Below are 72089 nucleotides of genomic sequence, written 5' to 3'. Positions count from 1 at the left end.
CCAATATACCACAGCTAAGGACTGCTAATCACGACGCAACACAGTGCCTGGATACAGCCCTTAGCCATGGTATATTAGCAATATACCACAAACCCCTGAGGTGCCTTATTGCTATTATAAACTGGTTACCAATGTAATTAGAACAGTAAAAATAAATGTTTTGTCATACCCGTGGTATAGGGTCTGATATAGCACGGTTGTCAGCCAATCAGCATTCAGGACTCGAACCACCCAGTTTATAATTCATAGTTTATAACGGGGTGTAGGGAATGTCTCATCCAGGCAGGTTTATGGACTACACCCCTTTTTTGTTTCTTATATTTATTTATTTTTGAATGCAGGCTACTCTTTAAATGATAGGTCGCTGAAGTGAAATTGTCTAGTGATAAATAATTGGTCCGATATACTATAATATAGGCAGAAATATCACTTAGTTTCCACAATTGCCCCACTACTGGGTATTTTGAGGAACCCCCCTTGTTTAAATAACACCACCAAGATCTGCCACCAAGGAATGTGGCAGTCATGTGTTCTACTTTTAATTTATTTCACTGTTCCGGATCCCTTCGTTCTAGTGGAGACACTTATTTTTGTGTTAATGATGTTTCTGTGTGGGTTTTGTATTGAAATGAAAAACAAAGAAGCATTTCTGTCTGCAGTTATGGGTACGAGGAAAAGGTCAATTGAAATCAAGGTCTGTAGTGTTTTATATTGACACTTTATACTCATAATGAAATCACTTAACATTATGATTTATAAAGTGAAGGGCTTAAACGGAGAAAAAAAATATTGACAGCGAAAACAAATGGATTGTAATATTGCCCTCCTCCAAGATACCTACTTATCAGACAAGGAGCACAAAAAGCTTCAAAAGGAATGGGTAGGTCATTTTTTCTCCTCCTCAAAAAATAAATGGTGTTTGTATACTGGTTAATACGAGGTTGTCTTTTCCATTGAAAAATAAGGTAACTGATTCAGAGGGTCAGTTTGTTATACATTTGACTTTTGCTAATTGTTATGCACCAAATGATGATTCCCCACAATTGATTAGTAGATGTTTCTTAGAGATTGCTAAGCATTCAAATACACATTGTGTGTTGGAAGTGACTTTAATTGCAAAAAAAAGATTTGTCCATTATCTCCACATTTGGACAAGTCACGACCAGATGGTCCCATATTAAAAATGTCTAGAGCAGTTCAATTTCACTGTGAAGAACAGGGGTTTATTGATATTTGGAGAAAGTTCAAACCAACAACAAAATATTATACTTTCTTTTCAAATCCTCATGGAACTTACTCTAGGACATACTTTCTTATCACTCAGACCTTAAGCTCATCAGGTAGAAAACTATATTATTAATAACATCACCATCTCAGATCATAGTCCGGTATCCCTAAAACTAAAGTTAAAAGACAAACCAGATAAACTTATTGCACTGCAACTTAAAAACCTTTTCGTTACAACAAGGAAATTGTCTGTTATTTTCCCTTAGTATAGAACCTCTGGCGGAATCTATTCGAAGTGCCATAAACATTAATGGGCTGCAGGTGGGGCCAAATGAACACAAGATATCTCTGTATGCCGACGATGTCATCATGTACATAAGAGGCTGAGACAACGATTCCAAAAATATTCAAATTAATAGGTGAATATGTATAAAATTAATGTTGGAAAAACTATTGCAATGATGACATTTGGTGCCGGTCGAGATGGCTGCCGTTTTACGGGATCCTAACCATCTGTGCTATATTTTTTAAAACATTTTTACATTGTTTGTAACTCTTTTATTTAAAACTTATTTTGTACATAATGTTGCTGCTACTGCAACTTATGACCAAAAATACATTCTCTGCTGCCAATGACAGGAACGAATTGCAAAAATCAAAAGTTGCAAAAGTTGGAGACTTACATCTCCCTCACTAACTTTAAACATCAGCTATCTGAGCAGCTTACCGATCGCTGCAGCTGTACACAGCCAATCTGTAAATAGCCCATCCAACTACCTACCTCATCCCCATATTGCTTTTATTTACTTTTTTGCTCTTTTGCACACCAGTATTTCTACTTGCACTTCATCATCTGCACACCTATCACTCCAGTGTTAATTTGCTAAATTGTAATTACTTCGCTACTATTGTCCTATTTATTGCCTTACCTCCTTGATATTTGCACACACTGTATATAGATTTCTATTGTGTTATTGACTATTCGTTTGTTTATCCCATGTGTAACAATTGTGTTGTTTTTTGTCGCACTGCTTTGCTTTAACTTGGCCAAGTCACAGATGTAAATGAGAACTTGTTCTCAACTGGCCTACCTGGTTAAATAATGGTGGAAAAAAAATAAAATGAGATTTTACTGCAAAAGAGTTACAGGGGGTGTTGAATGGTAGTGTCCTGTCCTCCCAGGGCGTTGGCCTGGTGTAGGATCAGATAGGGTTCAAATAGGGGAATGGGGTAGTGCCTTTTTTATGAGTGTAGGGGGTTAGTTGGCAGGGTAAATGTTTTCCTTTTACACGTGTATCAAAGTATAATGGATGTATTTATACTCCAGTCCTGTTGGTGGCACTAATGCACATTGGATGACAACTTCTGTTAAACCCCACCAAATAAGAACACAGCACCAAAGCCAACGGATGCTGGTCCAGCAGGATTAATTAATGAGTGAATATAACAGCCAATCAAAACACTGCTGCTTAAGTAATACTGTGAAACAATTATTCCTCTACTATTGCAAATATATTATGGAAATTTTCTGAAATTACAATGCAAAAATTATTTTAAAATCCGATGAGAGATATCATAAGGCTACCCTCACACAGCCGATTTGGAATTACATGATCCATTGCGAACGTGCATAAAGATGTTGGAATTCAGATATGACATAATTTTATCACTATACACTGGTCGTCACTAGTTACCACAGCCACAAAGTCATAAACCCCGCCCATTTCTACAAGTTATCTTCAAAATTTGATTTTAAACCTAACCTTAACCACACTGGTAAACGTATGCCTAACTCAAACCTTTCTATTAAAGACTAAAACCCTGCTGTTTGTATATATATTTTAAAATCTAGCCAATTTTACCTTTGTGGCTCTGGTAATTAGGGAAAACCCTATCCGCTGAATGTTTTAACTACAGCGCGAGACATGGTTCAATGCCCCCCAATAAATCAGCACAATCTACTTTTTCGTTTTTTCTAATTGCTGGCACCTTGAAGCTAAAATTGGCGCAATGTGTATAGTGTGATTTTGAACATACAAAAAAGGTAACAAGAGAGCAATGTACAATAAGGCGAATTTAGCAAAAAAAATGAATTTGTTGTAAGTCTATGTGGGCCGCATCTTCATGCACCTCCCCTATTGATGTTTACTGATCATGACAATCATGCCGTTTCTTGTATTAACTTTAATCTAAATGTGCGCAATTGTTTTGCATGGAATATTCGGAAATGTGGTTCTGACCATGCTCTTCAAGTGGTGATGATATTACAACAAAAAAGTTAATTTATTTAACAATCACTTACAACAGCAGGCAGTGGTCAGTGGTTTTAGCGGAGCTGGTGATCGATCTCCTTGCCGGGAAAGCAGGCAAATCGAACGTTCTTCACCTAATTGTGACGTTTTAATGATAACGACCTATTGGAGAAGACTGTGTTGTCTTTAGTAGAGATACATATTTAATTGTTGCAGACACACATCCCCATGACCCCGTGCCCTACTTTAGTGGGACCACTACTCGTGCAAATGAATTGAGGGATTTGATTGGTTACCTTTACTCACCCGAACTAACCGAGATGTTGCGTGAATGTCATTCGTTAAATCTACCAATGGAATTGAGGGGCGGTATCGCCTCGCACAGTAGCGAAACGCTTGGAGGAACAGATCACTGTGTCGTGAGTAAACATTAGCAACGATAGTCGGCGGTTTGCCTTCAAAATAAAAGTCCCCAATTGATATACCGATACCAACACCGATGCAAACCGATAACGCTAAACAAGGTTGGAATGTTATATACATTCAACAAAATACAATAAGTAGTTAATTTGACACAATCGCACTGTGAATGTATAGACTTCAGAACGTTGGGCACGTTATCCGTTTGCATGTTTCAATGGGTGACTTTTATTTTAAAGGCGAACCGCCGATTCCACTACTGTTGCTCACACTATTGCTCACGATACACACATTAGGAACGGTCTACTCTCCTTTCCGTTAGTTCTGGGCTGTGGATGCCAGCAGTGTTCTGTGACTGTACTAAGGGCCTTCAAAAGGAATTGAAAACCATGTCTGAGGTTTGGATCGAATTTGTATTTTGTTTTACATTATATTGTGGCTAGTTACCATAACATGCATAGGTAGTTGTATTATTATTATTATTGTAGAGACCCGCACAGACAGCGGTTTGATTTCCTGGTCCAAGTGCAGTTTCACTAACATGTCGACTAGGCTTTGTCAGCTAACGGTAAATTAGCTTACTAGCTAGAACACAAGTAAAGAGCGTATCGTTTTTGCCAAACTGGAGTTGGCACTTGACCTGGCACCACTAATTATAGTAACTTAGTTACTAGTTATCCCCGTCGGTCTTGTGGCAATTTTGAATTAAACTTGATTAATGTTATTGCCTTTTAAAAAGGCGCAATGCCCTTGCTTCAACCCGATGAAACCACTATATCATTTGTTTGACAGCTCAATATCTAGCAAGCTAATGTCACTGGCAAACCAGAGTGCCAGAGGATTGCCTGGCTTTGGCACTTCTGTCACCCTGCTTGAAGGGTGAAGGGCTTTGACATAGCCCAAGGCACTGATTGTGTGTGGACTTCACACGCGCCTCTGTTGTAATATGATTGCTTGCGTAATATCCTGGTGAGAAGAAGCATGTGAAAGTAATTATATCTAACGTTGACTAAAGTCTAGCTTGTTCTTATAGGATGAAGGAAGACATTTTGCAGTTTTGCGCAGCTCTTATAATCATGGTCACTCGAAGGCAAGAAGGCTCGCGCCCGGAACGCAGGGTCATAAACTCCCATTTAATAAACCCATTATTGAACAACTTGCAGAAAACAAATGGCAAGCATCTGTGTTTCTGGTTAGAGGAATGAATGTATATATAAATTAGTCACGTTATATCTGTTTACATATACCTAAATATGTATAGGTCCAAGAGGCTTCTAAACAGCTTCTACCCCAAGCCATAAGACTCCAGAACATCTAATCAAATGGCTACCCAGGCTATTTGCATTGCGCCCCCCGCTACTGTTTTATCTATGCATACTCACTTTAATAAGTTTACCTACATGTACATATTACCTCAATTACCTCGACTAACCGGTGCCCCCGCACATTGACTTTGTACTGGTACTCCCTGTATATAACCGTGCTATTGTTATTTTACTGCTGCTCTTTAATTATATTCTTAACTGCATTGTTGGTTAATGGCTTGTAAAGTAAGTATTTGATTTTGATTTGAAAAATTATGCAGTTCTATCAAATTGAAGGTAAAAGCACTGTTGAAGTTTCTCACATTTATTTTACCGGTTTGTACTTTGTCCCTTCAGTTCATGCCCTCTGCCTCTCATCTGGGGGCATATTCATTACGCCTATTCTGTCGCAAAACATTTCTTAAAGCGGAGCTAACGAAACAGGGCGGAACCTAACTGAATTTGTCAAATAGAATCTCTCGTTCTACGTTGCTTGCTTCAATTTGGTTCTTAAAAACGGTAAATGTTTCCGTAATGAATATCCCCTTATAAAAGTTCACAGGTGAGTTGTAGCCAGGTGAGTTTGGCAACCTGATCTCTGTCCTCCTATTGAAGCGGAGACCAAAGCATATTGGATATTTGTTGTTTAGCTGAGTAGATTAGATTACATTGGTTTTGGCTGTGTCACATTTTTTTGTGTGTTGCCTCACGCATATTGCAACATTAAAACTCAAGACCTTGGCTGTTTATATATTTTTTTAGTTCAGATAATGTGTTTGTTTAGCCATTACCTTCAGGCCAGATTATTTTGTAGTTAGCTGCTAAACTCTCATACATAAGCACCATGCCGGGTTGTCTCCTTCCTTCTCTGCGTCGACCTAGACTCAAATGGGCATTATATTTGCATTGATACACAATGCTTTTGTATCTGGCAGGACTGTAAATGGTGGGCAATGCAAAGCCTTTTCCCTGGAACTATTTTGTGTATAACATTTACAATGTCTGAGTGAGCAGGTGCAAAGCTAATAGATGCACAACACCTTTTTGGAAATGTTTTTTTTTAATCGAACCCTTATCTAACTAGGCAAGTTAGTTGAGAACAAATTATTATTTACAATGACGGCCTGCCCCGGCCAAACCCTAACGACACTGGGCCAATTGAGCGCCGCCCTATGGGTCTCCCAATCACGGCCGGTTGTGATACAGCCTGGAATCATACCAGGGTGTGTACTGATGCCTCTAGCACTGAGAAGCAGTGCCTTAGACCGCTGCGCCATTCAGGAACCCCAAAACACTTAATGTGTTGTCTTTTAAAACCTGCCTTGGAGGCTGTACAGATAAGGGTTGGGTACTTTCCCCAGGTTATTACCTCTACTTGGACTCTGACCAGGGTGATTTGTAATCCAATCTTGCCTCTGGGTGGGTTGCAAAAGCAACATCCAGGCCATCTGACACCAAACATTTCAGTGACACTAATAATGGCTAAACTATAAGTGGAGGCAACAGACTGCTTATGTTCTTAGGCTATACAAAAGGAAAAGAAACCAGTGTTTGGTCTCTCTTCCCCCTTTGGCACAGTTGGCAGGGTGGCACATCCAGTGTGGCATTTTGTAGTGTTGCTCAAGCTCAGTCCACTCAGAGGACCATTGTACTGCTGGGGGGCCTGTTTTTTTTCTTTCTTGGCAGCATAGACCTCCTTTTCAGCAACAATGATTTGTTTCCATACTCAGAAACTGGCCTCAACCAGAACTACTATGTTCTGCCATTCTGGTCTCCAGTTGCTCACAATGGAATGTCATCTTGACTTTGTAGTTTTACTGTCTGTAGGCTAAGTCAAATAGACCTATATGAGATCAAGGTTCAATGTACGCCAGTGCTGACTCAATTGCTATCTGGTGATTATCTAGCTTAACCTTTTTCTGACATAGATCTGCTGTAAGGTTGCTGGCATTTTGCAATGAGATTGTACAGGAACCTTTCATGTCTAAAGCCATCATATCTCTCCAATTTCACTTGGAAGCAGCCATTTTCCGGTGTAGGCTTTTCTTTCTCTGTTTAAAGTCAGCTAATCACATATTTTGCTTCTATCCCACCCAGGCAGAATTTGATAAGGCTGCAGAGGAGGTGAAGCAGCTGAAGGCCAAACCAGCAGATGCAGAGATGCTCAGGGTTTATGCTCTGTTTAAACAGGCCAAAGTGGGCGATGTCAACACCGGTAAGCCAGCATCCAGTGCTTTGTGATACCCCTCAAGTGTAGATGGCTCATTGTATTGAGTATAAGTCTGTTGATTGTGGTTTTTACTTTGTTTCTGAAGCTCGTCCTGGGATGCTTGATTTCACTGGGAAAGCCAAGTGGGACGCCTGGGAGAAGGAGAAAGGTGTGTTTCCTGTGGCCCTGCCCACATTTAGATTGTAGAGGGCACGGTTCACCTTAAGTGATTTGTAATTCGCAGGGAATCACATTTAGACAGCTGTGGATCCCTTCAGCTCAATGCATTTACAGTCACAAGTGTACTGGTTGAGCCAGACAATCTTTGAACAGTAACCTGTTATCAGCATGTTTTATGAATGTGTTTTTCCTTGTGCCTCTTATAGGAAAGAACCAAGAGGAAGCCAGGAAGGAGTACATTGCCTTGGTAGAGGAGCTTAAAGGGAAGTACGGAGTCTAAGAACCTACTGACTGGGTTCGACCGCTGGCAGTGTAGAACCATGACCTCTGTGGTCAGCCCACACCTCGTCCCTGTGAGATGCCTTAAATTCCAGTAGTATGCCCTTTGCTACAAGACCTGGGGCAAATGCATATGTAAAATACTTTGTAATTCTAGAGGTGTGCTTGGTTTAGCGGAGTAGCTTGCGGGCTGATTTTAGTTGGCACTTTTTGGACTATTCAAATGGTACAAAACAAGAACTCAAGCCCACCTTATGTATTTTACATATGTGTTGGACCCAGGTATGTTTGCGACTGTATTGCCTGCGAACGCTGTATGCCTAGTGTGGACCACCTATGGTCAAGCTGAGAATACAGGGCTGACAAGCCGCTGCTACGGACCGAGTCAAGCCGTCCTCCACCAGCAATTTCCTAATGAACTGGTTGTACAGCCCAGGAACGCCATAAAGTCTACATTTGTTTTAACATTTCTGTTGTCATGCTTGGTTATTTCATGTGATGAGATCTTACTAACTTGTCTGATTCCGCACATTTAACTAAATGTGTATATTCAGTAATTATAAAACTAAAGTCAAGAAGAATACTTTATTGTCCCTTTACCACCCTGTTTTGTTGCACCATCTCCTTGGGACAAAGGTCTTGAGAAACACTCGTTTCTTGAATAATGCTTCCGACAGCTCCCCAATATCTTTATACTTCTTGTAGGAATGGTTAGCTTTTATCAGTTAACCAATACAGTACCATAATACCCATAAAACCTAGTGGTCAAACAAGGAAAATTATGCCAATTGTTTTTCCACCATTAGATTTTGCCCAGAGGGATTTTAGAAACACTTAATAAGGTCTGTTTCGTGTAGGCTTACCATGGCGTGACATTTTGATAACCGTGTATATCTCTCTAGGACAAAGTGACTTACAATATATTGGTATTTACCCCAAAAATGAAATGCTAATGTGGCTATCATAACTACAAATGCCATAATGATCTGGACGAGACTGCTGAATCGAGGTAAAGGTAAAAATGTCTGGATTAACTAATGTTAGCTAAACGTAGTAATAGTCTATATTTCTTTAAAATTGACAATTCTGAATGTCTTGTGTAAGTTTGAAATTGACACTACCTGTTATCTAAGGTGTCAGCTAGATATGACATGCAGGAATTTGTAATCTTGCATAATGTCTACTTTAATGCTAATGAGCATTTTCAAAATCAGTAAATAGAGCCAAATATATTGATAAGTCTCCTTGTCCTAGAGATTTCCATGGTTATCAAAACGTCACGCCAGGGTAAGCATAAACGAAACACAGCCCTTATTTTAAATGTTTCTCAAATTCGCTAGGTTTTATTGGTATTATGACACCTCCACTGTGGGGCTCAAACAGTGGTTCACAGGAGGCAAGTCGAACTTTGCACTGCTTTCTCACTGTTTGAGACAACGTTTCTACTCAGAGTGCGTTCATAAAATAATAGCGTGAGATTGGGAATCTACAATGGCCATATTCTTGCCGCAAAAATCTCCCATGCACTCATGGAAGGAACATTCTTCCTTCATGTCTCCTCCTGGCGATAGCAAAGTATCCCGTGACCGGACTTCTAATAACTGTAAAAAACGAAATAATTCAATTCTGGCTGAATAACTAGGGGAGGGGACTTCTGAGTTTATTCCAGGAGGAGACTTACATTGTTTTATGAACAATGTTTGTTAATCATACATTGCCAGTCAAAAGTTTGGACACACCTACTCATTCAATGGTTTCTTTATTTGTACTATTTTCCACATTGTAGAATAATAGTGAAGACAAACAATGAACACATATGGAATCATGTAGTAACCAAACAAGTGTTAAAACAAATAAATATTTTATTAACATTTCTTCAAAGTAACCACCCTTTTCTATGATGACAGCTTTGCACACTTGGTATTCTCAACTAGCTTTATGAGGTAGTCACTTAGAATTCATTTCAATTAACAGGTGTGCCTTGCTAAAAGTTACATTTTAGTGTTTTTTCTCCCTTAATGCATTTGAGTAAATCAGTTGTGTTGTGACAAGGTAGGAGTGGTATACAGAAGATAACACTATTTGGTAAAAGACCAAGTCCATATTATAGCAAGAACAGCTCAAATAAGCTAAGAGAAATGCCAGTCCATCATTGACTGACCTTAAAGTAATCTGGAAAATTTCAAAGACTTTGAAAGTTAAGTAGTCGCAAAAACCATCAAGCACTATGATGAAACTGGCTCTCATGAGGACCGCCACAGGAAGACCCCAAGTTACTTTTGCTGGAGAGGATAAGTTCATTAGAATCACCAGCCTCAGAAATTGCGGCCCAAATAAATGCTTCAGAGTTCAAGTAACAGACAACTCTCAACATCAACTGTTCAGAGGAGACTGCGGGAATCAGGCCTTCATGGTTGAGTTGCTGCAAAGAAACCACTACTAAAGGACACCAATAAGAAGAGACTTACTTGGGCCAAGAAACACAAGCAATGGACATTAGACCAGTGGAAATCTGTCCTTTGGTCTGAGGAGTCCAAATTTGAGATTTTTGTTTCGAACCGTTCTGTCTTTGTGAGACGCAGAGTAGGTGAACGGATGATCTCTGCATGTGTATTTCCCACCGTGAAGCTTTGAGAAGGGAGGGGGGTGCTTTGCTGGTGACAGTCTGATTTATTTAGAATTCAAGACACACAACCAGCATGGCTACCACAGCATTCTGCAGTAATACGCCATCAAAAAAAAAAAAAAAAATTGGGGGGAGATTTTTTAATACGCCATCCCATCTGGTTTACACTTAGTCCCACTATCATTTGTTTTTCAACATGACAATGACCCAACACACCTCCAGGCTGTCTAAGGGCTATTTGACCAAGAAGGAGAGTGATGGAGTTCTGCATCAGATGACCTAGCTTCCACAATCACCTGACCTTCACCCAATTAAGATGGTTTGGGATGAGTTGGACCGCAGGGTGAAGGAAAAGCAGCCAACAAGTGTTCAGCATAAGTAGGAACTCATTCAAGACTGTTGGAAAAGCATTACAGGTGAAGCTGGTTGAGAGAATGCCAAGTGTTCAAAGCTGTCATCAAGGCAAAGGGGGTCTACTTTGAAGAATCTAAAATATATTTTGATTTGTTTAATACATGATTCCATGTGTTATTTCATAGCTATGTTTTCACTATTATTCCACAATGTAGAAAACAGTAAAGATATAGAAAAACCCTTGAATGAGTAGGTGTGTCCGAACTTTTTACTGGTACTATACACCTAAACTAAACTGCCACTGTACTTTCGATATCCTAAAGACTCGTTTCACCTCCGCTTTTGCCTCTCGGGCAAGTGGAGACTGTTGCAGGGAATACAACACCATGACAACTATTCAGATCAAGTTAAATCAGATCAACTATTCAGATCAAGCCTCTTGGACCTAGACTTGGTGCTCCGGTGGCTGGAGTCTGACAATTTTTAGGGCCTTCCTCTGCCACCACCTGGTATAGAGGTCCTGGATGGCAGGAAGCTTGGCCCCGGTGATGTACTGGGACGGTCGGAGGCTGAGCAGTTGCCATACCAGGCAATGATGCAACCTGTCAGGATGCTCTCAATGGTGCAGCTGTAGAACCTTTTGAGGATCTGAGGACCCATGCCAAATCTTTTCAGTCTCCTGAGGGGAATAGGTTTTGTTGTGCCCTCTTCACAACTGTCTTGGTGTGCTTGGATCATGTTAGTTTGTTGGTGATGTGGACACCAAGGAACTTGAAGCTCTCAACCTGCTCCACCACAGCCCCATCGATGGGAATGGGGGCTTGCTTTGTCCTCTTTTTCCTGTAGTCCACAATCATCTCCTTTGTCTTGATCACTTTGAGCGAGAGGTTGTTGTCCTTGCAACACACGGTCCTCCCTATAGGCTGTCTCATCGTTGTCGTTGATCAGACCTACCACTGTTCTGTCATCGGCAAACTTAATAATGGTGTTGGAGTCGTGCCTGGCCGTGCAGTCATGGGTGAACAGGGAGTACAGGAGGGGATTGAGCACTCATCCCTGAAGGGCCCCTGTGTTGAGGATCAGCGTGGAATTGAGGAGAAAAAGGGGGTAAAATAAAAAAATCAATTAAAAATTCAATTTAAAAATTAAATAAATAAAACTTAAATGCCTCATGAGCTTTGTTCAACTGTCGTTCCTCATCAGAACACAAAATATAAAGCTTGTTTTACTAATGTTTGTAAACAAAGTAAATGTAAACACTATAGTCTCAAAACATGGTTAAAACCATAATTTTGATATGCATGGTCAGTCCTTGCAGTCCCCCAGCTATGAATTTGAGTGGTTGGATTGATTGATATGTATCAATAATTAATGAGCTTTGAGAATCTTATGAAAAGTACTATATAATACTTTTTTATTAAGTCTGGTAAGACTTTTTCCATTTGTTTGCTTATGAGCTTTGTTATTATTCTCACAATTTATTACACATATGGGTTTGTAATCAGCAGGGGACTCTCTGGGACTAACTGAGATAACGGTTTGATAGATGGAACTAGGAAGAACTGAATTGAATGACGCGTTGTCATTTGTGTAAATAGTGCCACTACTTTGTCCCAGAATGTTAAATAGGACTCTTCTGGAAAACAATACATTCCTTGTGCTTTTCTCCACGCTAATATTTTAACAGGGTCTAATATTTATTTTGGGGTGATCTGTTTTTAGTGATTCTTTTTTGTCTGCTGATATTTGCTTCTGGGTTGTTGAGTCTGAGATCTTAGACGGGACACAAGCCAACAACATCCAGTGAAATTGGAGGGCGCGCAATTCAAATAAATAATCGTAATATTAAAACATTCATGAACATACAAGTGTCTTGTATCATTTAAAAGCTTAACTTCTTGTTAATCTAACTGTGTTGTCAGATTTTTAAAAAGGCTTTACGGCAAAAGCGTACCATGCGATTGTCTGAGGACGGCGCCCCACATCAACCTACTTTTCAACCAGCACAGGCTTCACAAAATCACAAATAGAGATGAAATAAATCACTTACTTTTGAAGATCTTCCTCAGTTTGCAATCCCAAGGGTCCCAGCTACAACATGGTCGTTTTGTTAGATAAACTGACTTTTTGGGATATAAAGAAGGACTTTAGTTGGCGCCATCGATTTCAGTAATCCACTCGTTCAACATGCAGACAAAGGAGCCCCCAAAAAACTGTCCAAACAAGTCAAACAATGTTTCTAAACAATCCTCAGGTACTCTAAAATGTAAATAAACTATAATATTTAATACGGAAAGTAGTATGTTCAATAGGAAAGGAAAATTCGTAAGCTCGCGCACACGCCCTCTCCCTCGCGTGCCGAAAGACTGATTTTCTCCAGGTGGTCTCATAACAATGTTTTTTTTTTCTTCAAAAAAGAAGCACGAAACCTTGAATAAAGACTGTTGACATCTAGTGGAAGCCATAGGAATTGCAATCTGGGAGATGGATTTACATAGAAATTCTGGTCAGATTTGCGCCTGCCATATCAATTCTGTTATAGTCTCAGACATTATTTTAACAGTTTTAGACACTTCAAAGTGTTTATCCAATGCTACCAATTATATGCATATCCTGGCTTCCTGGGCTGAGTCACAGGCAGTTTACTTTGGGCATGTCAGTCATGCGGAAATTCAGGAAACGAGACCCTATCCCAGAGAGGTTTTAAGATCCGTCCAACTGTTGTTTAATTCTGTTTTATATAGATTTTCATAAGCTTTTAAAAATTGTAATTAATTGTGTTGTTGTTTCTAGTTAATGCATTTGTACCCATCTTTTAAAATTATAACCAGTTTGGCGTTTTTGTTTAGTGAGGTCTGCGAGATGTTAACCAGTATGCCATTAAATAGTATGATTTATTGAGTTTAACCTGCAGTTGTTGGCTCTTTTCAAAAGTAAAATATGATATTCCTGCTTAATAAGTTCAGAAATGACATTTCTTGTTTACCATTGTTATGGTCTTTTTCTAAAATAGTGATTTATTTTTATTCTCTTTAGTAACCCTATGATTTGTTCCCTCAAATGCCTACGGTCTTATTTCACATGAAAGAATGCACCCAAGGTATTCTACAGAGCTGGATCTGGTATTCAAGTTTCTCCTTCTTAATCACATGATTCAAACTCTGCTGGAGAGCGACATAACCAAGGTTACTGGGATCAGGACTAAGGGGGTGGCGGTGGGCCTGTGTCCCTTGTTGGTTTCCCTGGCCAGTGTGGGAGCCATCTTTGGCCTGGAGTTGCTGGTAACGTCGCAAGTGAGTGAGGGCCGGGACTCGGGAACGGTGGTGGGGCCTGGGGTCGGCTCTGGTGCTGGTAGCGGCTATGCTGTCGGCGGGGGATGTGATTGTGTTTGTGGCTCTGCTCTGGCAGCACACCTCTCCCTTGGGCTTCACCCTCACCTTCTGGTGCCAGTTTACCGTAATGTTCCTGCTCTTCCTCAACAGCGGCGGGTCATGTCCATCACACAGCCATGTTGGCGCCTGGCCTCCCAAGGTACACTATATGACCAAAATGATGTGGACACTTGCTCGTCGAACATCTCATTCCAAATCATGGGCATTAATATGGAGTTGGTCCCCTTTGCTGCTACAACAGCCTCCACTCTTCTGGGAAGGCTTTCAACTAGATCGGTGGCGGTTCTAGCCCCTCCCCCCACAAATAAATAATCATAACATTTAAAACTATATAGATATAAATATACAGAAATAAGACTCAAATATCAAAAAGAAGTAACAAAGACAAATATAAACAAATTGTAGTATATAAATACAAATAAAAAATATAATTAAATTATTACACTATTACCCTATTGCTAACAAAAAAACACAAATAAAACTAAATTGCACAAATTCTATATCAAACACACAAATAGATAACACTTATAAAGAAGAGAACCTGATTATTACACTATTGCACTTCAAACAAGAAACACAAACTAAATTGCAACTAATTGCATTAGTACTGTATAAAGTTAGAGAAGCGCTATTTGATAGATTCCCCCTGCTCCCCCTACCTCAGGATTCCAGTGGGGAGACCTGAGGTCAACCTACCCCCGCCCCCTTCCCATCTCGTACTTCTGAGCGGGAAACCTTCCCAGGTAGTAGCCTGCCTAGCTCACAAACTAGAACCATGGTGCCCACTCCGACAAGGTTAATTGACCCACAGTCCCACACGGTGACATGATATCATTGACGTGACGTGCAAATGAGCGATAGAAAACCGATCGCGCAAATGTCACCATTCGGAATATAAAATTTTTAAAGTATTATTATTTTAACATTTTTGGTGCGGGTGCCCCATGCTGCCCCCGGCAAGATGCTGCCCTGGGCGCCTGCCAATGTCGCCTATGCCTAAATCTGGCGCTGCTCTAGGTGTTGGAACATTGCTGCGAGCACTTGTCTCCATTCAGCCACAAGAACATAAATGAGGTTGGGCACCTATGTTGGGCGATTAGGCCTGGTTCGCAGAAGGCATTCCAATTCATCCCAAAGGTGTTTGATGGGGTTGAGGTCAGGGCTCTTTGCAAGTTCTTCCACACTGATCACGACAAAGCTTTTCTGTATGGACCTCGGTTTGTGCCCAGTGGCATTGTCATGCTGAAACAGTAAAGGGCCTTCCCCAAACTGTTGCCACAAATTTGAAAGCACAGAATCGTTTAGAATGTCATTGTATGCTGTTACGATTTCCCTTCACTGGAACTAAGGGGCTTAGTCTGAACCATGAAAAACAGCCCCAGACCATTATTCCTTTCCACCAAACTTTACAGTTGTCACTATGCAGTCGGGCAGGTAGCGTTCTCCTGGCATCCGCCAAACCCAGATTTCTCTGTCGGACTGCCAGATGGTGAATCGAGACTCATCAATCCAGAGAACGCGTCTCCACTGCTCCAGAGTCCAATGGGGGTGAGCTTTACATCACTCCAAATGACACTTCGCATTGCGCATGGTGATCTTAGGCTTGCGTGCGGCTGCTTGTTCATGGAAACCCATTTCATGAAGCTCCAGGCGAGCAGCTATTGTGCTGACGGTTTGGAACTCGGTAGTGAGTGTTGCACTTGGCGGTCTCGTTCTGTGAGCTTGTGTGGCCTACCAGTTCGCGGATGAGTCGTTGTTGCTGCTAGACATTTACACTTCACAATAGCATCACTTACAGCTGACCGGTGAAGCTCTAGCAGGGCATACATTTTACGAACTGACTTGTTGGAAAGGTGGCATCCTATGATGGTGCCACGTTGAAAGTTACTGAGCTCTTCAGTAAGGCCATTCTACTGCCAATGTTTGTCTATGGCAATTGCATGGCTGTGTGCTCGATTTATACAGCTGTCGGCAACAGGTGTGGTTTAAATAGCTCAATCCACTTATTTGAAGGGGTGTCCACATACTTTTGTATATATAGTGTATATACTGCTCCAGTTTCCATCGCTTCCACCTCCTCTGAACCTCATACTGAACCTGGGGAGAGTGTCAAAGTTCAACACCCGGGTTCAGTCAATCCCCTCTCTGTTCACTATAACCTAGAACATTAAGTGTGGGTGTCAACTTACCTCTCCATTCAGAAAACAGTATAGAACTGCTACTACAAACCCTTAGAATAGAACAAAGCACAGCCAAATATTGAGGTATACTCAATGTATCCCCAAAAATAGATCCACTGGAAGTTTGTACATGAAATGTACTCTACGTATAGTACAACCACAGAGGTGGGATAAAGGCACTACAGTACCTGAGTGGAGGTCGAAAGCCAGCTCAATTAAGTTCCATATTTCATTTACTTTATGTGGGAGAAATGCAAAGAGGACGTAGTGCAAACCAAAGAGAGATACCAAAAGGAAGGTGGACATAGCAAGCCTGAAAATAAAGATATACAACTACATAAGATATCATCAACATGGCAAATGTTTTTGTTTTTTCTGTAGCTGTTAATTGTTTTTGTCAAAAAGAAAAAAAACACTCACTTACCTGTACTGGTTGAACTAATTCACATGCATGTCCTGTATCCGTAACATGGCCACCAGGATTTTTATGACACTCAGGAAAAAAACAGAAAGGTAACCTAAATAAGAGACTGATTTTGAGTGAGGTGCTGACTAACAGAAAATCACAAACTTGGTTATGGGGTCAAAGGTTATGTCAGAACTCACAACAATGAAGAGGAGAACAGGAACTCTGAGAATTCACCAGATCCCCTCGTCTCCCAGCACCTTTACAACCGGGGGGAATACACACACTATAGGTGGGGAGCATATAAGCATTCTGACATGAATACTTGAATACAGACATAACCTACTCTTCATTCTCATGGATATATTTTACCAAGCTCCAGGCTACTATGATGACCATTGGAGAACCTGAAGAGACAATGGAATGCAGTAGCATGCCGTGGTTCTGGGGCCTGGGCCTTCAGTGAAGTCCCACACAGTCCCACCTGAATTAATCCAACTCTTATTACCATCATTATGATGCCATGGCTCTAGACACTATACATTTAGAGAGAAACGCAGTATAACCAGGCGTTGCGTCACCTTGAAATTGACATTTTTATTCAGAGAATTGCAGGGGAAGAGTACAATACCTTTTCATTGTGCAGCTTCGTTGCCCTGCGCGCTTGTTCGTTGAGCTGTAGATCCACTCGGGTGTCCCCTAAAGTTTTCAAAAGCACCATTGCTTGTAAGTGCCCAGCCGTACTTTGGTGTCTCGTTGCTGCCTTGGTTAGACAACTTAGGTTTGCAAAGCCAGTGTGGCTCCAAACACCAAATCGATCACTTGCAAATAATAAGCATTCCCAGCAGTACAGTTTGCAGTGCTTCTCGGAGCCTGTGAGTCATTGATAGCGCCCATAGTTGAAAGTGGCGAACGAACCCCTTTCCCGCCTGTGACAGGCTTTGTAGCGTCGGCGTCTACCTCTCCTGACAATGTCTAACTTTTCTTGAAAAGTTTGTCTTGAGAATGGCGTTATATTTATATCCTCGACCAAATCGATATCTTCTCCTTCCGCCATGGTGGGTTGAAAAAACAGCTTAGTAGTACGCAAATTAATTAGTTGATCAATTTCACTCTCAATATTGGTAATCAAATCAAAAGGCGTGCACGCACTACGCCTGCTAGCTGGCTCCTGTGTAACTCTGGAGCCAGCCAGCAGGCGTAAAATAGCCAACTCTAAAGCTGATGGGTTGAAACTAAATTTGAATTTCCATTCACTTTAAGCTACAAGCGCCCGCAATGTTGATTCTGAAGGTCTGAGGGCAGATTTTAGATCCCTGGCAACACATGATGGCTGAATATGATTGGATAAAAGATCTAACATAAAGACCAGCCCTCCAAATCTCAACCTGGGGCTGGAAGCAGTGCAACCAAGAGGAACGCTATGAAATGAAGAGTGTAACTCTTACTCTGGGGAATAATTTAATACATATTTGTGGGAAAATATATTTAAAAAATATATATATTCTGATGATGTTTAGGCCAGCAGAGAAGGCCTTGCTGGCTGTAAAGAATTGCTATTATGCAGGAGACCAACCTACTGCTAAATACATGGCTATTGCATTGTTATAACTGAGACAACACATAGCAACGTATTTTCACAGTAAAGCCTGTGGGGTCCCCTACAGGATAGCTCCCACATTACACACATCATCTCCCTTTTAACCGAACACTGTGTGCCCGAAGAGGATTCTACGATGACGGACAGACAACTGAGCCAATGGCGGAAGACTACAGACTACACCCAGCCTGAACCAATCCAAAGATCCGATCTCCTAGAATCAACCTACTTTCTGTGCCGTATATTAGGGCTGTACTGATTCTTAACGGTCTCTTTGCCTGCTGTTCCACACGAACTAACGGAAGAGCCGTAATTACGCTGTACTAGATATCTTCACTCTGAAATAAACTGTCGCTTGTCATTACAATTTACCACTTTGTCTGAATCGATCCTTGACCGGCTCACCCATCTACATATCTAATTACTAACATGGCCCACCACTGATGGAATGGGAGAAGACAGTGATTAGAAGCTCCCATGCAGAGCTCCCAGACAGGGATAGAAGCACATAGCCAAAATCAACGTAGAAGCTTTTACTTTAGCAAACTTGTACTTCATTCTTGCTAATTCATGGTCACTTAAGTAAAAGCTTCTACCGTTTCTACAGTAAGAAAGGCTTACCCCAGCCCAGGATGATGTACCACCAGAGGTGCCTCTTCTGGGAGAAGAGGGAGACACTGACCAGGCTGTGTGGGTAGTTTCCCTCGGCCAGCAGCCAGCTGTAGTAGGCCATGATGCAGTAGTTGGTTAACATTGTAGCAATCTTACAGCTGACCTGTTGAGGACAGAGACCGACAGGAGAATAAGTCAACTCAATCAGAAGAGAAGGGAGGAAATTAGTCTTCTTTTCTTCTTTTGAGGGTTTTCTAAAAATAGATGCATGTTTTATGATTAGTGCATGTACGTAGTAAAATAACGATTGAGAGTGATTGGAAGTCTTTGTATTGAGTAACTGGCTGATTGAACATAATTATAGTCTTATTGTCCGGTTTAGTAATTGGCTGATTGACTGGCTGGTGCGGTCAGTGATTAGGAGACACTGGGTAATAAAGATTATGACTGAAAAGAGAGAGAAATAGAAGAGACGCTTTCATAATTCCATCCAGCAGATAGATTGCAGTATTTGCACAAAACTGAAAGCATGAACCATCACATTTAACCACAGCAAGGTTACCGGGAATATGGTTGAATACAAACAGTGCAGTTATTCCCTCCGGAAGGCAATCAAACAGGCAAAACATCAGTACAGAGACAAAGTAGAGTCGAAATTCATGTGGCAGGGTTTATAGACAATCACGGATTACAAAGTGCAGCCGAAGTGAATAATACATTTAAGCGTGTTAACACCCCTAAGCACACAGCCAAGCCAACGCAGGAGTGGCTTCGGGACAAGTCTCTAAATGTCCTTGATTAGCCCAGCCAGAGCCTGGACTTGAACCCAATCAATCATCTCTAGAGAGACCTGAAAATAGATGTGCAGCGACACTCCCCATCCAACCTGACAGAGCCTGAGAGGATCTGCAGAGAAGAATGGAAGAAACTCCCCAAATACAGGTGTGCCAAGCTTGTAGCTTCATACCCAAGAAGACACTAGGCTGTAAATTTGCAAAAAAGTTATAAAAAACAGCTTTTGCTTCATAATTATAGGTTAATGAGGGTGAAAAAATGTTTAATCATTTTTAGAATAAGGCTGTAACGTAAGAAAATTTAGAAAAAGTCAAGGGGTCTGAATACTTTCCGAATGCACTGTATGAGTTGTGACTCTCAGAGTCAGAGAGCGAGAGTGGACTGTGTTGTTACTGTCTCTTAAATCACTGTAGTTAAGCACTGGTGTCCTCCCAGCATGTAGAATACTCGGAACAGACTGGGAAGAGGAGTTCTGAGCAGAACCAGAACATTTCACACTGTGATTTACTATTTTATTCCACCTTCCCCAAGTCGTAATACCACACTGGGAAATGATCTGTTCCTAAAGGACACCAAATTAAAATAGCAGGTTTTACCCCAAACATTGACATATTTTATCATAGGTCTTATTCTGCCCATATATGTACTTTCTCACCAAGGCTGATGGTATTGCCTATAGGCATACATCACTGTAGAAGTCACAATTTCAGCTTGTCCCAGCTTACTTCCCAAATGTTACAAATGTTTTCACCTATCATGGAGCTGGAGAAGATGGCTGACGTTTTATGTACTCCTAACCAACTGTGTTTTTTGTTCGTTTTTTTGCATTGTTTGTAACTTATTTCGTACATAATGTTGCTGCTACAATCTCTTTATGACCGAAAATAACTTCTGGAAATCAGAACAGCGATTACTCACCACGAACTGGCAGAAGCTTTTTTTCCTTTAACAAGTCTGACGAGCTGGACGTGAAGGGCATACTGCTTTCCCGGGAACAGGCCCAAATCCCTGTCATTTGAGTGAAAAGAAGACAGAGAAAAACAGGGCGGAGGTTGGGCTGCCTTCTGAGAAATTGTAGGCAATCGAATAAACCCCCACCACTGCCTTCCGTTCTACTAGTTAACGACGTGCAATCGTTGGAAAATAAAAATTGACGACCTACAAGGAAGATTAAACTACCAGCGGGACATTGCAAATATCTTATGCTTCACGGATTCGTGGCCGAACGATGACATTATCAACATACAGCTGGCTGGTTATACGCTGTATAGACAGGATAGAACAGCGGCATCTGCTAAGACAAGGGGCGAGGGACTCTGTATATTTGTAAACAACAGCTGGTGCACGATATCTAAGGAAGTCTTGATCGCCTGAGGTAGAGTATCTCATGATAAGCTGTTGACCACACTATCTACCTGTATTTTTCGTAGCTGGCTACATACCACCACAGACCGATGCTGGCCCTAAGACCGCACTCAATGAGCTGTATTCCATCATAAGCAAACAGGAAAACACTCCTAGTGGCCCGGGACTTTAATGCAGGGAAGCTTAAATCCATTTTACCAAATTTCTATCAGCATGTTAAAACCTCTTAAGGATTGGCCCCTATTTGTACATTTTTGCCTAAAATGACATACCGAAATCTAATTGACTGTAGCTCAGGCCCTGAAGCAAGGATATGCATATTCAAAACAAAAATCAAATTAAATGTATTTATCACATACACATGGTTAGCAGATGTTAATGCACGTGTAGTGAAATGCTTTTGCTTCTAGTTCTGACCATGCAGTAATATCTAACAATTTCACAACAACTGCCTTATTCACGCACACACAAGTGTAAGGAATGAATACAATTATGTACAAAATAATATATAAATGAGTGATGGCCGAATGGCATAGGCAAGATGCTACTGCATCTGGATGATACATGGATGGTATAGAGTACAGTATATACATATGAGGAGTAATGTAGGGTATGAAAACATATACATCGGCATTGTTTAAAGTGGCTTGTCAAGCTGTGTTTGAAGGCGAAGTCAGGTGCTGGAGAGCAGAGTAAATAAAGCACACTTTATTATAGTTCCAAACCGGTAACACAACAAAACAAACGAGACGACAGGACTTAGAAAAACAATCCACAACGACCAGGATCGTCTTTGTGGAACGGGTAAGGGATGTAATTTACCTCTGGGCAGGTGTCTCGGAGCCTTACACTGGGCACACACCGAGCAGGACACATAAACCCTCACGTCCTTTGCCAAGGTGGGCCACCAGTACTTCCCAGTCAGACAGCGCACCGTCCGACCGATCCCCGGATGACCAGAGGGAGACGTGTGGGCCCAAGAGATCAACTGGTCACGGACAGCAGACGGAATGTATTTACGTCCAACGGGACACTGGAGGGGAGCGGGCTTTGTACGCAGCGCCTGCTCAATGTCCGTGTCCAGATCCCACACGACCGGCGCCACCATGCAGGAGGCCGGGAGTATGGGAGTCTGATCCATGGGCCGCTCCTCTGAGTCATACAGTCTGGATAGTGCGTCTTATTCCGGGAACCTGGTCTGTAGCACCTCCTTTACCGTGGTGGGAGTCGTCCAATTACGCACGGCTGAAATGTGGTCACTATCCATTTCCACCTCTCATGTGGAAATGCTATACCTTAGGAAGGAGACGGCCTGCTGAAAGAACAGGCATTTCTCAGCCTTGACATACAGGTCATGCGCCAACAGTCGTCCAAGTACCTTGCGCACCAAGGACACATGCTCGGCGCGTGTATCGGAGAAAATCAGAATGTCATCGATATACACCACTACACCCTGCCGGTGCAGGTCCCTGAAAATCTCATCTACAAAGGATTGGAAAACTGATGGAGCATTCATCAACCCGTACGGCATGACAAAGTACTCATAATGCCCTGTGGTGGTACTGAACGCGGTCTTCCACTCGTCTCCCATTTGAACATCTTGACGAACAATCTGTCCTTAAATGGCCATGTACTCTTATAATCTTCACCCTGCACAGCCAGAAGAGGACTGGCCACCCCTCAGAGCCTGGTTCCTCTCTAGGTTTGCTCCTAGGTTCCTATAATGACGCAGGATATGACCCAGATGCAGACACAGGAGGTGGATGGTTCAGTTCTCAGATAATTTATTATAACAGGGGAGCAGGCAAAGGGCAGGCAGAGGTTCGTAACCAGATCAGAGTCCAATAGGTACTGGACGGCAGACAGGCTCAGGGCAGACAGAAGTTCATAAACCAGATCAGAATCAGGCAGGTACAGAATGGCAGGCAGAAAAGTTAGAACCGGAAGAGCTATCAACAACAACAAAAAACTAGAGAGCATGGAAAACCAGGAATCACGCTGGTGACGACCTGACAATACAAAATGAACTGGCAACAGACAAACAGAAAACGCAGGTATAAATACACATGAGGTAATGGGGAAAATGGGAGACACCTGGTGGGCGGTGGAGACAAGCACAAGATGGGTGAAACAGATCAGGTGGTGACAGTTCCTGCCTTTCTAGGGAGTTTTTCCTAGCCACGGTGCTTCTACATCTGCATTGCTTGCTGTTTGGGGTTTTAGGCTGAGTTTCTGTACAGCACTTTGTGACATCTGCTGATGTAAAAAAGGGCTTTATAGATACATTTGATTGATTGATTAATTGAAGTGGCTCTCCTCATCTTGAAGTAAGAAGTATTTTGCAATTTGTGTGATATGTTACAAATCCAATTTGTGCAATAAATTACAAAGTTGGATCCCGGAGTGCATCCTTAACTGGTTTCGATTTAGAGAAGAAGAAACATGGGCATACGGACCTCCTTTTCTTAAAACACTTATCCCTTTCTTTTACTGCCAACCCACTGCCCATATTGTGTAATTTTCCATTGTACGGTGTAGATCATTAGCAGAGCATCTTTCTAATCCATCTAAATATGGAGAGTACTACTGGTATGAGGAAGTGGCTGCCTTTGACTTCTCCACCTCCCAGTGGTGTGTAGCCTGAGAGTTTGTGTTTGCTCGAAATCACACTGATATAGGGTCACCGGAAGTGTCTGAGCCTAATGGTCAGTGTAAACAGAAGACATTTGCACTCTCTCTGTCCACCAAATGATACATTTCCTGTTGCTTTTCACACTACTCCGAGCTCATAGCCCACTGGCCATCCGATCACAATATCACTTGATTGTGATCTGTGTGTTGGTTCAGTGTCTGGGAGTTTTGTTGAATCTGTGAGCAGATGTCACAAATTCCCTGAGTGATTTTCCACAGTCGGGTTAAATCACTTTATTAAACAGGTTGTTATTTTGCTCCTGCCATGTCAGTACAGCTGAGACCAGTTATGGGTGACTTACAGGTGACCTGCCCCTGTAACGGGGTGAGTGACTGGTTGCCGGGAAGTCAGGCGCAGGAGAGCAGAGATGGGTGATAACAGGAGAACTTTAATGTACACCCTGGCCCAAAGGCACAGGCGAGGCAGCACAAAGCACAACCATGGTAACATGAACCGGATAAACAAAACAAACAAACCTAGCGTAAGCCAGCCTGTAGCATAACACCCTACACAAAGAACAATTCCACACACAGACATAGGGGAAACAGAGGGTAATATACCTTTAGTCTGATGAGGGAATGTGAACCAGGTGTGTGGGAAAACAAGACAAAACAAATAGAAAATGAAAGGTGGAGCACCGACTTCAGCGGAAGTCGTGACAGCCCCAGCCTGACTGGTCAGATGAATTATACAGGTTGAGGAAGTTGTGTAAACCTGCTACTGAATGCTGGTACCACTGGTACTGGCAAATAATCTTCCATCAAAATGGCGTATGGCTTTTAAGTATGACAGAATATTGGTACCATACACACTGAGGAGTGATAAAGAATAGAAACGGGCAAATCTAAGTCTGGTAGGTCTAGTCTGTTGGCCAGTATAGTTAAAAGGCAGGTGTTATTATCAGTGGCCCGTGACGACAGTGTGGATACATAAACACAAGAACAGGAGTGTAAGACCAGTTCCAGGCTGTGTCACACATCTTGCTTATTTTTAGGTGCAGGTGCAGGGTGCATGTTATGAAACAAAATATTGGTTATGCCACCTAGTGGGTTCAATCATGAATAGCATTACTGTATAATATCTGATCATGAGAATACATTAGGTCTCAAAACACTGTGATAGCTGCCAGCAGTTATAGGCCTAGATTATGCTCATATTTATTGATGATCGATTGATTTAATGAGAATGTTGTATTCTAAAGTAAAAGTACCTTTGGAATAAAAAATTCTGGATCTTGAACATCTTTGATATAACCGGCTGATCATCACGTCTGCCAGCCCATGTACCTTTTTCCATTTTTGGAGTAGGTCTATCTCTGGACAGCACACTGGGCAGCGGCATGTGGGGCGAGGCATGTGTATTCTACTACACACTGTCTGCGCCCACTAAGTAGTGCCATGCGAGAGTTGGGTTCAATAGGGTCTGGCTCCAGCAGATATGTGTACTATCAAAAATCTAAATCAAATGGAATTTTATTGGTCGAGTACACATATTTTGCAGATGTTATTGCGGGTGTAGCGAAATGCTTATGTTCCTAGCTCCAACAGTGCAGTAATACTTAACAAAACAAAACACACAAATCCAAATAATGTAAAGAAAGGAATTAGGAAATATAAAAATACTGTATATGAATATGATTTTTATTTTATTTATCCGTTATATTACCAGGTAAGTTGACTGAGAACACATTCTCATTTACAGCAACGACCTGGGGAATAGTTACAGGGGAGAGGAGGTGGATGAATGAGCCAATTGTAAACTGGGGATTATTAGGTGACCGTGATGGTTTGAGGGCCAGATTGGGAATTTAGCCAGGACACTGGGGTTAACACCCCTACTCTTACGATAAGTGTCATGGGATCTTTAACGACCTCAGAGAGTCAGGACACCCATTTAACGTCCAATCCAAAAGACGGCACCCTAGACAGGGCAGTGTCCCCAATCACTGCCCTGGGGCATTGGGATATTTTTTAGACCAGAGGAAAGAGTGCCTCCTACTTTCCCTCCAACACCACTTCCAGCAGCATCTGGTCTCCCATCTACACATGATGGCGTGTACAGACATTATCGACAGTATATAAATAGAAAAGGTGTGTACCAGGTCTTATCGTTGTCGGTGATCAGGCCTACCACCATCGTTTTGTCTGCGAACTAAAGTAGGGTGTTTGAGTCGTGCCCGGCCATGCAGTCGTGGGCAAACAGGGAGTATGGGAAGGGACTAAGCACGCACCCCTGAGGGGCGTCAGTATGGTGAATGTGTTGTTCCGTTTATAGCAATGGTTATCAACTGTACTGCAGGGATGGAATGTAAGTTGCAGAACATTGAGGTTGTGGTGGTAGCTGCAGAGAGGTATTTGGGTGTACGAGACTTGACAGAAGAAGAGGTACAGGGTGTGTTGGTTGGTGGTGTACTGTCTTTTCAGGCTGTTGGCCTGAGGTAAGATATATACTGTAATGACCTGACTAGATCATAAATGAACAATTGTCCAGACAGAGGCTTGAGTTTGCGAATTGACGGTTTATTGAACCAACTTTACACAGGCTACTGTTTGGGCCGTAGCACACGCCAAATAGATGACAGATAACCCACAAGCCAATCGTGACCTTCTCTTGTGAAGCCCATACGTAAGAGCGAGAGAACAAAGGCTGAACCTGGTCTTAACTTCCAATGCCCAACCCCCCTCCACGCCACTCCGCCAACCACCAGGATGCCCGGCATCAGAACATTCCAGGCATTCCCGTGATTGGCAGATAGCAGGTTGATTGACATGTCGGACCCCGCGAACACCGGGTACTGGTCAGTACAACACAACCACCTCCTAGCCTAGCACATAACACACAGCTGTCTGTGCGGGTCGCTACAATACATAATAGAGTAGGGTGGTGGGATTTTTGTGAGTGTAGGGTTAGATGGTAGGGTATTGTTTTCTTAATTAAATGTTTTCTTTATCATTATTATAATATTTTTTTCAAGCAAAGTAAAAAGGAGGTATACTCCAGTGTAATAGGTGGCGGTAATACAACATTTATTGGATGCCAACTGCCTCATCGAAGAAGTCAACTGCACGAAGAAGACGCCTACTCAGTCAGCCCGCCTAGTCTATTAGCCCCCCGCTCTTTAATGTTAGTTAACCAGCTAGCCTAACATACAGTTGTTGTGGCTAACAAAGCTAATAAAAAAATGCTAACGTGTATTGTAGATAGTTAGCTATCTCAGGGCTTGGCTTTAATACCGGCGAAGGCATAATAACATAATTACTGTTGTTTATTCCTGTTACGATAAAATGGCGGAAAAGCCAGAGGCTGGCGACAGCGAAGACGAGGTTGAAGATGTTTACGAAGTGGAGAGGATTATTGACATGCGAACGGAGGAGGTACAGTAACAAAGCAAGCTTGTTGTTAACTTCGCTAACTGAACGTTGCTGCTAGCTAACAAACTACACAATTTGACAATGACAAACACTAGGAACCGTTTTGTATTAAACTAAATAACGCTATATGGCTAGCTAATGCAGAGAAACGCTCAAATGTCCACGCACAGTTCACTGATGTATAAAATTAACAGTTAGCTAACTAGCCAACCGCAAAGGAAATGTCAATGGCTGCACAACTTTGCCCAGGCATCCGACGCCCCCCTCTTTGCACGAACATTAAAGCTTGGCCAGACAGACTGGTGTTATTCTTTCATCCACTGGACTTCAGCCAGTCCCACTTGCAGAGACTTGCCAAAATAGAACAAACCCTCCGTGTTAACGCGTGTACAACCAACTCGTAACTACCTCTGTCTAGTACGCAGCTGCAGAATTCTATCTTCTGCTGTCATCTTTGTTTTTGTTATGTTGGCCATATATATCGACACTGTCTCTAGACATGTTCTATCTTCGAGCTAACTAAATACATTAGCAATGACGCTCCTTTCCCCACGGTACATAATACAATGGTACAGACTGTTCCTTTTCACGCCTATGAAAATAATGAACAAGTGATGGTGTTCTACAATAATGAGTCGGCTTTCTTTGAGTTGTGGGTACAGCCAGGTGTCCTTGCAGAACATTACACTGGTCTCTTCTAGCTGGGTTGCACTGGTTATTCAGTGCCCACCGATGAACCATCAAACAGGCAAAGCATCAATACGGGGTGAACAAGTGGGAATGAACAACAGGGGGAGTGAACAAGTGCACACTTTGGCGAAAAGGGGGTGGGAGGACTGGAGTTTGGCTAGGGTTTGTCTTCCCCTTGTCTGAGAACGGTTTACAAAGTCCCCTGAGAATCAGACAGATGGCAACCACATTTCAGTCTGGTGAGATAACCGTACTACATACAGTACACCAGGGATCATCAACTAGATTCAGCCGCCGGCTGTTTTTTTTATTGGTCAGGGGGCCGGAACATAATTACAAATCATTTGTAGACTGCAAATTGACCACAAGAAGCCCAAACAGATATGTTTGACTAAAACATAATCATTTCTTACCTTTCTTACATTTGTATACCAGCACATCGTGTCTCTCTTATTATGCGTGGGAATACTTGAACTTATGTTCAACAACAAAAAATTACACGCATTATTTTTTTTCTCTAAAAACTTGGGGGGCCAAATAAAACCATCCGCAGGCCAGTTGGGGAACCCTGCACGACACCACAGAAGAGAGCTGCTGTGTTGCCACACAAGCTGGACCAGAAGGCTCCTCTGCAGACAAGCATGTGTGTGAAATGGAGAGAGAACGGGAGAAAGAGAGGCTTGTCTGAGGCTTGTGTTTGTGATTGTCGCTCAATAGCGATTCAGTGAAATACCCAGCCCCAGCAAAGGCAAAGTTCTGGAGGGGAGGGCAATATTGGATGAGGAGGAGGGGTCTGTGTGTGTAGGGGGAGGTCTGGTGTCACTCACACAGCCAGTTCCTCTTATGTAACTGCTTTTGAGCTGAGGCATGAGAGAGGGAGAAAGGAAAACAAAGCCTCTGAGGAAGATGGAGTGGGGAGAGAGAAACCTGACTCTTTAAAAAAAATATATATTTATAATCACAACCAGCCATGCACTGCTACAGTCACACTTGTACCGCACTTGAACCAGAACACATTAATCACATGATCCAAACAAGCAAAGTCTGTCAAATTGTCAGAGAACTCTGCAGCCCCTGTCCCTTATTCCCTCTGACTGGAGCTCTCTGTTGTCCCAGTTCACTGGATAGGAGGGTGGGGACTGAAAATACTGGCTGTGTGCCACAGTGCTAGCCTTTCAACTGAATGTGTGTTTGTCTCAGACGGAGAGGTCTATGAGTAGGCATGGGTCAAATCAAATGTATTTGTCACTTGCTTTGTAGACAACAGGTGTAGACGAACAGTGCAATGCTAACATACGGGTCCGTTTCCAACAATGCAAAGTTAATACACAAGGAGTACCTGTACAGAGTCTATATGCAGGTGTACAAGGTGAGGTAATATGTACACGTAACAGGAAAATGTGATGCAGGACATTTGACCGGCAGCGTTTGAATTTAAGAAATGTACTGGACCCATATGCATTGGTTACATAACCTGATTAGGGCGTGCATCCACGGTTCTCAGAATGACAAATCACATTTAGTTTATGGTAATTCATCGTAACAGAACATGCAACTTGGATACAGCGGCGCGTGTCATTCTTACTGAATTTCGATGAGCAATTTGAAGATGTTAGAAGACATTGGCAGCAAGTCCATAAGGCTAGGGGAAGCTAAGCTTTCCTTAATGTACATTTAATTAAATTGCCAAAATGATATAGCCTAATTAGCTTACTCCTGTTTATACAGAAATAAATACAATTTAAAATAAGCTACTACACCAGAAATCATGATTTGGTCACAGAAGATTATTAGCTTTATTTTAAATCGTATTGCCTACAGTCGGAAGGGCCCGCAGTTTGGGCAGAGCGTGCTGCAAATGCCGTATAGATGATTGTTGAGTTGCGACTGTCAGTGAAAAGTGGAGAGCCAGGCATATTGCAATATTTAAATATACTATCGCAGAAAAACTGTTTGGAAAACAAATGGCTATTGCTTTAAAGAGAAGACAATGAAGACTCCAATCTGTGTTTTAATGATCAAAATAATCAACTTAATTGAGCGAATAGTATTGAATTTTATTAGCACCAGCGGAGAACATCGGCCATATCCCCGGTGAGTGTGCATATTCACTGTCTGGATTATTGTGTCGGTGCCCAATGATAAAGAGGGCATTAATATCCTCCATCAGGTTAGAGGGACGTCATATTGTATTTGTTATAGCCTAGGCCTACTCCAAGCCATTACACACAGCATTGAAGAGTCTTTTTGCCATCAGTGCTTGAGTTAGGTTATCTAATCATCATATTAGGAATAGTAGGCTCTTACATAAGTCTGCATTTTTATGGTGAAAAATTTCCCCAAAGCTTGAAATCCACACGCCGCCTATGTTAGAGTAACTGCCCATATTTTTGGCTCCCGAGTGGCGCAGCAGTCAAAGGCACTGCATCTCAGTGCTTGAGGCGTCACTGCAGACCCTGGTTCGATCCCTGGCTGTATCACAACCGGCCGTGATCGTAAGTCCCATAGGGCGGAGCACAATTGCTCCAGTGTTATCCGGGTTAGGGGAGGCCGCAGTAGGCAGTAGTGGTCGACCGATTAATCGGAATGGCCAATTAATTAGGGCCGATTTTAAGTTTTCAGAACAATCAGTAATTCGCATTTTTGGACACCGATTATGGCCGATTACATTGCACTCAGCATATGTGAAAGTGTGTGTGTGGTGCAGGGTTAGCCGGTAATAGGCGGCTTTTGTCCGATTATAAATAAATAGAAAAGCCGATAAAATTGTCTCTGGTCAATTGTCCGGGAGAAAAAGAAAAAATCCCATTGCGATAGAATTTAAGCTATAAAGCCTAAGAAGGTGTGGTATATGGCCAATATACCACGGCTGGTTTGAGTCCTGAATGCTGATTGGCTGACAGTCGTGGTATATCAGACCGTATACCACAGATATGACAAAACATGTTCTTTTACTGCTCTAATTACGTTAGTAACCAGCTTATAATAGCAATAAGGCATTTTGGGGGTTAGTGGTATATGGCCAATATACCACGGGCTGTATCCAGGCACTCCGCTTTGCATCTTGTATATTAACAGCCCTTAGCTGTGTTATATTGGTCATATACCACACTTCCTCATGCCTCATTGCTTAATTAACCTATTAATTAATGGATATACCAGTCGATGTAAAAACGTGTGACTGGTAATGCTTATCGGTCTAGGTTAATTTGCATAATCTAGTGGAATTAAATTGCAGTTTGTGTACAGTATTTGTGAATTATCCTATTAATCACACGTGCACAGCATACAGAGCCTTTGAGTGAAAAATCTGCTGCTGCCGCAGCATCTTGTGATGCTTTCAAGACAACTGGGAACTCGTAAAATACAAGGTGAAATCATGACGTCAGTTATCTTCAGTTCGGAAAGTCGAAGCTTTAGAATTAGTCCAGAATTGGAATTCCGAGTTGGATGAGCGTTTTAAAATTATTTTCGGAGTTCGTTTTTTCCCCAGTTCCCAGTTAGTTGTCTTGAAAGCACTGAAGTCAGAAGTCAGAGATTTCTGAGTTCTCAGTTGTTTTGAACAGTGCATCAAATGGCAACGGAAGACAGGCTTCATCAGCACCTCACACATCACTTTGCAATGAGCTGGAGGCGGTATGCATTTTGAAAAAGTACGTAATTGTTTGAAACCTGAACATTTTAATACATATGAGGCATGTCTTACCTTGCTTCAAAGTAGCGTATTAGATCTCCTCTTTCATTTTTTAAATGGATATTTTCATCTCTCACATGAAACTGCTTGCATGTGCAGTGCCTATTTGACAACGATGTTTTCCCGCTAATTGCATTATGGAATGAACATTCTGTATATAATTGTTTTCTGCTTATTGCACATTTATAAAGAAGACTACACAGCCAGTATAACAGTCTTTGGCCAAAATTCTGCTAGCTGACAAACTGAATCAATGTTCATTGATACTCCTGTTTTAGTAACATCTGCTCTGCGAGCAAATTGAAGAGTTGAGACATAAAAAGGGTATCATTAGAAAGGTTAACTTCTCTATCATGGTAAAATAATGTCTCTGTTTCAGTGGCCATATGACTGTTTCTGTTGGACCAAACCGCTTGTCAGAGAGGAAGAAGTGATCTCTCATATTTGTTGTGACGGGCTTCTTGTGTGTGTGTGTGTGTGTGTGTGCAAACAGAGAGGATGACTGTTTCACTCCTGCCAAAATCTGTCCAAAATAAGCCCAAGTCATTGGGACAATGACTCCCGTTGTTAGAGCGGAGACATGAGCATGTTGTCATTATATACAGATCTTTGGTGTAAATCGTAGGTGCACACAGCACAGAAGGAGCGAAGGAGACGAGATCAAAAATACAACACGAGAAGAAGCGGACATACAGTTAAGTTTACATACACTTAGGTTGGAGTAATATAAAACTCGTTTTTCAACCGCTCCACAAATTTCTTGTTAATTAACTAAATATAGTTTTGGGAAGTCGGTTAGGACATCTACTTTGTGCATGACAATTGTTTACAGACAGATTATTTCACTTATTTTGTACAATTTTATTTGTGACAACAATTGTTTACAGACAGATTAAATTTCATATACACAGGGTTCATTATAATTCACTGTATCCCAAAATTTTAGATGCCAGTGGGCTGCTCCACTGGATGTCATAAGTTTTTGTACATAAGAGCAAATGAGTTAAATGTAAATGTAAAAATGTATCTTCCAGTGCCTTTTGAAACAGCTTGGAAAATTCCAGAAAATGATGTCATGGCTTTAGAAGCTTCTGATAGGCTAATTAACATAATGTGAGTCAATTGGGGGTGTTACCTGTGGGTAACACCTCCAACCTTCAAACTCATTGCCTCTTTGCTTCACATCATGGGAAAATCAAAAGAAATCAGCCAAGACCTCAGGAAGAAAATTGTAGACCTCCACAAGTCTGGTTCATCCTTGGGAGCAATTTCCAAATGCCTGAAGGTACCACGTTCATCTCTACAAGCAATAGTACGTGAGTATAAACACCATGGGACCACGCAGCCGTCATACCGCTCAGGAAGGAGACGCATTCTGTCTCCTAGAGATGAACGTACTTTGGTGTGAAAAGTGCAAATCAATCCCGGAACAAAGCAAAGGACCTTGTGAAGATGCTGTAGGAAACGGGTACAAAAGATTCTATATCCACAGTAAAACGAGTCCTATATTGACATAACCTGAAAGGAAGCAAGGAAGAAGCCACTGCTCCAAAACCGCCATAAACATGCCAGACTATGGTTTGCAACTGCACATGGGACAAAGATCGTACTTTTTGGAGAAATGTCCTCTGGTCTGATGAAACAAAAATAGAATTGTTTGGCCATAATGACCATCATTATGTTTGGGGGAAAAAGGGGGAGGCTTGCAAGCCGAAGAACACCATCCCAACCGTGAAGCACAGGGGTCGCAGCATCATGTTGTGGGGGTGTTTTACTGCACAAAATAGATAGCATCACGAGGAAAGAAAATTATGTGGATATATTGAAGCAACATCTCAAGACATCAGTCAGGAAGTTAAAACTTGGTCACAAATGTGTCTTCTAAATGGACAATGACCCCAAGCATACTTCCAAAGTTGTGGCAAAATGGCATTGGAGTGACCTCAACCCTATAGAAAATGTGTTGGCAGAACTGAAAAAGCGTGTGCGAGCAAGGAGGCCTACAAACCTGACTCAGTTACACAAGCTCTGTCAGGAGGAATGGGCCAAAATTCACCCAACTTATTGTGGGAAGCTTGTGGAAGGCTACCTGAAACTTTAACCCAAGTAAAAACAATTTAAAGGCAATGCTACCAAATACTAATTGAGTGCATGTAAACTTCTGACCCACTGGGAATGCGATGAAAGAAATCAAAGCTGAAATAAATCATTCTCTCTTCTATTATTCTGACATTTCACATTCTTAAAATAAAGTGGTGATCCTAACTGACCTAAGACAGGGAATTTTTACTAGGATTAAATGTCAGGAATTGTGAAAAATGAGTTTAAATGTATTTGGTTAAGGTGTATGTAAACTTCCGATTTCAACTGTAAATGCTCACACAAAAAAAGTGTTTTTTACGATACAGACGTTTTGGAATATCACGTAAATGCATAAATCCAAATTAATTTGCTATATCGCCAAACCCTAACAGTCAGTCAGTTTTCATTTTCTGCAATGAAAACATTTCCAGCAAGCATTCTCATATTGCTCTCACCCACATGTATTTTTCCTTGTCTTTAGGGGGAGGTCCTGTACCGCGTTCGCTGGAAGAACTACTCATCTGACGATGACACCTGGGAGCCTGAGGCCCACCTGGAGGATTGCAGGGAGGTGCTGCTGGGCTACAAGAGGGCTCTGGCAGAGGCTAAGGTCAAGAAAGACCAAGATGCTAAGAAGGGCATGGTAAGTCCTATCCAGGAGGATCATAGCCACCATAAGAAAGGCTTGGTGAGTCTAATTGCTGGGATGGAATGTTTTAGATTTTTCTGACTGACTGTTACACTAACTACACTGACAAAAATATAAACGCAAAGTGTTGTTTATAAATGTAAAGTGTTGGTCCCGTGTTTCCTGAGCTGAAATTAGATCCCAAACATTTTTCAGATGCATTAAAATATTATTTCTCTCCAATTTTGTGCACCAATTTGTTTCCCTGTTCGTGAGCATTTCTCCTTTGCCAAGATAATCCTTCCACCTGACAGGTGTGGCATACCAAGAAGCTGATTAAACAGCATGCTCATTACACAGGTGCACCTTGTGTAATGAGGCCACTCTCAAATGTGCAGTTTTGTCACACAACACAATGCCACAGATGTCTCAAGTTTTGAGGGAGCGTTCAATTGGCATGCTGACTGTAGGAATGTCCACCAGAGCTTTTGCCAGAGAATGTACTGTTCATTTCTCTACCGTAAGTCGTTTTAGAGAATTTGGCAGTACGTCCAACCGGCCAACCGACGACTTGTAACCACGTCAGCCCTGGACCTGTTGGATCGTCTGAGACCAGCTGTCCGGACAGTTAATGAAACTGAGGAGTATTTCTGTCTCTAGTAAAGCCTTTTTGTGGGGAAAAACTATTTCTGATTGGCTGGGCCAGGCTCCCCAGTGGGTGGGCCTATGCCCTAGCAGGCCGAACCATGGCTACGCCCCTGCCCAGTCATGTGAAATCCATATATTAGGGCCCGATGAATGTATTTTAATTGGCTGTAACTCGTTGAAATTGTTGCATGTTGCGTTTATATTTTTGTTCAGTATACATTTGAGTAACTGATATCACTTTCTATGGCTGATGTGAATGTCCCCTCTTCTCTGTAGAAGCTGCCCATGAAGAGTGACGTGTTCGATGCCGACTCTGACAGTGATAAAGACAAGCCCACAGACCTGCCTGTCAAGAAAAAGAAAAAGAAGAAGCCCCAAGAAGAAGAGGCACTTCCTTCGAAGGAGAAGAGGAAAAAGAAGAAAGACAAGCGCAAGGAGGACTTCAGGCCTCGTCCGGCACCAGAGTCTGATGAAGAGGAGCTTTCCCCTCCCCCGACCCCGGGCCGCAATACCAAGATGTCAGACTCCAAGAAGAGATTTGTTGAATCTGATGAGGAAGAAGCCCCCGTGCCCTCCAAGAAGCACAGGAAGTCCAAGGAAGGAGGAAAGCATAGGAAAAAAGATAACATGGAGGAAGGGAAGAAGAAAAAGACAAAGAAGGATCAAAGGGGTGATCTGGAGTCCACCGAAGATGAGGCCACCGCCCCCCTGGAAGAGGAGCTTAGCGAGGGGCCATCTGAGTCCCAGACGGATGATACCACACCAACTGAAAAGTCTCGCAATGATGACAAGCCCAAGATTAAGAAGGGAAAGTCAGACCTGAGGCTGCAGGGCATCAAGGACTTCCTTCAGGACAGGAAAGGCAAGAAGCCGGAAACTACTTCGCCCACGCTCTCCACAAGCGGCCTTGCAAAACTCAAGAGCCTCGCCTCCTTCAAGAGCCAGAGCCGGGATGAGCCCACACCAACCTCTGACTCCAGCGACACTCCAGCCCACGTCCACAAGAAGGCCAAGGGCAAAAGCCAGGAGGCAACTTCTGCACCACCAAAAATCCCCTCGTCCTCCTCTGGTGCAGGGGCCAGCACCAGCAAGGCCCGAGAGGAGGAGTCTAAAGAGGAAGTGGGCGGGGATAAGGAACCAGCCACCTCTACTAACCTGTTTGAGAAGTTCCTGCTGAACTGTGAGGCCAAGGACCGCGTTCCCCGCAAACAGATGGTCCACCAGCCCACCCCTGCAGAGAACACTAAACCACTGAAGGTAAACCAAGCAGCTTTGCACTACATGTAGTGAGGTTAGTAAATCAACGCTGGTGGTATAGCCAGCAGCAAGGCCCTCACTGTTAGGCTTTCAGCACATCTTAAGCTGCCTCAAGTAAAATCTTAAATATATTTCTGTAAAAATTTCAGCTCATAGGGAAAGTTGAGAAAAGGACCAAGCCGACAAAGGAGTCACCTGCTCGGAAGCCAGAACCAGACAAGACCAAACATAAAGACGGTAAGAAGAGTTACAAGGTTCCATTGTAGAGGTCGACCGTTTAATCGGAATGGCCGATTTCAAGTTTTCATAACAATCGGAAATCGATATTTTTGCGCGCCGATTTTTAAAATGTTTTTATACCTTTTTATTTAACTAGGCAAGTCAGTTAAGAACACATTCTTATTTTCAATGACGGCCTAGGAACGGTGGGTTAAATAAACTTGTTCAGGGGCAGAGTGACAGATTTTCACCTTGTCAGCTCGGGGGATCCAATCTTGCAACCTGACAGTTAACTAGTCCAACGCAATAACGACCTGCCTCTCTCTCGTTGCACTGCACAAGGAGACTGCCTGTTACGCGAATGCAGTAAGCCAAGGTAAGTTGCTAGCTAGCATTAAACTTATCTTATAAAAAACAATCAATCATAATCACTAGTTAACTACAACTATGGTTGATGATATTACTAGATATTAACTAGCGTGTCCTGCGTTGCATATAATCTGACTGAGCATACAAGTATCTGACTGAGTGGTGGTAGGCAGAAGCAGGCGCGTAAACATTCATTCAAACAGCACTTTCGGGTGTTTTGCCAGCAGCTTTTCGTTGTGCTTCAAGCATTGCGCTGTTTATGACTTCAAGCCTATCAACCCCCGTGATGAGGCTAGTGTAATCGAAGTGAAATGGCTAGCTAGTTAGCGTGCGCTAATAGCGTTTCAAACGTCACTCGCTCTGAGCCTTCTAGTAGTTGTTCCCCTTGCTCTGCATGGGTAACGCTGCTTCGATGGTGGATGTTGTCATTGTGTTGCTGGTTTGAGCCCGGGGAGGAGCGAGGAGAGGGACGGAAGCTATACTGTTACACTGGCAATACTAAAGTGACTATAAGAACATCCAATAGTCAAAGGTTAATGAAATACAAATGGTATAGAGGGAAATAGTCCTATAATTCCTATAATAACTACAACCTAAAACTTCTTACCTGGGAATATTGAAGACTCATGTTAAAAGGAACCACCAGCTTTCATATGTTCTCATGTTCTGAGCAAGGAACTGAAACGTTAGCTTTCTTACATAGCACATATTTCACTTTCTTCTCCAACACTTTGTTTTTGCATTATTTAAACCAAATTGAACATGTTTCATTATTTACTTGAGGCTAATTTGAATTTATTGATGTATTATATTAAGTTAAAATAAGTGTTCATTCAGTATTGTTGTAATTGTCATTATTACAAATACATTTTTTTATTATAAATCGGCCCATTAATCAGTATCGGCTTTTTGGTCCTCCAATAATCGGTATCGGTATCAGCGTAGAAAAATCATAATCGGACGACCTCTATTCCATTGTTAAGCTTACACTATCTGGCAGGGGTGTGAAACGCATTCCATGGAGGGCCTAGTGTCTGCTGGTTTAAGTTTTTTCCTTTCAATTAAGACCTAGACAACCAGGTAAGGAGTTCCTTACTAATTAGTTACCTTAATTAATCAATCAAGTACAAGGGAGAAGCAAAAACCCGCAGCAACTCTGCCCTCTGTAGAATGAGTTTGACAAGTGCTATAGGGCTTTCATTGAATTACCGAAAAATGTAGTGGACGCAGCCACTACATAGTGACTCAACAAAGACTTTTTAACTGACATGATGCCTGTTGCATATTCCACCTTTTGTTTATTTTCACTTAACTAAAAGTATTTGTTCCTCTCCTCTAATTAATAGCATTTCGGCCCAGTCAGAGCCCTGCTGCTGTGGAGACTAGTGACAAGGCAGAGGATGAACACGCCCAGAAGTCAAAGTTTGGTGGAGATGAACGGAGGGAAGAGGCTCAACGCTTGGAGAGGAGGACCCAAGACGATGACAGAAGGAGGAGGAGGAGGGAAGACAGCGAGCCACGCCTCTTCATCGCCTGCGACGACAATCAAGACGCCTTGGAGAGCGCCGACAAGTCTGGTACGCCACAACCATCTCGCATGGAAAAGTCAACACACATACACACACTCAGTGTAGACATGCATCCATTACAAAAATACCATATTGCTTACACCTACCCTAGGGCTGTTACGTATTACCACCATACCGGCGGTCACGAATCATGACTGCAGCCAAATTCCACGTGACTGTTTAGTCGCAGTAACTAGGCTTCTCCAAAACTGCTCTGATGCGGCTGATGGTCGTTAATAGCCCACCAAACTTTCTCACTGCCAGTCACTAATGGCCAGGTACTCAACGCTCTATTGTCCCTCTAATCACTATGACATCAATGTAATTGAAAATCTAATCAAACTCTTCGTGAGAGCTCATGAACTCATGTTGCGGCAACATTTCTATAGGCTATGCAATTGTGTGAGAAAACAGAATTTTGATGGCGGCCTCTATTAAAAAGAGGAGGATCCCACCAGCTTTCTTTAAGCTAGGCCTACTATATTTATTTTTCTACTTTCCTAATATTAAGCACATTAATTTGCTTTACAACAGGAGTGGCTTAAATGAACCGTGGGAAAAGCCTCCTCCATTCGCTATTTATGTTCCGACAGGTCCATGATAATTTCACACATATAATACTTATTATACACTACCGTTCAAAAGTTTGGGGTCACTTAGAAATGTCCTTGTTTTTGAAAGAAAATCACTTTTTTTGTCCATTTAAAATAACATGAAATTGATCAGAAATACAGTGTAGACATTGTTAATGTTGTAAATGTCTATTGTAGCAGAAAAAGGCTGATTTTTAATGGATTATCTACATAGGCGTACAGAGAACCATTTTCAGCAAACACCAGTCCTGTGTTCCAATGACATGTTGTGTTAGCTAATCCAAGTTTATAATTTTAAAGGTTTACAGCTGAAAACTGTTGTGCTGATTTAAAGAAGCAATAAAATTGGCCTTCTTTAAACTAGTTGAGTATCTGAGGCATAAGCATTTGTGGGTTGGATTACAGGCTCAAAATGGCCAGAAACAAAGAACTTTCTTCTGAAACTGTCTATTCTTGTTATGAGAAATGAAGGCTATTCCATGTGAGAAATTGCCAAGAAACTGAAGATCTCGTACAACGCTGTGAACTACTCCCTTCACAGAACAGTGCAAACTGGCTCTAACCAGAATAGAAAGAGGAGTGGGAGGCCCAGGTGCACAATTGAGCAAGAGAACAAGTACATTAGAGTGACTGGTGCCAGTAAAATAGGATATACTGTTGTTCACTATATTAAGTTGAGGATTTTGATAACTAAAATACATCAGTATTTTCATTTTCTTCTCTTTACAGCAATAACTATTTGCTTTCCAAACTATGTTTTCCCGTGATTGTATTTTGAAATATTGCAATGTCTGGTTTGGCCTCTTTTCAGACAGTCACAACTCAAAAAGAATCTGCCCAAATTGCATACTGCCTTTCCTTCTGACTGAAGGAAATACTATTTAAAATAATCCACACCTTATTTTTTTTTTTTAAAGAAGCTAATGATCCAAATCATGCTTTAGTAGCCTATTTTGAATTATTTTATTTCTGTGTGTAGACAGGAGTAGGCTAATTAGGCTATATAATTTGGGCAATTTACTTCAGGAAAAGCTTCCCCTAGCCTTATGGACATGCTGCCTATGCTAGCATATTAAAACGTAGCCGCATGTAACCTCCATTCGCTATTCGAGTGCAGGCTACTGATGACGTTGTTTTGCACACTCCCTCCGAAAACGTTTGGAGAAAATGTCCTATTTTATTTAGCTATGTTCAATTGTATTCTTTGTAGTATAAAATAATGCCACGGAATTCTATGCAAATCTTGTCTGCTAAATGAGCTAGTGTAGCCCACAGCCATATGGCATAGCCACATCAGGGCCTAACATCAGGACAACTCAGAATATGCTATTCTGTTCTTTTGAAATAGGCTACATTTTCTTCATATATTTCTTTAGACCTGTCTAAAATAAATAATGGATTTGTTGTGTTGGTGTAGGCTATATTTAATTGATTTATTTGACTTTTTAAAATGTAGATGTTCCAACTGTCTGCATTAGTGGCTTGTAGGCTATGCGTGGAAACCAGGAGACGCTAAACGTGTTTATTATAATTAACGGTCAATGAGACCCGCAGTTGTTTGCATGACAATCATCATGACCGCCACAGCACTACACCTATCCAATCCTTTCAGATCTAGGAGTAGTGGCTGTTTCTGGACAGAGGCCCTCCAAATGGCCATGTGAAATAATACTGATGTGGTTTGTGACTAACAGACAAAGGACAAGCCTCTCTTAACCTTGGAATGGACCTCAACTTGGACTGGATGACACTGGAGGACTTTCAGAAACATTTGAACGGAGAGGATGAGATTCTCTCTGCTCCACCGCTATCTCCCAGTAAGTGTCTACCATAAAATTTGAACATTAGAATGGGAATAAACATTCAAATGGTGGTATAAAAGGTCAGACATTTTAGTCAGGGAGTTGGTCAACCATGGTTTGCCAGTGCTGTGATAAAAGCTAGCTAACAGACCAGTTTTAGAGGAACGATTACATTAATTTGACAAATTAACTGCCAATATGCCAACATTCCATTCAAACAATGCAGTCAATCTAAAGCCATACACTGACTGAAATCAGTTGATTATACGACTGACAAGTTGTAAAAGTACTGATTATTGTATTTAAATCTTTTAAATGTAACCTTTATTTAAGTAGGCAAGTCAGTTAAGAACAAATTCTTATTTACAATGACAGCCTACACCGCCAAACCCGGACGATGCTGAGCCAATTGTGCGCCACCCTATGGCACTCCCAATCATGGCTGTTTGTGATACAGCCTGGAATCGAACCAGGGTGTCTCTAGTGACGCCTCTAGCCCTGTTATATAATAGTACTGAGAAATGTATGGTCTGTTTACATATATTTTGGATGCTATTTATACAGAATATGTGTATAAAACCCATATAAACTATTTATAATTATATGACAAAATTTTAGGTTGACACTAATTCTATTACACAATTTCTGATATACAGTTGAAGTCGGAAGTTTACATGCACTTTAGCCAAATACATTTAAACTCAGTTTTTCACAATTCCTGACATTGAATCCTAGTAAAAATTCCCTGTCTTAGGGCAGTTAGGATCACCACTTTTTTTTAAGAATGTGAAATGTCAGAATAATAGTGGAGAGAATTATTTATGTCAGCTTTTATTTCTTTCATCACATTCCCAGTGGGTCAGTAGTTTACATACACTCAATTAGTATTTGGTAGCATTGCCTATAAATTGTTTAACTTGGGTCAAACGTTTTGGGTAGCCTTCCACAAGCTTCCCACAATAAGTTAGGTGAATTTTAGCCCATTCCTCCTGACAGAGCTGGTGTAACTGAGTCAGGTTTGTAGGCCTCCTTGCATAACAATGGTCATTATAGCCAAAAAAATCTGTGTTTGTTTCATCAGACCAGAGGACATTTCTCCAAAAAGTATGATCTTTGTCTCCATGTGCAGTTACAAACCGTAGTCTGGCATGTTTTATGGCGATTCTGGAACGGTGGCTTCTTCCTTGCTGAGCGGCCTTTCAGGTTATGTTGATATTGGGACTCGTTTTACTGTGGATATAGATACTTTTGTACCGGTTTCCTCCAGCATCTTCACAAGGTCCTTTGCTGTCGTTCTGGGATTGATTTGCACTTTTCGCACCAAAGTACGTTAATCTCTAGGAGACAGAACGCATCTCCTTCCTGAGCGGTATGACGGCTGCGTGGTCCCATGGTGTTTATACTTGCGTACTATTGTTTGTACAGATGAATGTGGTACCTTCAGCCGTTTGGAAAATGCACAAAGTATATGTCCTAACTGACTTGCCAAAACTATAGTTTGTTAACAAGAAATTTGTGGAATGGTTGAAAAACTAGTTTTAATGACTCCACCCTAAGTGTATGTAAACTTCTGACTTCAACTGTATCACATGCCTTTATTTTATTTTCCTACATAAATCAAATCTGGATTATTCCTCTACTGCCATTAATTCCAATTAGACTGGTTTGGATTTGCCATTTTCACCCCATTCTGGAACTTTGAGGGTTTATGACACAACCCCTCTAGTAAGTTAGTTTAATATGTTGTCTTACCCTCTCTCTCATGTTTTCCCAGATGTCTCTCAACACCGGTTGTACGTGAACCGCTCGCTTCCACACACTATGTACATAGATGTAGACAACTACTGATGTGAATCTATGTGTCTCTCAGGTGAGCTGCGGGATGCAGTGAAAAGCGGGGATTACATGTCTGTGAAACTTGCACTCAATTCCAAAGAGGATTACAATCTAGACCAGGAGGTACGTTCCGTGTTCTAAATCATATTTTTAGCCCAATCCCAGAGTACCTGTCACCGGCATTCTCCTCCCCGTTTCCCTCCTGTCTTTGGGGATCCCCAGCTGTTCCACATATTTATTCAGCACTAACTTTTCACAACTAGTCAAATAAAGATGTTTAACTTTTGTTAAGGTAGCCTATGTATGTGGTCATACTTGTGAGTTCATTCAAATGAGGACACTCTTCTCACAAGCATTAGCCTGGTTCCCGGGTTTTGAAACGTTTACATACATTAACCAACTTGGGTGACAACAGATCCGCTTTTAAAGTTTACGTTAACTATTGGATTTACAAATCAAATCAAATTTTATTTGTCACATACACATGGTTAGCAGATGTTAATGCGAGTGTAGCGAAATGCTTGTGCTTCTAGTTCCGACAATGCAGTAATAACCAACAAGTAATCTAACTAACAATTCCAAAACTACTGTCTTATACACAGTGTAAGGGGATAAAGAATATGTACATAAAGATATATGAATGAGTGATGGTACAGAGCAGCATAGGCAAGATACAGTAGATGGTATCGAGTACAGTATATACATATGAGATGAGTATGTAAACAAAGTGGCATAGTTAAAGTGGCTAGTGATACATGTATTACATAAGGATGATATAGAGTACAGTATATACGTATGCATATGAGATGACTAATGTAGGGTATGTAACATTATATTAGGTAGCATTGTTTAAAGTGGCTAGTGATATATTTTACATTTCCCATCAATTCCCATTATTAAAGTGGCTGGAGTTGAGTCAGTGTCAGTGTGTTGGCAGCAGCCACTCAATGTTAGTGGTGGCTGTTTAACAGTCTGATGGCCTTGAGATAGAAGCTGTTTTTCAGTCTCTCGGTCCCAGCTTTGATGCACCTGTACTGACCTCTCCTTCTGGATGATAGCGGGGTGAACAGGCAGTGGCTCGGGTGGTTGTTGTCCTTGATGATCTTTATGGCCTTCCTGTAACATCGGGTGGTGCAGGTGTCCTGGAGGGCAGGTAGTTTGCCCCCGGTGATGCGTTGTGCAGACCTCACTACCCTCTGGAGAGCCTTACGGTTGAGGGCGGAGCAGTTGCCGTACCAGGCGGTGATACAGCCCACCAGGATGCTCTCGATTGTGCATCTGTAGAAGTTTGTGAGTGCTTTTGGTGACAAGCCAAATTTCTTCAGCCTCCTGAGGTTGAAGAGGCGCTGCTGCGCCTTCTTCACGATGCTGTCTGTGTGAGTGGACCAATTCAGTTTGTCTGTGATGTGTATGCCGAGGAACTTAAAACTTACTACCCTCTCCACTACTGTTCCATCGATGTGGATAGGGGGGTGTTTCCTCTGCCGGTTCCTGAAGTCCACAATCATCTCCTTAGTTTTGTTGACGTTGAGTGTGAGGTTATTTTCCTGACACCACACTCCAAGGGCCCTCACCTCCTCCCTGTAGGCCGTCTCGTCGTTGTTGGTAATCAAGCCTACCACTGTTGTGTCGTCCGCAAACTTGATGATTGAGTTGGAGGCGTGCGTGGGTGAACAGGGAGTACAGGAGAGGACTCAGAACGCACCCTTGTAGGGCCCCAGTGTTGAGGATCAGCGGGGTGGAGATGTTGTTGCCTACCCTCACTACCTGTGGGCGGCCCGTCAGGAAGTCCAGTACCCAGTTGCACAGGGCGGGGTCGAGACCCAGGGTCTCGAGCTTGATGACGAGCTTGGAGGGTACTATGGTGTTGAATGCCGAGCTGTAGTCGATGAACAGCATTCTCACATAGGTATTCCTCTTGTCCAGATGGGTTAGGGCAGTGTGCAGTGTGGTTGAGATTGCATCGTCTGTGGACCTATTTGGGCGGTAAGCAAATTGGAGTGGGTCTAGGGTGTCAGGTAGGGCGGAGGTGATATGGTCCTTGACTAGTCTCTCAAAGCACTTCATGATGACGGAAGTGAGTGCTACGGGGCGGTAGTCGTTTAGCTCAGTTACCTTAGCTTTCTTGCGAACAGGAACAATGGTGGCCCCCTTGAAGCATGTGGGAACAGCAGACTGGTATAGGGATTGATTGAATATGTCCGTAAACACACCGGCCAGCTGGTCTGCGCATGCTCTGAGGGCGCAGCTGGGATGCCGTCTGGGCCTGCAGCCTTGCGAGGGTTAACACGTTTAAATGTCTTACTCACCTCGGCTGCAGTGAAGGAGAGTCCGCATGTTTTCGTTGCAGGCCGTGTCAGTGGCACTGTATTGTCCTCAAAGCGGGCAAAAAAGTTATTTAGTCTGCCTGGGAGCAAGACATCCTGGTCCGTGACTGGGCTGGTTTTCTTCTTGTAGTCCGTGATTGACTGTAGACCCTGCTACATACCTCTTGTGTCTGAGCCGTTGAATTGAGATTCTACTTTGTCTCTATACTGACGCTTAGCCTTGCGGAGGGAATAGCTGCACTGTTTGTATTCGGTCATGTTACCAGTCACCTTGCCCTGATTAAAAGCAGTGGTTCGCGCTTTCAGTTTCACGCAAATGCTGCCATCAATCCACGGTTTCTGGTTAGGGAATGTTTTAATCGTTGCTATGGGAACGACATCTTCAACGCACGTTCTAATGAACTCGCACACCGAATCAGCGTATTCGTCAATGTTGTTATCTGACATATCCCAGTGCACGTGATGGAAGCAGTCTTGGAGTGTGGAGTCAGCTTGGTCGGACCAGCGTTGGCAGACCTTAGCGTGGGAGCTTCTTTTTTTTAGTTTCTGTCTGTAGGCAGGGATCAACAAAATGGAGTCGTGGTCAGCTTTTCCGAAAGGAGGGTGGGGCAGGGCCTTATATGCGTCGCGGAAGTTAGAGTAACAATGATCCAAGGTTTTTCCACCCCTGGTTGCGCAATCGATATGCTGATAAAATTTAGGGAGTCTTGTTTTCAGATTAGCCTTGTTAAAATCCCCAGCTACAATGAATGCAGCCTCCGGATAAATGGATTCCAGTTTGCAAAGAGTCAAATAAAGTTTGTTCAGAGCCATCAATGTGTCTGCTTGGGGGGGATATATACGGCTGTGATTATAATCGAAGAGAATTCTCTTGGTAGATAATGCGGTCTTTGATTGTGAGGAATTCTAAATCAGGTGAACAGAAGGATTTGAGTTCCTGTATGTTTCTTTCATCACACCATGTCTCGTTAGCCATAAGGCATACGCCCCCGCCCCTCTTCTTACCAGAAAGATGTTTGTTTCTGTCGGCGCGATGCGTGGAGAAACCCGCTGGCTGCACCGCCTCCGATAGCGTCTCTCCAGTGAGCCATGTTTCCGTGAAGCAAAGAACGTTACAGTCTTTGATGTCCCTCTGGAATGCTACCCTTGCTCGGATTTCATCAACCTTGTTGTCAAGAGACTGGACATTGGCGAGAAGAATGCTAGGGAATGGTGCACGATGTGCCCGTCTCCGGAGTCTGACCAGAAGACCGCCTCGTTTCCCTCTTTTACGGAGTCGTTTTTTTGGGTCGCCGCATGGGATCCATTCCGTTGTCCTGGTTGAAAGGCAGAACACAGGATCCGCGTCGCGAAAATCATATTCTTGGTCGTACTGATGGTGAGTTGACGCTGATCTTATATTCAGTAGTTCTTCTCGACTGTATGTAATGAAACCTAAGATGACCTGGGGTACTAATGTAAGAAATAACACGTAAAAAAACTAAAAACTGCATAGTTTCCTAGGAACGCGAAGCGAGGCGGCCATCTCTATCGGCACACAAGTTCGGCGCACAAGTTCACTACCGGTCAAAAGTTTTAGAACACCTACTCATTAAAGGGTTTTTATTTTATTTTTACTATTTTCTACATTGTAGAGAAATAGTGAAGACATCAAATCTATGGAATAACACATGGAATCATGTAGTAACCAAAAAAGTGTTAAACAAATCAAAATAGATCTTATATTTGAGATTCTTCAAATAGTCACCCTTTGCCTTGATGACAGGCATTTCAATTAACAGGTGTACCTTCTTAACAGTTCATTTGTGTAATTTCTTTCCTTCTTAATTAAACTTCTTAGGGCTCCAATTTATTTATTTTTATTTTACCTTTATTTTACTAGGCAAGTCTGTTAAGAACAAATTCTTATTTTCAATGACGGCCTAGGAACAGTGGGTTAACTGCCTGTTCAGGGGCAGAACGACAGATTTATACCTTGTCAGCTCAGGGATTCGAACTTGCAACCTTTCGGTTACTAGTCCAACGCTCTAACCACTAGGCTACCCTGCCGCCCCGTTAACGGGATTGATATGACAACAGCCAGTGAAAGTGCAGGGCGCCAAATTCAAAACAATAAATCTCATAATTAAAATTCCTCGAACATACATATATCTTATACCATTTTAAAGGTAATCTTGTTGTTAATCCCACAGTGTCCGATTTCAAATAGGCTTTACAGCGAAAGCGCCACAAACGATTATGTTAGGTCACCACCAACTCACAGAAAAATTCTGCCATTTATCCAGCCAAAGAGAGGAGTCACAAAAAGCACAAAGAGATAAAATGAATCACTAACATTTGATGATCTTCATTAGATGACACTCATAGGACTTCATGTTACACAATACATATATGTTTTGTTTGATAAAGTTCATATTTATATAAAACAATCTCAGTATACGCGCGTTACGTTCACTAGTTACAAAAACATCCGGTGATATTGCAGAGAGCCACATCATTTTACAGAAATACTCATTATAAATGTTGATAAATACAATTGTTAGACATGGAAATATAGATGTACCTCTCCGTAACCTTTTTGGGATAGGGGGCAGCATTTTCACTTTTGGATGAATAGCGTGCCCAGAGTGGTAATATATGCATATTATTATTTTCATTATTATTGGACAGAAAACATTCTGAAGTTTCTAAAACTGTTTGAATGATGTCTGTATATATCAGAACTCATATGGCAGGCGAAAACCTGAGAAAAATCCAACCAGGAAGTGGGACATCTGAGGTTTGTAGTTTTTCGAAGCTTGGCCTACCGAAAACACATTGAGATATGGATGAGGTTGCACTTCCTAGGGCTTCCACTAGATGTCAACCGTCTTTTGAAACTTGAATGAGGATTCTACTATAAAGGAGGGGCTCATGGGACCTCTTTGAGTCTGTGGTCTGGCAGAGAGCCTTAATCTCATGACGCGCGCTCCCGACAGAGTTACCTCTCGTTCCAGTGCTTCTCTGAAGCCAAAAGAATTCTCCGGTTGTAACATTATAGATGTTTTATGTTAAAAACATCTTAACTATTTATTCCGTACATCGTTTGACATGTTTCTGAAGGGCTGTAACGGAACTTTTCTAGTTTTTGTCTGGATGAAATGCTCGTGCCTCATGAAGATGGATTACTGGGCTGAACACTCTAACAACAAGTGGCAATTTGGACATAAATTATGGAACTTTATGGAACAAATCAGACATTTATTGTCAAACTGGGATTCCTGGGAGTGCCTTCTGATGAAGATCATCAAAGGTAAGTGAATATTTATGGTGTTGTTTCTAACTTTGTTGTTTCCAAAATGGCGGATATTCCTGTGGCTGTTTTTTGTTCTGAGCGCCGTTCTCATATTTAGCTTTTTCCGTAAAGTTATTTTGAAATCTGACACAGCGGTTGCATTAAGGAGAAGTCTATCTTTAATTCTGTGAATAACACTAGTATCTTTTATCAATGTTTATTATGAGTATTTCTGCAACATCACCGGAAGTTTGGAATCAAACATTATTGCACGTAAGGCACCAATGTAAACTGAGATTTTTTTATATAAATATGCACATTATCGAACAAAACATACATGTATTGTGTAACATGATGTCCTATGAGTGTCATCTGATGAAGATCATCAAAGGTTAGTGATTAATTTTATCTATATTTCTGCTTTTTGTTAGTCCTATCTTTGGCTGGAAAAAATGTCTGTGTGTTTTTTCGACTTGGCGGTGATCTAACATCATATGTTGTGCTTTAGCTGTAAAGCATTTTTGAAATAGGACACGGGTAAATTAACAAGATGTTTATCTTTCATTTCCTGTATTGGACTTGTTAATGTGTGAAAGTTACATATTTCTAAAAAGTATTTTTGAATTTCGCGTGCTGCCTTTTCAGCGGAATTTTGTCAAGGGGTTCCGCTAGAAAGGTTAATGCAACTGCTGTGTCAGATTTTTGAAAAACTTTACGGAAAAAGCAAACCATTCAATAATCTGAGACGGCGCTCAGAAAAGGAAAAAAACAATTATCCGCCATGTTGGAGTCAACAGAAATCAGAAATAACATTAATATTCCCTTACCTTTGACGATCTTCATCAGAATGCACTCCCAGGGATCCTAGTTCCACAATAAATGCTTGATTTGTTCGATAATGTCCATTATTTATGTCCAAGTACCTACTTTTGTTTTACACATATCCAAACGCTCGTGCAGGTCCATCCGAACGTCAGACGAAAAGTTATATTACAGGTCGAAGAAACTTGTCAAACTAAGTATAGAATCAATCTTTAGGAGAATTCCATTGTCTGTAGGAAAGCCATGGAACGCAGGTCGCTATCATGTGAAATGCGCGTGACCAGGACCTGGCTCTCTGCCAGACCACTGACTCAATGAGCTCCCATCCGGCTCCACAACACAGTAGAAGCCTCATTCAAGTTTCTAAAGACGGTTGACATCTAGTGGAAGCCCAAGGAACTTTATCCAAATCCCACTGTGTATTCAATATGGGCTGGGTTGAAAATTGACCAACCTCAGATTTCCCACTTCCTGTTTGGATTTCTTCTCAGGGTTTTTGTCTGCCATATGAGTTATGTTATACTCACAGACATCATTCAAACAGGTCTAGAAACTTCAGAGTGTTTTCTATCCAATACTACTAATAGTATGCATATATTAGCAACTGGGATTGAGGAGCAGGCCGTTTACTCTGGGCACCTTTCATCCAAGATACTCAATACTGCCCCTGCAGCCATAAGAAGTTTTAATGCATTTGAGCCAATCAGTTGTGTTGTGACAAGGTAGGGGGTATACAGAAGATAGCCCTATTTGTTAAAAGACCAAGTCCATATTATGGCAAGAATGGCTCAAATAAGCAAAGAGAAATGACAGTTCATTACTTTCAGACATGAAGGTCAGTCAATACGGAACATTTCAATAACTTTTAATGTTTCTTCAAGTGCAGTCGCAAAACCCATCAAGCGCTGTGATGAAACTGGCTCTCATGAGGACCACCACAGGAATGGAAGACCCAGAGTTACCAGCCTTGGAAATTGCAGCCCAAGTAAATACCTCAAGTTCAAGTAACAGACACATCTCAACATCAACTGTTCAGAGGAGACTGTGAATCAGGCCTACATGGTTGAATTGCTGCACAGAAACCACTACTAAAGGACACCAATAAGAGACTTGCTTGGGTCAAAAAACACGGGAAATGGACATTAGACTGGTGGAAATCTGTCCTTTGGTCTGAGGAGTCCAAATTGGAGAGATTTTTTTGGTTCCAACCGCCGTGTTTTTGTGAGACGTGGTGTGGGTGAACAGATTAACTCTGCATGTGTATTTCCCACTGTAAATCATGGAGGAGGTGTTATGGTGCTTTGCAGTTGACACTGTCTGTGATTTATTTATAATTCAAGGCACACTTAACCAGCATTCTGCAGTAATACGCCATCCATTCTGGTGTGGCCTTAGTCCCACTATCATTTGTTTTTCAACAGGACAATGACCCAATACACCTCCAAGCTGTGTAAGGGCTATTTGACCAAGAAGGAAAGTGATGGAGTGTTGCATCAGATGACCTGGCCTCCACAATCCCCTGACCTCAACCAAATTGAGACGGTTTGGGGGTGAGTCGGACCGCAGAGTGAAGGAAAAGCAGCCAACAAGTGCTCAGCATATGCAAGAACTCCTTCAAGACGGTTGGAAAAGCATTCCAGGTGAAGCTGGTTGAGAGTGCCAAGAGTGTGCAATGCTGTCATTCGGGCAAAGGGTTGAAGAATCTCAAATATAAAATATACACCGCTCAAAAAATAACACATCCTACACTAAAATAACACATCCTAGATATGAATGAAATATTCTTATTAAATACTTTTGTCTTTACATAGTTGAATGTGCTGACAACAGAATCACACAAAAATTATCAATGGAAATCAAATTTGTCAACCCATGGACGTCTGGATTTGGAGTGACACTCAAAATTAAAGTGGAAAACCACACTACAGGCTGATCCAACTTTGATGTAATGTCCTTAAAACAAGTCAAAATGAGGCTCAGTAGTGTGTTTGGCCTCCACGTGCCTGTATGACCTCCCTACAATGCCTGGGCATGCTCCTGATGAGGTGGCGGATGGTCTCCTGAGGGATCTCCTCCCAGACCTGGACTAAAGCATCCGCCAACTCCTGGACAGTCTGTGGTGCAATGTGGCGATGGTGGATGGAGCAAGACATGTTGTCCCAGCATATGGTCTCACAAGGGGTCTGAGGATCTCATCTCAGTACCTAATGGCAGTCAGGCTACCTCTGGCGAGCACATGAAGGGCTGTGTGGCCCCCCAAAGAAATGCCACCCCACACCATGACTGACTCACCGCCAAACCGGTCATGCTGGAAGATGTTGCAGGCAGCAGATAGTTATCCGCGCCGTCTCCAGACTCTGTCACGTGCTCAGTGTGAACGTACTTTCATCTGTGATGAGCACAGGGCGCCAGTGGCGAATTTGCCAATCTTGGTGTTCTCTGGCAAATGCCAAACGTCCTGCACGGTATTGAGCTGTAATCACAACCCCCACCTGTGGACGTTTGAGCAGACACATGCACATTTGTGGCCTGCTGGAGGTCATTTTGTAGGGCTCTGGCAGTGCTCCTCCTGCTCCTCCTTGCACAATGGCGGAGGTAGCGGTCCTGCTGCTGGGTTGTTGCCCTCCTACGGCCTCCTCCACGTCTCCTGATGTACTGGCCTGTCTCCTGGTAGCGCCTCCATGCTCTGGACACTACGATGACAGACACAGCAAACCTTCTTGCCACAGCTCGCATTGATGTTCCATCCTGGATGAGCTGCACTACCTGAGCCACTTGTGTGGGTTGTAGACTCCGTCTCATGCTACCACTAGAGTGAAAGCACCGCCAGCATTCAAAAGTGACCAAAACATCAGCCAGGAAGCATAGGAACTGAGAAGTGGTCTGTGGTTACCACCTGCAGTACCACTCCTTTATTGGGGTTGTCTTGCTAATTGCCTATAATTTCCACCTGTTGTCTATTCCATTTGCACAACAGCATGTGAAATGTATTGTCAATCGGTGTTGCTTCCTAAGTGGACAGTTTGATTTCACAGAAGTGTGATTGACTTGGAGTTACATTGTGTTTAAGTGTTCACTTTATTTTTTTTGAGCAGTGTATTTTGATTAACACTTTTTTTTGTTGGTTATTACATGATTCCATAGGTGTTATTTCATAGTTTTGATGTCGTCGCTATTATTCTACAATGTAGAAAATAGTAAAATAAAGAAAAACGCTTGAATGAGTAGGTGTTCTACAACTTTTGACCGGTAGTGTACATAAGTGTCATAATGCATTACTCAATTAAAACCACAATATGTAACTTTTATTCCAGAAATGACTGGAAGGTCAGTAGGAATGACTGGAAGGTCAGTAGGAATGACTGGGAATGAAAGTTACAGATTGCTGCTTTTAATTACATTTGTGCATAAGTGTAGATTTTTTTTTTTCATTTTGCAAGTCTCGTTCAAATTTGATCAACTTAGCCACTCTGATCAAGTTATAATGCAGTTTAATAATTAAACATTGCATCAAACGTGAGAGCCAGTAATGGCATGCAGAGGTTGAACACCAGGACATCGATTGCGAGGAGAGAATCCGACTGCAATACCAGCTGACTGCATCCATTGAGGACCAGTGAGCCAACAAAGGTAAGCAGATTATGCCATTAAACTACTCCGTTATTAATTTAGCCTAATGGATCTACAGATGGTTTTGTAAAGATGTTTGAAACTTGAATAGGAAAATGCCGTTTTAAATTGTTTATTGCATTGGTATAACAAAAAAAAATGGCCATCATACTTCATAAATTGTTTTTCCAACTTGATGCCTGGAAATTAATAAATCCGAGCTGTACATTGATTTGAATGTTTTTTGAGTGTTTTTTGCATTTCTAGAGTGATCTAAGGCGTTTATGATCTTCTCATTTACAGACAATGGACATGATGAGCAAAAGGTTAGTTCACAAGAAGCTATAAAATATAACCTTTGCCTCAGGTACAGTAATGCCTTCAGAAAAGTATTCTTGTACCACCGCAGAGCATGTAAAAATACTGCTGCGTTTCACTCATCATTATCGACAACAACGAATAGCCCCAAGCTAAAAGGAAAAACGGTTCATTGAGTCAATCATTACAATATTGGTAACACATTTCAGCTTTTGCCATACTGTTGTCTTTGTGTACAATATAAATAATATTAATAGATCAAAGCCTTTGTTCACCGTTTTAACAAACTACTGCCATAAGCATGTATTCTGTGGAAAAGCCTTTCTTTACCGTTTCAAATGTACCACTGTTTAACATCTACCATTTTAACAAAACATTTATTTACAAATGACAGGTTACTAATACTTGCCCAGTTACAGTATGCTTTTGTTTGGGTTGTTAATTATAGCCTTCTTTACTTGATGTGCAATTATAAGGACACAATAGTATTATTACGGTCCAATCAGTGTTTTTAAGGACACTTTCATATAAATGTAGTACCCTCCTGCTTTTAAGAGAATGGAAAGAATTATATTTCTCAAACTTACTACTGCAACTGGTACCTGTGGGCAAGTACCAGAATTAAGTTGGAAGCTGGGTTTGTTATTCATTTTCATAGGCTTCCAAACGCTTTAGGGTCTTATTCCGGTCTTATTTGTGAAAACACACACAAATCACCCACCATTTACAAAATACAGAATATATGGAGAATTAGAAATAAAGTCACTGGCTAAATGTAGGCCTAGTTGCATGGCAGTTTTCTTTTCTGTACCTTCATGGTCTCCATGTAGCATCTCATCTGACATCACAATATTAATTCCTCGTCAGACATATTTACAATGTGAAAACGGTGTAGTTCGCTGCTTAATACAATAAAGCCATAAACTGTTCCTTGAATGAGTCACATGTGGTTTTTATTATGGAAGAATTCAAAGTCTACACGGTTTGGTGCTGTGTAACCATTGCATTGATTCTCGCTTGACTGTGATTAAAGTTTGAGAGCATTGTTGAGGTGCTCCTAGGCAATCATTTGAATGACTCACAATGTGTACCGCACGTGTGTTTTTAATGAGCAATACTATGTGGTTTTCACCCGTATGAAACAGGTCAGAGGACCCCAGATGTCTAGTATGATCGTATAGTTAACCAAATTTCTCTTTGCCACAAGTTAAATACTAACTTGCTAAAGCTTTGAAGCTACTTGTGCTTTTTCCCCCCCAAGTTTTACGTCCCACTTTTCATACATTTTAAACAAAATGCATCATAAGGTCTTATGAATCTTACATTTACTTGTTCTTTTACAGGCATGCGCTGTTGAACAGAAGAGTTTAAGTGGCAAAGAGAAGCATTTAAATGAGGAAAAGAAGAGTTTAAGTGATAATGAAGAGAGGCCTTTATGTGCAGCAGATAATCCTCACCGCAGAGGAAATCCTCACCGTGAGAGGAGTCCTCTATACAAAGGGAATCATTTACACAAGCAAGAGAATCCTTCACACGATGAAGAGAATCCTTCACACGATGAAGAGAATCCTTCACACGATGAAGAGAATACTTCATGTGATGTGGTGAAGACTTTATGTGACATGGAGAGAGCTTTATGTGACATAAAGAATTGTGCTGAAGAGAGCAGTTCAAGTGACGACGAGAACAGTTCAGGTGATGAGGTAGAAGGACAAAGACTGGATTCAAATGTCCCAAGTGGGTCAGATCCTCTTCCATCTAAAGCAGAAAGCTCCTGCGATAATAATGTATCTGAGCAGTCCCTTCAAAAAACCTCACAAGCTAAAAAACCTTGCCGCAAAAAATGTGTGCCACGGAAAGGTACGAGGTCAAACTTACGTTCTAGCACAAAAATGACAGTCAGCACATGTAGTATGACAGATGACGGTAAAAGAAAATGGGACAAAAAGTACTTCTGCCTTTATTGCAATGAACCACACCACAAAATTGCAAGACATTTAGAAAGGATGCACGCAGAAGAAGCAGCTGTCGCTCATGCTATCAGCTTCCCCAAACTCTCTAAAATCAGGTCTCTCTTGCTTGACCAACTCCGTAACAAAGGCAACTATCTACACAACTTGGAAGTTCTTCAAAGTGGAGATGGAGAAATTGTCACAAAGAAAAGACCCTCTTACAATGGTGTTTCTGTGCGTGACTACCTGCCCTGCCAATACTGCTTAGCTTTTTTCAACAAAATTGATTTATGGAAGCATGAGGGCTCATGTAAAGCCAGAAAAGGACAAGATGAAAAGAGGGGAGGAAAAAGAGTGCGGGTCCAGGCTGCGTCCTCTCGACTTCTTCCACTGCCTGTCTACTCTACTGGAGGGTGTGAAGAAATAATACACAATATGAATCAAGATGACATTCAATGCCACATCAAAAATGATCCCCTGATATGTAAATATGGCAATGCATTATCTGCAAAGCATGCCCATGCCAAGTCACAGTTTACCTATATTAGTTCAAAAATGAGGGAATTGGCTAGATTTGTACTTACTGTAAATGAGATGGACTGTGGTGTCCAATATCTGCATGAAGTATGTGTACCATCCAAATTCAAATTGGCCGTTCATGCTGCCAGGAAAATGAGTGGTCATGACCCTACCTCCGACAGGTACAAGACCCCATCTCTTCCTTTAAAGATTGGCTATTCCTTGAAAAGAGCTACTGAAATAGCTTTTGGGGAGAGTCGTATGACAGAGGACCGTGAGGCAGAGGCACAAGCCAAAAGGTTCATTGAGCTGCTTGAAAACAATTGGAATAACTGTTTTTCCGGTCTGTCCCTGAGTGATGTCCCTCAGTGTGATGAAGTTGATGTGACTTCACTAACTGAGGATTTGATTAAACTTCAGAAGTTTCTCAAGGTTGCAGAGGACAGAGCAAAGAGAGAATTGCTCGAGAGCCCCACCAACGCTGTCTGGAAAATGCTCAATGAAACTCTTCTTGCCGAAATAGCTCTCTTCAACAGAAAAAGGACAGGAGAGGTTGCGAAAATGCTGTTGGAAACGTACACAAACAGAAAGAAATCTCCAGCTAGTGCAGATATTTTCAATAGCCTCTCAAGGCTGGAACAGGAGCTTGGTGACGACAAATTAACCAGGGTGGAAATAGAAGGCAAAAATGGTAGAACAATGCCGGTCCTACTAACGGCGAGGATGATCTCATCTCTTGAGATCCTAATTGCAAACCGAGACAAAGTTGGTGTGTCAAAGGACAACCCTTATGTCTTTGCACGGAGCCCAGATGCAGCAAGCTACGTCAGAGGGTCTGACTGTTTGAGGAAATTTGCACGTGCGTGTAATGCAAAAAATCCTGAAAGTCTGATCCATGCTACAGTGAGGAAAGAGGTTGCTATCCATTGCCAAATTCTGAACTTAAATGAAAGTGAATTGGATCAGGTGGCAAAATTATTGGGACATGACACCCAAGTCCACAAAGAGTACTACAGACTGTCTGAAAACGCAGCACATCTAGCAGAAATCAGCAAATTGCTGCTTGCAATGGATCAGGTTCCAGTGGTAATACCAGGACCATCTGAGGAAAGGATTGTTTCACCTACATATGGTGAGTATCTGTTGCTTTGGATAGTATTTGGACAACATTTTCATTTAGTTTCAAGGGTTAAATGTTCAGTCAAAAAATCCCAATTAAAGATGTTGGGTGCCATTTTCCATTTTTGCTAGATCTCCATTTTTTGAGAAGCTTGCAACTTATTACACTATAGTATTTGCTCTGTTCCTCTAAACAATATATAATAATGGCACATTCATGAATCCTTTTCTTCTGTATGTATTAATTTCATAGGGACATATCCAGCAGGGACAGATTCTGCAAGGACATATCCTTCTGGCACATATCCCACTGGGTCATCATATCCTACAGGGACATATTCAGCGAAGTCATATACTGTAGGGTCACAGCCTTTAAGGTCATATCATGCTGGGACATATCCTTCAGGATCACATTCTCCGAGGTCATGTTCTGCAGGGACAGATTCTGCGAGGGCATATCCTCCCGGGATAAATCCTGCAAGTTCATATCCTACTGTGACACATCCTGCAGAGACCTATCGAGTAGCTTCATATGCTTCAGGGACATACCTAGCAGAGACGCATGATGCAAGGTCATGTACTGAAAAAACACAACTTGCAAATGCATGTCCTGCAAGTCCTTATGACCTCTCATCTCCTGCTAGATCATTTTCTTCAGGGATGAATCCTGTGAGGTCATATCCTGCTGGAACATATGCTGCGCAGACACTTCCAGCTCAAACACTTCCAGCACGTACAGTTATTATACCAACACTTCATGCGCAGACACTTCCTGCCCAGACGCTTCCAACACAGACACTTCCTGTCGGGGCAGTGCCTGCGGGTGCAGTTCCTGTGGGGGCAGGTTCTGTGGGGACAGGTAAGTTGGGCACAGTGTGGAAACAGAGGATGTGGAGTGATGCAGCTAAGGCTGCAGTGAACCGTCAGATGGGACACTTTATCTCAATGATGGAGGTTCCAGGTAAACGGGACTGTGAAGTTTGCCTGCACAATGAACCAGCTCTAAGAGACAGGACATGGAGGGACATCAAAAACTATGTGCACAACACAGTAAAATCTATAAAACGAAAGAATGGCCTTACAAGAGTGGACCCCACAAAACAGACAAAGAAAGGATTGTCAAAGAAACAAAAAGAAACAATAGAGGCTAAGAGTGCTAAGGACTGGGTTGGTGGAACAATGACAGTACCTGAACAGGGTCAAGAGGCAGGTCCTGTGGCAACACCAAGGAAACCAAAGATATGGAGTAATGAGGCTCAGGCTGCGGTCAGGCGGCAGCTAGGAGACTTCACTAAACTGATGAAGATTCCAGGTAAAAAGGAATGTGATGCATGTCTTGCAGCTGAACCAGCTCTGCAAGGCAGGACATGGAAAGATGTAAAAAACTATGTGCATAACACATTAAAGACTATGTGCAGGAGGCATAGTTCAGGCAAACAAAACATGGACCATGAGAAACCAAGTCCATATACACAGAATCCAGGGATGCAACAGAATCCAGGGGTGCATCAGAAATCAGGGGTGCCGTTGGGACTTCCAGAAGAGCCTCCTGTTTATCTGTCCTTGTGATTACCTTGAACTAGAACCTCCCAGGGTTCAAGGTAAGCAAGGATGGAGAAAGGAGAAAATGATTGCTTTTGATTTAATCTGACCATCCTGGCTCACTCTGATCTCACTTTATGGCATAAAGCAAGAATTAAGTAGAATTTGAACCATAACACTACCTACTTTATTCATTGAAGTATCTGTAGCAACTACATAGTGACATTATGCATGAACTTGTTCAGTCGATAAGGGAATTTTCAGAACTTCTTTTGAATTGTAGAATGTCCTTGGCACAGTGTATTATGTGGCGCCAAAACTCAAAGTCCTTTGGTAAAGGTCTCACATTTGCAACCATGGCGAGAGGAGGCAAGTAAAGATGGACTCAAACTAAAAAAGGTATATTTAACAATTCCAATTATCCTTTTATATAAAATCTGTCAAACTGAATCTTCTGGGTCAGCAACAAGGCTCATGGACGCACTTTCGGAATCCAAACGCACCCCATGTTTCTGTAAGACCCATGTTGCATAAAAATGCCCAAGATAACTGACTGAAATATATGCTCCACATGCATAGATAACATGTACCAAGTACAGTGAATGTTTTGTTTTCTTCATAGAGGGAAAAAGTAGTGCAAACCTAGACAGTTAATCTGATGACCATACTTTTTTGATCACATTACTGTTATCCGTTACTTTCATCAAATGGATCTGGATCCAGATGTATAAAATCTTATGTGTATTCTTGCCTGTACCGTTGTATGTGTAGCTAATGTATATGTGTAGGTTAGGTTTTGAGTTAAAGCAACTGACCAGCATACCTGGGAATATAGCAGGTTATTTTTAGTAGATGTGCGGTATGAATGGGTTTCATGGCTCCAGACTGACCATTTAGTCGCATTTTGTAACCATTTGACTTGGCTGTGCAAGAAAAAAAACATGATCGCATCGGTGCGAGCTGCACATTCTACATTGTCACCTCACTCAAACCTTCCTATTTTTTGGGGCAGCTAAAACCATGATTTGGTCAAACCGTAAAGAGCCATATCCTCATGATTCCTGTAATGTGAACGTCTGTCCCTCTGCCTATTTCACTGGGGACTGCTGATGTGATGAGCAAACCGCTCTCCTCTGGGAGAAAAAGATTGTTTCTCATTGTATAACATTTCAAAATGCAATTGCGATAAAAACACAGCATTGGAAGCAACTACCGTAGTCCCTGTCTGTAGGTATCATTTTTATTTCTCAATATTGAGCTCTGGAGCAACTATTTTACAAACAAGCGATTTGATATGGCTTTGCGATACGGAGTGGTGCACAAAATGAACATTGGTTATTGAGCTGTTTTATTTTATTTAACCTTTATTTCACTGGGCAAGTCAGTTAATAAAGAACAAATTCTTATTTACAATGACGGCCCCCCGTGATACAGCCTGGATTCGAACCAGGGTGTCTGTAGTGACACCTCTAGCACTAAGATGCAGTGCCTTAGACCGCTGTGCCACTCGGGAGCCCAGTATTCAGACACCTTTACTTTTTTCCCCATTTTGTTACGTTACAACCTTTTTCTAAAGTGGATAAAATGAAACATTTTCCTCATAAATCTACGTACAATACCCCATAATGACAAAGCAAAAACTGTTTTTTAGAAATGTTTTTAAATGGAAGGGAAACAAACAGGAATACCTTATTTACGTAACTCGAAAATGAGCTCAGGTGCATCCTGTTTCCATTGATCATCCTTTATGTTTCTACAACTTTATTGGAGTCCACCTGTGGTAAATTCAATTGATTGGACATGTTTTGGAAAGGCACACACCTGTCTATATAAGGTCCTACAGTTGAAAGTTCATGTTGGCGTGTTGCCTTTTCAAATCGTGTTCTTGGGGACCTTCAATGCTGCAGACATTTCTTTGGTACCCTTCCCCAGATCTCTGCCCCGACACAATCCTACCTCGGAACACTACAGACAATTCCTTCGGCCTCTTGGTTTTTGCTCTGACATGCACTGTCAACTGTTGTAGAAACATCTTGAGGATGATCAATGGAAACAGGATGCACCTGTGCTCAATTTCGTCTCATAGCAAAGGGTCTGAATACTTACGTAAATAAGGTATTTCTGTTTTTTATTTTTAATACATTTTACTAACATTTCTAAAAATCTGTTTCCACAATTTTCACTATGGAGTATTGTGTATTGCTGAGTTTAAAAAAAATATTGAATCAATTTTAAAATAAGGCTGTAACGTAACAAAATATGGAAAAAGTCAATGGCCCTGAGTACTTTCCAAATGGACTGTATATCTTGCATAGCATCTCTGTAGTCTATTACACGTCTTAATAAAACACTATGACTGACTTTATAAAATGCATTTTTTGGGGGGGGTGAGACCAAATTATGGGCTGGTGCCACCAGTTGACAAATGTTCGTCTGGAGCCCGGGGTTTACGTACTACATTTGTGCCCGGCTAAGAGTATGGTTTGAGCTGCTTAAAATCCACCAAATACATTACGAATGTTTCTTTGGCTGTTCTTGAATTAGTATCTTCAGATGAAGACCCAGACCACCAGCTCCTTTTGAAAATGTTTAAGTATTATAAATTAGTTATAAATACATGGCACATACACTATCCACATTCAATTGCTTTTGAAGCATGGTTGAGTTTATCATGGATATTTTACTCGTCATTAACGTTAGTATTCCTAGCTACCGATATGTATCATTATTTTTATATGTACTGAACGAAGATATAAATGCAACAATTTCAAATATTTCTCAGTTATAGTTCATAAAAGGAAATCATTCTATTGAAGTAAATTAATTTGGCCCTTATCTATGGATTTCACATGACTGGGAATACAGATCTGCATCTGTTGGTCACAGATACCTTAAAGAAAAGTAGGGGCGTGGATCAGAAAACCAGTCACTATATGGTTTGACCACCATGTGCCTCATGCAGCGTGACACATCTCCTTCCCTACAGTTGATCAGGCTGTTGATTATGGTCTGTGGAATGTGTCCCACTCCTCTTCAATGACTGTACGAAGTTGCTGTATATTGGCGGGAATTGGAACACGCTGTCGTACATGTCAATCCAGAGCATCCCAAACAGGCTCAATTGGAGACATGTCTGAGTATGCAGGCCATGGAAGAACTGGGACATTTTTAGCTTCCAGGAATTGTGTACAGAACCTTGCGACATGGGGCCGTTCATTATCATGCTGAGACCTGAGCTAATGGCAGCGGATGAATGGCACGACAATGTGCCTCAGGATCTCGTCAGGATCTTCACAACATTGACATCAGCAAACCGCTCGCGCACACGACGCCATACACGTTGTTTGCGGTTGTGAGGCCGGTTTGATGTACTGTCAAATTCTCTAAAATGACAATGGATTTGGCTTATGGTAGAGAAATGTATTTTTAATTATCTGTCAACAGCTCTGGTGGACATTCCTGCAGTCAACATACCAATTGCACGCTCCCTCAACTTAATCTGTGACATTGTGTTGTGAAACAAAACTCTACATTTGAGTGTCCCCAGCACAAGGTGCACCCGTGTAATGATCATGCTATTTAATCATATTCTTGATGTGCCACACCTGTCAGCTGCATGGATTATCATGGCAAAGGAGAAATGCTCACTAACAGGGATTTAATCAAATTGGTGCACAATATTGGAGAGAAATAAGCTTTTTGAGCATATTGAAAATTTCAGGGTTATTTTATTTCCACTCATGAAACATGGGACCAACAACTTCATGTTTATATTTTTGTTCAGTTTATATTTTTTCAAAGGATTGAGTTTTATCAGTAATTTCAATCTTCCTTGTTTTTGTTTATATTTGCATCTAGATGTTATTTTCTTTACTAAGCCAGATTCCCCCAGCTGCATGACACAGTGAGCCATCTCAGTCCTGGCGAGTTGCTTTGGTGAAAAGGCACTGTTGATGAGGCTTGCCAGGTGGTCAGAGTTTGCGCTTGAGGACCATTTGAAAGGTTCTGAAAGGGAAAAAATCTGTGCACCAGGCAAGGTCAGTGACGTATCCTAGCAAAGGGCCCAGTTATGACTGCATCCAGATTGTCCACCCTTCTCCCAAAGTGACTGGAAGTGTGCAAATAAAGTCTTTGAAAGAAGTGTGGAGAATCCGGATGCAGCTTGAGTGATGGCTAATTGGTTTGGCAAGGACGGGTAGACTTTCCAATGGCCATCCCTTTTTGTGGAGGCTCTAACATGGTTCCTAAACCAAAGTCTTGTTTACAGTCACTAGTAACTTTACTGTAATGTTCACTAAAGTTGACTTTTCATCCAATTTGAGGTAGTTTTCGGTTCTCCAATCCTCTCAGTTACAATTGATAAGTAACTGAAATGTACTTTGTGGATTGGAAACGGTTCATTCATTCTGCATGTGGAATTGGTTTCAGAGAATCACACAACCTATTCCTCTTGTACTAAATTTGATGTGGTTTATTAGGCTTTAGCTGTCCATCTACTTGTTTTATTACTTCTTGTCAAACGATAAACCTTTCAACATTTTATATTAATGTTGCTATTATTCACTACTGTCTTAACCATATTGATTTCACAGCAGTTTTAAGTTCCTCAACACTAATTTAAACAGACTAAGTTGTATAGGGTTTGATAGCTGTTGCTTCTCTTATTTAATCCACTTGACTACTATTATTATTATATTATTTCATTACTATTGAAAGTAATTGGACCAAGGTTCATGGAAGAATCATGTAAATAAATTGCTTAGTTTAGTTATCAGTTCATGTTATAACTGAAACAGCTCTGTTAGGTGTTAACTGAAAAATAATCAGGGGTTTCAACCACACCCCACTATTTACTGTCTAAAGATGTTTAAATTGTTTTTTTTCACCAACATGTATTTGTTATCAAGCTGCCTTTCGTTGCCCCCTGGTGCTCATTGTGTGTAATCTAAGATACTATATTTGCTTGGTTAATAAATTGTTTCTTGACGTAAACTTCTTAAGCTGCAAGACATGTTCTTTCAGTTGTCAGAATATTCATAGGGCCTACTTGTCCATTAGTCTTCCAACAGGGATTTAGAACTTTACCATTAACAATTATTGAAAAGATTTAAGATTTAATGATGTTTTTATGAACTTAAAACCCTTTTGGATGAAAAGACAACACTTAGGTAAGTCGATATGCATAAAGTAGAAGTTAGCTTTCTTTTTAGAACCAAATCTCTTGTTTTTTTTGTGTAAATGGAATGTTATAGAAGGTTTGACACTTTTATTTTTTATTTTCGAGAGACCTACTCCAACCAACAATTCACTTCCTCGTAAAAAAAAAAAAAAAATTGGACCCTTCTATAACGTGCCAAAAGAAAAGAGATTCTCCTTTAACTTTCAATAAAGTGAACTCCCTTAATTCTTTAAATAATTACACAGATACATTTGGATTGCTGGCCCCCTCCCCATAGTATTTGCTACCAGAGGCTTTGAAAAGCTTTGGTCCTCAGTAATGAAGGAGTTTGTGTGTCTGTTGCCTCCCACAGGACTCCAGTGGTATGTCCCTGAGTATGTTGGCAGCAGCAGGGGGACAGGATGACATCCTGAGGCTGCTGATAAAGAAGGGGGTGAAGGGGAACGGACGGCAGAAGAACGGCACCACTGCCCTAATGCACGCTGCAGAGAAGGTAACACAGGACAGACTGGTTTAAACCACCTTATTACAAGTACACACATATACATTCCCCTTGTTTGTATGTTAAATATCTGTTCTGCAATGTTTACTTACTAACTTAACCCGCTATCCTTTCATTTATCATTTCAGAACTTCCTGACCACAGTTGCTATCCTCCTGGAGGCAGGGTCCTACGTCAACGCTCAGACACTGGGAGGAGAGACGGCCCTGATGAAGGTACGCGGGAGGAGAAAAAAACAAGGGGGAAATGGGGAAGCTAAAGATAAATGCTGTGTTTTAATTAGAACGCAAACATCACCCCTAAAGCACAGAGATTAACCTTGTCAATGACCCCTTTTTGTGAATAGCCTCATCTCTGCTAAAGTTGTGTGACAGACTTATCGCTATAGTTCATTACCAGTAGCCTTGGTTCTGTAGGCATGCAAGAGGGGTAATGCTGATGTGGTGCGCCTCCTACTGGAGTACGGAGCCGACTGCAACATCCTGTCCAAACACAAGAATACGGCCATGCACTTCGCCAAGGTCAGCAACAACCTGCTGGTGTATGAGCTCATCGAGGACCACATCAGCATGTGAGTGTTACTGCAACGTCACACACACTCTCACTCGCTCTTTGTAAACATATATGAATTGGTTTGTATAAAGTATATACAGCTAACTGACTCAATGAAGGAAAGGCCAACATTGTGTCTTAATAGGGCTTTCCACCACAAGCTAGAACAGCTTCAATGCACCTTTGCATAGATTCTACAACTGTCTAAAACAGGGTTAGCAGCAATTGATGGCTTTTGCCCCCCAATAAAAAATGAAAAGCCAATAAATAAAAATGTTGTTGGCGAAAATGACAGTGAAAAAAAAAATCCCATTGCAAAATAATGCTTTTTATTTATTGATGGAAATACCAGTTGATGTAAGTATATTTAACCATCATGCTTATTGGTCTATAGGTTAGTTTGCATAATTTAGTGGAATTAAATTGGCCTGTTAATTTTCATTAGTCATCAAGTACCTTAGTTGTATTGAATAAATATCACAGGCACACAGCATACAGTAACTTTTTTTTTTTGCCGGGATTTCTTCTGCAGCTCCTCAACTGATTGCTGCTGGAGTAAAACGTGCTTTTCATAGTGCAACAATTGTAAACGCAATTGCGTGTTAAAAACAGTTTTGTTGCGCAATTAAAAGGAGCTACTATTTTTTGTTCTCAACTGGTTTTTGATTACGTCCTTCCCATTCACAATACAAGCACAGGCAACAGGTTTGTCACCCACCACTTTACCATGTGAGCTGGAGGCTGTATGCATTTTGAAAAACATTTTTTATTGTTTTGAAACCTAAATGTTTTATTTCATATTATGAGGCATGTCTTACCTTGCTTCAGTCAGTAGCCTATAGGCAAAATCCGACCATGGAAATGTGGAGGCAATTATTTTATAAAGACTTCATAGGCAGCACGCGAGTTTCAAGTTTCGGGAAGGTTACAATTTATCCTACCATTTATACCGTTCTGCGTGTCAGTTGTGATTTTTGTGAAACAGTTTAATTTCAATAATAACATTTTTGTTTCTCAAAATCATTGTCAAATGGTTAATCATAAAAATCTGAATTCATATAATAAAAATCTTACATTTAAAAGTCAAATAATGTGAGATCAGCAGCCTCTGCCATATGGATACATTGATACACCGTGATCCATTGGCGGCTAAAGAAATTAGCGCATGGAACTCATAGCCTATAGGCAAATACAGCAGTAGGACTATGACTTCCATTGCTCTTGCACACCAAGGAATAGTGATTATCGAGGGAAAGATTGTTGTAAAGATTTTTCAAGTTGCTTGCTGTGAGGTACTATAGTTTTTAAAATACCATTCACAATGATGTTAAAAAACACTTTCCTACATTTCAGTGCAGCAGGCCAAGTACTTCTAAGCGTGCTCAGGCGCGCGCACTCCCTCAACAGTCATTAATGGTGGAAAACGCTGTCTCAGTTGCCGCTCCAGAATCTCCTATAAGTGTTTAATTGGGTTGAGATGTGGTGACTGAGATGGCCATGGCATATGGTTTACATCATTTTCATTGTTTCCAATCATACCTTGTGGATGGAGGCATTGTCATCCTATGGGGGCATTGCCATGGTAGCCAAAATAATGACCTGCCCAGCATTTTTAGACATGACCCTAAGCATTATGGGATTAACTCAGGAACTGTGTGTGTAAGCACCTGCTTTCAATATACTTTGTGTCCCTCATTTTCTCAAGTGTTTCTATAATTTTGTCAGTTACCTGTATGTAACGGAGTTAAGATCCTATCCTCACATACTGTTAGCAGCACAGTGACGCCGGTTACACACACAAATACAAATATTTTTTTCTTTCTCTCACACATTCTCTCCCTCAATCACACACACTCAGGTTGTCAAATGTGGCAGAGAACACTATCCGGGCGTACTTTGAGACTCGGCTGGCCCTGCTGGAGCCAGTGTTCCCTTTGGCATGTCACAGACTGTGTGAGGGTCCAGACTTCTCCCTGGAGTTTGCCTACAAACTATCGCCTCACACACCTGGAGAGGGTAGGATATACACACAAATGGTGCAAATCCCCTCCACACACTGTCTGGGTAGTGTTTAGGGAAAGCATTTCATCCCAACTAAATGTGTCTCCCCTTCTCCTCCCTCCCTCTCTCTCCATCCAGGCTCAGGCATCCTGCTCTTCATCTTCCATGCCAACTTCCTGAGTGAGATCACAGCCAGGCTGTGTGGGCCCTGCAGCGTCCACGCAGTGGTACTCAACGACAAGTTCCAGCTGCCTATTTTCCTGGTGAGTGTCACTCTAGATCAGGAATACTCCAGGTCTAGAGATTTGGAGTAAAGGGCTGGTGTTCTGTTCTACCTGGAAGGTGACTGAGTCAGGTCACTCATCTTTTCCTCTTTCAATTACACCCCACAGGATAGTCACTTCATCTACTCATTCAGCCCAGTGCCAGGCATCAACAAACTCTTCATTCGCCTGGCAGAGTCACCTACAGCCAAGGTACACACACACACACCCACCCACCAGCAGAGTAACCTATGGCCATGGTGAGAGGGGCTCTAGGCCTAATTACTGTAAAATACTCGGACAAGTTGTTGATCAATTACATTTTATCAATACATTTGATTGATGGACTCTTTCTCTACCCAGGTGAAGCTTCTCATCTGTGCATTCCGTGTTCAGCTACAGTGATGCGTAGCACCTGCCTAGTTTCAGAGTTCACAAGCTGTCTGAACCCAAAGCACAGCATGGAAGATTGCGCATGAATCTTGTGTGTGTGTGTGTGCAATCACAACATGGAGAACAGTTTGAGCCACTCCAGGCTACCTTCAGATAAAGTTGTTGGACATTCAGCATCCACCCAGAGTTTGAGAGACTGTCTCTCTGGCATAGGATTAAAGGACAAGAACAGCATCTCAACCCTGTTCAATCATGTCTATTTATGTGTTTGCAATTAATAGTCTAACAGATGTGTGTGTGTGTGTGTGTTTAGCGGGACAATATCCTGATGTTTTGTTTGGGTCCTGGGTGCTCTTGATGGCATCACAGGCAAGGAGTGAATGAAGATACTTTGGACCAAGTTAATGCTTTGCTCAATTATACCATTTTAGACATTTTTATATTTTTGAATAGAATTTTTCTAAATTTTGCCTTTATGGAGTTGTCTACATTTTATGGTCTGTACATACACATGTGGGGTGTCATACATTTGAATTATTATTGTTGATTTAGGCACCTTTACCACTGTTGGAGTGGGTTAAATTCTAGTATGTACAGTACAAGACGCTTCAGATGTTAATTTACTAAAGGTCTAACATGACTCCTTAAGTGTGGAATCCTGTTTCTTGCGATTAAAGGAAACAAATTCTGATGAATTATTTTGTCTAGAACTACATAAGAGCTTTCTAGAATGCATGATTTTAACTACTGGAACAAAATAGTCATCCAGATCACTTGTAGTTGAAGTTGTTGCAATGACGATAATGCAGAGCACATCCTGGCCATGCCATTGTAGACGTATGATAAATATAGGATAAACTGTAATATGAATAGGGATTGCCGTCCTTGTTTTTATAAGATGTTGGAATTAATTTGAGGATTCCTTCTGCCTTAACAGCCACATCATTGAAATAATTTCCCCTTTTTTGTCAACTGCTGTACAAACTGTGGCAACAAAGTAAAATGGGGTATAATTCACAGAAGGATAAACATGTCGGTAGTTTTTTCTGTAGATTTGTCCATTTTCTTTATGTAATTGAATTACATTACTGGTCTGTCAACATTTTTCTGACATTGTCTTTGTTTGTCTAATGTTGATACATTCAGTTTTACTTCAAACACTGCCATTTTACAAGAATCTCCATATGAACTCTATAACCCATCCTGGTTACAAGTACCCAAGAACCCTAGCTAACACACACACACACACACACATCTGCTAGTTGGTGTAGTGTCAGTGAGAAGATCAGGAACAGGTTCCAACATTAAATTATGCTGAAGACTAGGCTTAGTTCCAGAAAATAGTGAGATTTTATTTCTGTCTATGGTGTCAGCGAAAACATCATGCCGGTAGACATCTGACACCACGAGTCTGTCTCTATGATAAATGAAATGTACATATGTTTTCATATAATATTCATAAATGACTGTAAACAGAATGGGAATGTAAGGTAATTTGTTGAAGATGTTGTGAAGTCAGCCAACTACCAGCTGTCAGACAAACGGAACAAGAATGTTCTTTATTTCCTGAATGTCAAGTCGCCAATGGAAAGTCCCTAACATGAGAACAATCGTTTCTGTTTACCCCACAAAGGGGAAAGCTATTACCATTACAAGTACACAGTTTGTATATCTGGTTTTCTCAGACCTATGAAATCTCTTCAAGGCCATAATGTATGGTACTGTAGGCATGGAAACAGAAAAGAGTAGTGCCTTAGTAGGGGACATGCTTTTTAGGCACTTTGCTTTTTCCAGTATTTCTAGCATTATCCACTAGTGTTGCTGCAGGTATAAAATCCTATGTTCTTTAATTGACACAAGCTGTCTTCAATCAATTAATTGTTGTGTGTTTGGTGGGCGGATGGTAAGTGCTATCGGGAATACTTGGGACGTCCCTAACCTTTACCCCCTACCCATTTTACATTTAAACTTCAATGGGGTGGGGATGTCCAAAGGATCCCTGAGCCAGTGGAGTCATAGCTCTGCAAATCTTAAAGAGCAACTTCCCATAAAAAAATACTTTTCATTTAGAAAAGCACCTATGTGGCATCGATATGAGTCATAAACATTTATTCTACTGTCAAGATTGACTACAAAGTGTAAATATGATAGTTTTGATCTTAGTTCGTCTCGTCCAAAATGGCAGCACAACATAAATTAAGGTTTGGTTTGTTTCAATCCTCCCTACAGCTGGCAGCACACAATCATCAATTCGGAGTGCTGCTGCACCCGACCCAGTCGTAATGCCATGGTAAATTTGGGTTAACTATGAATATCCCTTTGGGGCTAGTTAGGGATTGTCTGTATATTACATAATGTACATGGGACAATATGTTAAAATTCCAATCGCTCCAAATTTCAATCACTTAACCTCAAACCAACTATAAATTGTACATGTACAAATATTGAAAGCATTTAATGAGACGAAAAGGTGTGCCACATGCAAATATTGTCTAATTAACCAGGTTTCCATCCAAACTTTTTAAACTTTACAAATGTTGACAAAAATAAATATGTTCAACAATATGTGATCTTTTTGTGTCTGTAAAATTAATTATGCGAGAAATATGCGCAAGTATTTCAAAAGGTGTTTTTATGTGCACTGGGTCATCATGTACAGCCTTTTATCCACAAGTCAATTTGATGGAAACATCTCTAGTGGGAAAATGTGCATATGTTTTCATGGGGATTTTAGAATATTTGTATGAAAATCTGTCCCAGTTGGATGGAAACCGAGCTATTTACACTAACTAGGTTTTCATCCAACATTTTTATGCGAGTAAAGTACATGTCGAATAATAAATGTCAGGACAGGCCTGATGGAAACAGCAATTTTGTCGGTAAACTTTCCAAATGTGAGGAAACAAAATACGCTAGATGAGGTGGGATATTTTTGTGTCAGTAAAATGAATTCTACGAGAAACGTCTGTGGTAATGCTTTTAATGTGCAAATATTGATATAATAACCATCATATTGAAGTAAACTTGAGGTCACGTGACGACGTGTGGTCTTCCCCCTACGACATGTTTTCATTTACGTCATTTAGCAGACGCTCTTATCCAGGAGAAATAAGGGTTAAGTGTCTTGCTCAAGGGCACAGCCAAATTGTTCACCTAGGTGGCTCGGGGTTCAAACAAGCAACCTTTCAGTTATTCTTAACCACTAGGCTACGGCTCAGGAAAGCATGCAGTTTATGATGTTACAGATGAAATAAGTTATGATGAACTTTACAGGGTGGTTAAAGTGCAAGGTGATGAGCTTGATGCTGCTTTCCAATAGATATCTTATTCTGGTGACATGATGATCGATGCTTTGCTACTGTTTGACAAATAAAAATAATCTTGATCTTTGTCCATAATAATCTCATTATGTAGGCTATACTTGCATGGTATGAGCTACCACCCGAATTAGCTACATTGGTGTCAGAAGTGGGATGGCACCCATGAGAGCATCCAAGAGGCTGGTACACATGAGGGACTTGATATAGAGAAGTGTGGGGACACGCTCTCCCAAAGGGTGACACTGGCGCACTTTCAGAAACGTTTGTACCTAGCCTAGTACATCAAGAGGGTCAAACCACTTGGCGTAACGGTTAAGGTGTTGGCTTGACATTTCAGTAAGATGACATGTAGAAATGTAATGTATAGAGTTGACACAGGATTCTAATGTAATGTATAGACTTGACAGGATTCAAGGGCAGAAAATAGTATGTTCTACACCAGGTATTCCCCAGGGGAACACGCAATGCCGTCGGGGGTACGCCAAATCAAATTTTGATTCACATTTGTATTTTTTGTTATTTGTTTTATTTGTTTGTTTAAAAAAAAATGTTTTCACATTTTCAAACAGTCCATTTATATTTTCCAAACGGGCTATACATTTGGGTGAGGTTTTTTTCTCCCCTGAGTAGCCTCGTTTCACTGCCGAAAATACACTTAAACCATCTAGTGTTCAGAGAAATAACAGCACAATGTCAAAATGTGGTAGCCTTGTAAAACAATTAACATCCAATCAAATTAACCGTTACACTCTTGCAGGAATTCCATTAACAGTCCGTATGCAGCCAAATGTAGCTGCTGCTCATTCAGTTTGCTTGAAAATGGATAAATGGTTAAAAAAATGAAAGTATAAAAACAACAGATACCATTAATAACAAGGGGCTAGAAGCGTCTTATATGGTGAGCTACCGAGTGGCTAGGACAGGCAAGCCCCATACCATTGTGGAGGATTTAATTATTCCTGCTACCGCGAATATGGCTGGGACAATGCTGGGGGTAAAGGCCAAAAAATCTATACAGACAATGCCTTCATCAAACAACACGGTTTCACGACGCAGACGTGGCAGGCAAGGCATAGCTCCTGGTATATGTCCGTTACGTTTATGGGGGGTCAATTAAGGAAGACATCCTCTTCTGCAACCCACTGGAAACCAGGACAATAAGAGGATATTTTTAAAATACTGGACAGCTTTGTGACATCAAATGGACTTTGGTGGTCAAGATGTGTTGGTATTTGTATTGATGGCACAAAAGCCATGACAGGGAGACATAGTGGAGTGGTAATGTGCGTGCCAACAGCTGCTCCCGACACCACTTGGATACACTGCAGCATCCACCGAGAGGCTCATGCTGCCAAGGGAATGACTGACAACTTGAAAGAGGTTTTGGAAAAATGGTTAACTTTGTTAAAGCAAGGCCCCTGAACTCTTGTGTATTTTCTGCACTATGCAATGATATGGGCAGCGACCATGTAACGCTTTTACAACTTACAAAAGAGCGCTTGTTATCAAGGGGCAAAGTATTGACACTTTTTTTTTATTGAGAGACAAGCTTAAAGTTTTCTTTACTGACCATAATTTTCACTTGTCTGACCACTTGCATGATGACGAGTTTCTCACACGACTGTCCTATCTGGGTGATGTTTTTTCTCGCCTGAATGATCTGAATCTAGGATTACAGGGACTCTCCGCAACTATATTCAATGTGCAGGACAAAATTGAGGCTATGATTAAGAAGTTGGAGCTCTTC

The 72089-nt window shown here is 41.5% G+C and overlaps 2 protein-coding genes across 7 annotated transcripts; both read left to right on the top strand.

The window, feature by feature from the left end:
• The first annotated feature begins 4186 nt into the window (after positions 1 to 4186).
• On the top strand, positions 4187 to 8338 carry LOC115128910 (acyl-CoA-binding protein-like). The gene is made up of 4 exons (XM_029659055.2): positions 4187 to 4297; positions 7301 to 7418; positions 7519 to 7581; positions 7799 to 8338. The coding sequence occupies exons 1-4, from the start codon at positions 4235 to 4237 to the stop codon at positions 7870 to 7872; spliced, it is 318 nt and encodes a 105-aa protein (XP_029514915.1). The 5' UTR covers positions 4187 to 4234; the 3' UTR covers positions 7873 to 8338.
• An 18627-nt stretch (positions 8339 to 26965) lies between these two features.
• Positions 26966 to 69587, top strand: LOC115128846 (M-phase phosphoprotein 8-like). Of its 6 annotated transcripts, XM_029659045.2 has the most exons (14): positions 26966 to 27267; positions 34212 to 34418; positions 35283 to 36263; positions 36413 to 36500; positions 38198 to 38428; positions 40707 to 40829; positions 42685 to 42773; positions 63664 to 63804; positions 63942 to 64028; positions 64230 to 64384; positions 66224 to 66381; positions 66505 to 66629; positions 66759 to 66842; positions 66993 to 69587. In XM_029659045.2, exons 1-14 carry the CDS (start codon positions 27178 to 27180, stop codon positions 67032 to 67034), a joined length of 2601 nt encoding a protein of 866 aa, XP_029514905.1. In that variant the 5' UTR covers positions 26966 to 27177; the 3' UTR covers positions 67035 to 69587. The 6 variants fall into 6 exon arrangements, with proteins under 6 accessions (XP_029514905.1, XP_064873953.1, XP_064873948.1 ...); XM_065017886.1 differs by lacking the exons at positions 63664 to 63804; positions 63942 to 64028; positions 64230 to 64384; ... (2 more) ...; positions 66759 to 66842; positions 66993 to 69587 and adding exons at positions 32254 to 32342; positions 54344 to 56603; positions 56844 to 63124 and having other exon boundaries at positions 27180 to 27267; XM_065017881.1 differs by lacking the exons at positions 63664 to 63804; positions 63942 to 64028; positions 64230 to 64384; ... (2 more) ...; positions 66759 to 66842; positions 66993 to 69587 and adding exons at positions 54344 to 56603; positions 56844 to 63124 and having other exon boundaries at positions 34212 to 34373; positions 35286 to 36263.
• The last annotated feature ends 2502 nt before the right edge of the window (positions 69588 to 72089 follow it).

This window comes from Oncorhynchus nerka, linkage group LG1 (assembly GCF_034236695.1).
Source record: "Oncorhynchus nerka isolate Pitt River linkage group LG1, Oner_Uvic_2.0, whole genome shotgun sequence".
NCBI classification, from domain to species: domain Eukaryota; kingdom Metazoa; phylum Chordata; class Actinopteri; order Salmoniformes; family Salmonidae; genus Oncorhynchus; species Oncorhynchus nerka.
Note: the sequence above shows the minus strand (reverse complement) of the source record. Positions and strands in the feature narration are given on the sequence as shown.

Excerpts from the sequence above, each read along its gene's own strand:
- LOC115128846 (XM_029658986.2), top strand. The coding sequence starts at position 27,178 with ATGGCGGAAAAGCCAGAGGCTGGCGACAGCGAAGACGAGGTTGAAGAT. Across the intron at positions 36,264-36,412 it reads AGAACACTAAACCACTGAAG|CTCATAGGGAAAGTTGAGAA; the intron begins GTAAACCAAGCA and ends TAAAAATTTCAG. Across the intron at positions 42,774-54,343 it reads ATTACAATCTAGACCAGGAG|GCATGCGCTGTTGAACAGAA; the intron begins GTACGTTCCGTG and ends GTTCTTTTACAG.
- LOC115128910 (XM_029659055.2), top strand. The coding sequence starts at position 4,235 with ATGCCAGCAGTGTTCTGTGACTGTACTAAGGGCCTTCAAAAGGAATTG. Across the intron at positions 7,419-7,518 it reads AGTGGGCGATGTCAACACCG|CTCGTCCTGGGATGCTTGAT; the intron begins GTAAGCCAGCAT and ends TTGTTTCTGAAG. Across the intron at positions 7,582-7,798 it reads CGCCTGGGAGAAGGAGAAAG|GAAAGAACCAAGAGGAAGCC; the intron begins GTGTGTTTCCTG and ends TGCCTCTTATAG.